Source organism: Vombatus ursinus, unplaced genomic scaffold (genome assembly GCF_900497805.2).
Source record: "Vombatus ursinus unplaced genomic scaffold, bare-nosed wombat genome assembly UNPS02014821.1, whole genome shotgun sequence".
Taxonomy (NCBI): domain Eukaryota; kingdom Metazoa; phylum Chordata; class Mammalia; order Diprotodontia; family Vombatidae; genus Vombatus; species Vombatus ursinus.
Window position 1 is genome coordinate 29766909 of NW_020954599.1, and position 60948 is coordinate 29827856.

Genomic DNA, 60948 nt, shown 5'->3' on the forward strand with positions numbered 1-60948 from the left:
ACACTGAAAAATGAAAGTTGCCTAGTTTGTCTGAAACTAGGGAAGTCATTTAGCAGTCAATAAATAAACATTTATTAAGTGCCTACTATGTGCCAGGCAGTTCCTAAGGGGAAGCAAAAGATAGTTCCTACCCTCAAAGAACTTACAGTCTAATGGGGGAGACAACATGCAAACAAAGAGATGATAAATAGATAGATAGATAGATAGATAGATAGATAGATAGATAGATAGATACACACATATATATATATATATGATAAATAAGAAATAATTAACACAAGAAAGGCACTAAATAAAATCAAGAGGGTTAGAGAAGACTTTCAATAACAGACTTGGGTTTTAGTTAGGACTTAAAGGAAGCTGGAGTGGAGGAGGGGGAGCATTCCAGCTTGGAGGACCGCCAAAGAAAACGCCCAGAGCTGAGAGACAAAGAACAATCAGAAAGCCAGTAGCATAGTCAATAGTCAAAAATCATGAAGTATTTCCTATGTGTCAGGCATTATGTTAAGTGGCGAAGGGTAGACAAGCAGAAGTGTTCCCTGCTCGCCCTCGCCCGCCCCCACAAGCCAGGCCAGCCCACGGACCCAGTGAGTACATATGTAAAGAAGAAACACTTGCTCACTGGGAATCACTTCCTCTTTAAATATTAAGAATATCCGTTCAAGCTGTCAACAAGCTCTTCTGGCATTCAAATCACTATGGGATCCTGGGCTTGCTGGGGATACAAAGAAAGGCAAAAAAAAAAAAAAAAAAAAAACTGTCCCTGCCCTCAAGTAGCTTGCATGCTAAGTGGGAGACAATATGTACATATAAATAGGCAATACGAGACATATGCATAGTAGATGGAAAATCACCTTAGATGGGAAAGTTCTTGAACTGGAGTGGGGCTTGGTGGGCTGAATATCCCAGGAGCAGGCAAGGCAGGGTGGGGTGAAGTAGAAGGAAAAACCATGAAATCTTATCTGTTCTACACTTGTGTCCTGATACAGCTCATTCTCTCACACCTCTTCCGCCTAACCCTGGTCTCTTCTCTGACCAGCTCAGAATTAAACATACTTGGTGGTGATTTTCATCATTACTCCAGTACAGCGATCATGACTGCTAAGAGGCTAGGTCATTTTCCAGGGTGACTAGGGGTCCGACTGGTTGTGTTTCTAAGGTCCCTCCAAACCCTAAATCTATGATTCCATGATCCTTCCAGAACCTTCCCTGGGAGGTTTTGAATCAAAGAAAAGGATCAAGCTGATGAGTTCATCTCTTAATCCCTTGTTTGTCTAGCAGAAATTCTTCATGTATTATCCTGAATAAATTCTACACAATGCTTTCAATTATTTATCCCAGTGTAATCTTTGAAAATGACAGTTTAATCTCATCTGAAAATAATTTCTAAGTGAGTTTAAATTCCTTTCTTGGGAGAAGAATTCACAGTGTAACTTCATCACTGGCAAATCCTTGCCCTACTAGAAAACCATCAGACTCTGGGAAAGCTTCTTTCTTTTCTTTGCCACTGAAGCAGACTTAACTAGCCAGCATTCTCTTCAACCAATTTGCTGCATCATGTGCCAGATGAAATCCCAACCTTGCTGCAAAAACCCATTGCTGATATAGGCCATCTTCTGATGTTGAAATTATGTGGGAAAAACTGAATAAGGGACTTGCTGAAAAAAAAAGTAAAGAAGCCACTAATTGGAGGTGATGGCAGACATTAGGAGATGATCTACTCTTTGAACTTCAAATGGAGAACACATTTATAAGACTAATACCAAGAGATGACACTCAAAAATGGTAAGGTAACAGACCCACAGGACCCAAAGGGCTGGGGGCACCCTTTCTAGTTAAGGAGCTGCAGTTCCGGACCCATGCAGAAGAGGTTCAGTCCTGGGGAAGTCTGACCCCCAAAGAGGAGGTTCAAGCCATTCTCACAGTCTCTGGCTCATTATGTCTCAGTGGAGTTCTGGGGATAATCACATAAATGAAGATTAGGTTTCTTTTTGTTCAGAGTTTCCACAAAAGTATTTAAAAGGATCCCTAACAGAAAGTACATAGCAAATCAAGTACAGGGCAACTATTTACTTCCTCTAGCACATAAGAGAGCAGCTAGTGGATACAGTACCAGCCTGGAGTCAGGAAGACTCATCTTACTGAGTTCAAATCTGGCTTCAGACACTTACTAAGCTGTGTGATCCTTAGCAAGACTGAATTAAGAGAGATACAGTGTTCTAAAGCAGCTAGGTAGTACAGTAGAGTGCAGTCCTGGAGTTAGAAAAACCTGAGTTCAAATCTGGCCTCAGTCACTTACTAGCTGCCTTACCCTGAGCAAGTTACTTAACCTGTTTGCCTCAGTTTCCTCATCTGCAAAATGAGCTGGAGAAGGAAATGACAAACCACTCCAGTGGTCTTTGCCAAGAAAACCCCAAATAGGCTCACAAAGAGTCAGACAGAACTGAGAAATGACTGAACAACAACAGCACATAAAAAATGTTCAAGCACAAAATACTCACAAGTGTTCACTCACAAATACTTAAAACATGAAGCAATAATTCATAACTTTTATTATGTTCTCAAAAGAGGTGGATGCTTAAAACATAAAATGATATACTGCATATGACAAACAGGCATTTCACCACAACTTCAGCTGTGAACTATATAAACAATTCAGTCCAGGTCCCTATGTTGAGTCAAGCTCATTCCTTCTCTTTTCTTCTAAGAAGTACTGTAGTAGTTGTAGGAAGCACCTCCCTCCCACTCTAGTCACCTGGACCTTTCAATGGCTCCAGTTCTCTTGAGGCTACAAGGTAGCCAACAAGATTGGAAATGTCCCATCTCAGAATTGCGTTTTCATCACCTGTGCTTAGGACATGAAACACAAAATAGGCAAAGCAGACAGAGGTTAGAAGTCTAGTCTTGGACTTATCTATGCCAACATGAGGGTGGTGGGGGGTGGGAAGTATCCTCACAATTCTCATGGGAAGTCCAAGAGAGAGTTGTCAGTGCCCTCAAGACACATTTTCTGAAGAAAGGAAAAAAAATAGCTAGAATTGAAGTTATTTTTTCCTTTAACATCTCCTGAGTGGGCAATTTCTTGCTGCTCAGCAGCTCATCTTATTTGATAGGGTTTGGGGAAAAAGGTAGAATGTGGAAACAAATCAAAAACCTCAGACTGAACATACCCTTTTATCTTGGAAGAGAGGAGTGAAGGGTTTAAGAAGACTAGAAAGATGTTGGGGAGGGGGTGTTATGCAAGTTATAAAGAGTTTTTTTAATTTAAAAAAAGTCTTGCTGATATAAAATATTGCTCTTTTTGTATGTAGACATTTCATTTACCCCCCAAAAAAGATCAGAAAAGGACATCTGTGTGAGGAACACAGATAAAAGTCACCAGAGAAGAAATCCAGCCCGTCAAATATAACTGAAGGAGAAGGGACAAAGACCCGAGGATCTGAGTCAAAGCACGATCCTCAAAGGCACAAGTGCCGATTGGAGGTTGATGGCTACATAGCATTATTGTCTATCAGGTCATTTACATTTGACAGTTTTCATAGTTTTGAAGGTTAATAGCCAAGAACTCATCGTTTCTGTTGTTGTTTGTCCTTTGTTCTTGAAGAAGACCATGACATCAAGAAGGTGATGCCATGACTTGCAAGTGAATTGTATTTAAGTGAGGGAGAGCTGTGCAAAGTCACCAGCTCCACTATCTCCTCTGGAGCCATCTGAGTCCAGTGGTGAGATATAGATCAGGGCGACCAGAGATGGCTCTGGATGCAGTAGGAGACCTTGACCTTTTTAAGCTAAGGTCTTTTTTCAGGTCTTAGTTTGACTGAGGCAATGCCCATTCAGTGATTAAGGCTAAGTTAACAATGAGGCAAAGAATGGCCTCTTTTACCTAGTCCAAAAAATTATGATTGTTTTCATAGTTTTGAAGGTTAATAGGTGATGACTCATAAATCAAAGAACAAGGAGGGGAGGGCAACTTGTGTAGTAACTACTTATACTTGATAGAAATGTCTATTCTGGTTTTCTCAATCTAAGTTGAGTCCTAACCTGAAGTATCAGGTGCCAAGATCATAGAGAGAAAAAGAGATCAGAGAAGAGATCAGGGGAATAAGAAGGCACAGCAGCTGTTTAAAGAAAAATATTGATAACAGTTTCAGAAGATAGGGGCTACTGGGAGTTTATTGGAGGAGAGTTTATATCTGATTAGAGGAAACAGAATATTCCTCCTATGGGAATAACTGGCTATGCCTGTCTGTGTTTTTAGTATCATCTATCCAGTGCTTGAGAAATGACTGAAGACAAACTTTCCTCCAAAGCTGATCTGGGAGTTGATTTACTTGGATGAGAACTGTGTCACTGCTGAGAGCTCATTGGAGGAGACATCTGCCAATGCCTCCTCTGAGCTACATTTAGATAATTTATGGAGACTATGTTTAAGTCTGTTCAACGTTTATGACATTGAAAGAAGTATAGGATTATGGATCAACCTTCTCTTTAACTTTTACTGTTTGAGAGGAATGTACAAGACAACAATATGTGGAAGAATTACTTCTCTGTCACTCTGATATAATTTTGCCTAAAAGTTTTGTCAGAATACTAATGATTATTTAGGATTTATCTGAGGCCTCATCCGTACTTGAGCATAATAATAAAACCTAGTTCTTACCTCTATAATTTCTACACTGTGGTACATACATATTTGGTATCAGTTACCTACCATATGAACTCAGAGATGAGATATTTCTCCCATCACAGGTTCTTGATGTTTCTAGAACAAAACATTCTATCCCTTGGGTCCTGGCATTTTCACTGGCCTTCCATCTCTCATAGATGGAATGCATCCTATTTGCATCTCCCTGACTTCCTTCAAGTCCCAGCTAAAATCCCACTTTCTACCACAAACTCTTCCTGATTCCCCCTTAAATATAGTGCCTCTCCCATTGATTATTTCCAGTTTGTCATACATATATGTGTGTGTGTGTGTGTACATATATATATATATATGGTTATACTTAGTTGTTTACATGTGGTGTCTCCCAATAGACTGCCAACTCTTTTGAGAATAGGAACTATCTTTTATTTTTCTTTGTATCCCCAGCACTCAGAACAGTGTCTACCACTGACTGGGTGCTGACTGAATGTTTATTGATTATTAATTAGACTTTTGATTTTTATCATTGTAGGGAGCTCCTGGGGAAGAACTACTCCTATCAATGCAGGTGGTACCTGCTATGCAACCATAGTCTCAAAGAACTGCCTCACGGGCACTGAAGGGCTAACTGATTTGCCCAGGGTCGTATAGCCAGGAGGTGGTAGTAGTGGGCCTTGAAGTCAGATCTTCTGAAGTCAGCTCTTAATCTACTGTGACATCATGCCAATGATGGCATATAGGACTGAAATCCAGTACTGGCATAGATCCAGCTAAACCCAAGCTGATACAAGAAGTGGTTGGCTGCCAAGTAGATTGGAATCTATCCTAAAGTTGCATTGTTTCCTCTTAGGGAATAACACTTGAGTGCTTTACATGTGGTTCAGCGTGGGTGTTTCACTCTTCACTTTAAAGTATATTTCTGAAATAATCATTGTGGCCTTTAAGCAGAGGCTTAAACAGCAACATTCTTAAAGAACTCATTAAATCTCAACATTGGATTGACCTTTAGCAAAGTCCCATTGGTACAATGAAAAGGCTCTAGTTGGCTGTTTATTTGCTAATAATATTAAAAGTAATACTTTCTGTTTCAATAGATGTCCTTTTTCTAGGGACAGATATGCCAAGGCAACATTCTTCTATCAGAGAAAATTATACAGGGTTCTACTTCCTGAAATGAGCATGCCTGAGTTTGGAGGCTACTGTATGGAAAGTAACAAGTAAGAGAAATGGGAGAAAAAGAGTTCATTGAAATATTAGGTTTAACTTAATGCAAACTCCTACATTCCACAATGGAGATGTAGGAAAATGGGCAAGAAAAGACGCTTAGAAGGGGGAGGGTGAGAGGTGATTCCTTTAGAGAAAGGACAAGTCCCTTCCAACTCTCAAAATCTATGATTCATATTAAGCTACTTCTCTCCAAGTAGAAAGAGAGCCTTCCCAAACAAGTTTGTCATTTGAAATCTTGATGTTAATATCATGTTTCTTTGTAAGCCATAGGGAATAACTATTTGAAAGAAGTGAATTATCTCTTAAAATGTACCTCTTGATTGTGGTGAATAGGAGAGGAGAGATCGGATCATCAGGTACATTGCATGCATATGAGCTCATCTGAATACTTCTATCACTCTTCAGGGATAGGGGAATATTGGCCACTCTGGGAGCTATATGGATTCAATGCAATTCAAGAAATATTTAGAGTTCTGCATACAGTATGTTATGCCAGTCACAGCTGTGCTGGGGTGGATGGTAATACAAAGTAGAGATGAAGGTGGTTTATCTTTTGTTGCAGGGTTTATGAAGACCAGAAGGAAACTGACCACCATGAAGACTACTACAGCTTAGGCACCATTGCAGAAGATGAAGATGTAGATAAGTATCACAAAGAATTTGACATGATCCTTCAAATGAAGTTAATGTTTACTTTGATAACCAGTGACTGCAGTGCAGTACAGGTGAAGATTCTATCAGAAAATAAGATTCAGGATCAAGAAATGAAACAGAGGAGGAGTCCACGGCTACTCAGAAGCCTCATGCCTGTGTTATATTGGTAGATGTGGGTGTTGCTGTGGTGTGTTGTGGGTGGCACCTTACTTTTGCCTCTTGCACATTTGCCTCTAGAAATTTAATTAGTACAATCTGTTACAACAATTAGCTTTTTTTTTTAGCCCAGGGGCAACAAAATGACCCCTCAGGTCTAAATCCTCATGTCTCCTGCTCTACTGTTTTATGAAATTTATATTACATGAAAATTTGAGTACAATCCTAATTGCTCAGAGTCTTTAGCTAGGAAAATTCCCAACATTTAGGCAGAAATTTGTCACTGGCGTTAATTTAAATTTATCTCTACCTATCCCTGGTCTCTTTATAATTAAGGCAAAATTCAGGTTACCAGAAACATTTGGGTAAAGAAGCAGTCAGAGTGTGTTATCGTATCTGTTAATAACAGTAACAGGAGGGGAAGGTGGGAAAAGTGAAGACATTTTCTTGACATTTTCTCAGTCCGTGGGTACAGCCAGTGGCTTCAATCTGAATTTATTGTTCTGAGACACCAGTACAGCTGATACTCCTTTTCAATCTCCCCCTGCTCTGCTACAACTCAATCTTACATTTTTCCCGCTCTTTTGGCCTGTTGTTCCTACGCCATTGATTCTGGCTCAGCTGCTGGGCTCCTCAATTCTCCCTTTCCATCTATCTCTTTCTCTCCAACTCTCTTCTCCACAGAAAGATTTTTAAACTCTTGCTGTGGTGGAGGAAAAAACAAAACTTCTACCCTCCAGTTCCAATTTGTGATAGCTTCGTCTTTTCCATTTTTTTTGGGAAATAAGGAAGAAATCTGGTGAAAAAAATGTCACACCCAGGATTTTTAACCACTTAGATCCCCCTTATCATATATCCAGTTCACATCTTGCTGTGCAAGACTATCACACCTGTAAATAATAAGTATTTTCTTTAAGAATTCAGCTAGAAGCCACCTCTTTGGCAGAAACTGATCAATACCTCTCTCTCTCTCTCTCTCTCTCTCTCTCTCTCTCTCTCCCTCTCCCTCTCTCTCTCTCCCCCCCCCCCCCCCCCCCCCCCCCCCTCCCCCCCCCCCCCCCCCCCCCCCCCCCACCCCATCTTCCTCTCCTCTTCTCCCTGACTCATCATTTGGGAATTGTTAGCATGGAGTATGTTCAATTTAATTCCAACGTATTTATTTAAACCTTTATTTGCTTATTTATTTGTTTCTGGGTGCAGGTACTGGAGTAGATACAACGTATAAGTGAGACCAGTTGTCTTGTGCTCAATATGACTGTACAAGCAAACAGACTGCCATGAAAATAGCTGTAACAGGCACCAATGTCTGTTTCAGAGGCTGAAAATTAGAGGAACCTTATAAGGAACTTCACAACATCTTAAGTCTAGGTTTATCCTGGCATTCACTACCTCTAATTCAGCACAGGTGAGAACTGTGTTAGAAAAATAAGGTCTTGGATCAAGGAATGAAAGAGTTTTAAGTTTTTAGTCTATTCAGAGGCCTCATTCCAGTGTGTCAGGAATATTTTCTTCAAGAATATAGTTGGAAAACATTTTGGTAGCAAGCTTTGAGTGTCCCATACACTCATACATACACACACATACACAAATAAAATTGACTACAAATTAACAGACAGGAACAAATTGGTTTCAGATGTTAGCAGTCATTTCAGAATTAGCTGTCTGTGGGAAGTGAGACCATCTGTTAGCTAGAGCAAAGGTTAAAGTAAACAGGAATTTATAAGGACAAAAATGTGAGAAAGACTCTGTGTGTCACGGCAGCTCCAAAATGGCCTGTGTAAATGAGCTGGTGACTCCAAAAAATGTGAGATGAACAAAAGCAAGGGCACGGCCTCTATTCCAATTTCCAGATAAACTTAATTGTTATAGAACAGCCTTTGAAGTGAAGGGGGCAAAAGATCTGGGCAAACAATTCACATCCTTGCCAAGTAGAGAGACGTGGAAGCTAAGGACATTGGCAGTGTAGAATACAAGCTTGTTTCCAAAACACAGTGGAGAAAGATGACAGAAGATTATGAACAGTAATGTCTCACCAACCAGTAAGAAGCAGTCGTGTAGAAAACAAGCCTGCAAAGAGAGCTTTTATCCAGGAGCATTTGGAGATGAAACTGGAAAGAGGAAAATCAACAAACGAGAATGGAATCCACCTGCTACTGTTTTTATGGCGACATTCTCAGCATCCACAAGAATGGAACCACCACATATGGATTCTATACATCCATATGTTTGCTGTGATTTGGGAGAAAATGGCACTTAAGGAAATGGAGTCAAGAAAAAGGGCTGGACCTAACCAACTAAGGACACGTAGAAGAAATCCATGCTAGTAGTGGCACAGTTTTAAAGGTATTGAAGAATCAGTCATAAAAATAGGGTGGAGTCTAAGCCTCCCTGGAAGCTATCCAAAGTTCAAGGTCCATTTGAGGTTATTTTCTATTAAAACAATTATGACTTAAAAGCTTCCATCAACATACTTACCAAAGCATGTTAGACCATGGCAAAAGATTTTTAATTAAACAACAATGCAGAATGAATTTTAGGTAAATCCCTTCCCCACTACTCCCACACCCCCCACACCCACACTCTCCTCCCCCATATACATATATGTATATGTATATGTATATATGTGTGTGTGTGTGTGTGTGTGTGTGTAGATATATACATACATATATATATATATATACACATACACACGGATACACTCTGCCATAGATCACCACATTGCCATTGGGAAAAGCAATACATGTGGAAAAGTCACATATATGCTTAGTAATATTGGCCCGGGGAAGCTTTACTAGAACAATCCAAGTTCCTACTGCAGTAACTCCACTGAACCACCTCTTTGCATATGATGCTACTATCTCCTCCCCTATGCCCTACCTGCACACATACCTGCTGTCACTATTTGCTTTGGCAATGACCTCAAACTGCGGTCAGCTGTATTGTATCTATGTGTTGTCCTCCGTGGCACTGTGTCCAGTGAATTGCTCTTTGCTGGCATCTGCTAATCTTCTACTGAGTTGCGAACTATGATCCAGTCTCTTTCCTGCAGGAAAGAGCCTTAGATCTCCACCCCCCTCTCTCTAGCCTCTGGCTGTGAGGTTAGCTGTATTGCATCCAGTCATCCCCAGGAGACTTTGAGTTAATATTGTCATGTTTTTTACTCCTTTGCTTCTGCTTCACCTGACGCTTCCTTATCCCGAGCTATTATTTGACAAAGGAGGAGAAAATTCCATTCAACTCCTATAGCCCCTGTCACAGGACTCACGGTTCACCCAAGTCACCTGAGAAGCTTAATTTAAAGAGACAGGAAGGGGTTGGGTGCTGTAGTGATAATTGGAATTTGTGTCAAGGTCATCACCGTGAACCCTCATTTTAGCGAGGAAAGAAAAAGTGCAAATAACTATGTATTGGCAAAATATATACTGGGTAAATGGGAGGCAATCTCAGAGGGAAGGCACAAGCCTTCCCTGAAAAAGGCCTCCTGAAGAAGGTGGAATTTAAGGTAATTCTTGAAGGAAATCTGGGGATGCAGGAGGTTGAGGTGAGGAAGGAGGCCGATTATGTTACAAAATGGATTTACCACAATTCAGGAAGCAAACTTCTGGCTTAGGGAACATTGAAAGCCAGCTTCCTTGCCTGTTATTGGAATTGTTGTCAGTCCTGAAGACTCTTTCACTGAATTAATAGTACACATCCCCATTTCCTACAATGAAAGTCATTCTGAAACTTTCAATCCGGTGAATTCCCCATGTCCCAGGCCAGTAAGACTTTTATTGATCCAGTGGCCTGCTGGTTCATCCTCTACTGCACAGAAATTAGATTCCAAATGGAGCATATGGAAAGGTTCCTTTAAAATCCCAAAGTGAAGTGTTTTGGGTTGGGTTTTTTTTTTTTTTTGGCAATCCATATTTTTTCTAATTATATGTAAAAACAATTTTTAATTTCTGTTTTTTAAAATTGTTAGGTCTAAATTCTCTCCCTCCCTCCCTTACCCTCTCACTGAGAAGGCAAGTAATTTGATACAGATTATACATATGCAGTCATGTAAAACATTTCCATATTAGGCATGTTGCAAAAGAAAAAAACAGACCAACAAAAGAAAAAGAAAGAAATTTTTAAAAAGTATGCTTCAATCTGCATTCAGACTCCATCAGTTTTTTCTCCGGGAAAGTTGATGGCATTTTTCATCTTAAGTTGTTTGGAATTATCTAGGATCACATGATGACCCAATCATAAATCATATGTATTGCTGAGAATAACTAAATAATTCATAGTTGATCAATGTACGATACTACTGTTACTGTGTACAGTGTTTTGGTTCAGCTGACTTTACTTTGCATCAATTCATGTAAGTCTTTCCAGGTTTTTCTGAGAGCATCCTCCTCATCATTTCTTATAGCACAATAGTATTACGTCAGAATCATATACCACAACTTGCTCAGCCCTTCCTCAATTGATGGGCAGCTCCTCAATTTCCAATTTCTTGCCATCACAAAGAGTGCTATAAAAATTTTTTGTACAAACTGGTCCTTTTCCCTTTTCTTTTATCTCATTGGGATACAGACCTAGTAGTGGCATTGTAAGGTCCAACGTTATGCAGTTTTAATTGCTCTCCAAAATGATTGGATCTGTTCACAACTCCACCAAAGTTCATTAATATCCCAGTTTTCCCATACCTTCTTCAATATTTGTCATTTTCATTTTCTATTGGCCAATCTGATAGATGTGAGGCTCATACATTAGAGTTGTTTTAATTTCCATTTCTCTAGTCAACAGGGGTAGGGAGGGAAGGGAAGAAAGGAGAAAAATTTTGGAACTCAAAATCTTATAAAAGTGAATGTTGAAAACTATCTTTACTTGTAATTGGAAAAAAATAAAAATAGTATTAAAGGGAAAAAATAGTATTTGTTCAGTCATTTCTGACTCTTTGTGGCCCCATTTGGGGTTTGCTTGACAAAGACACTGGAGTGGTTTGCCATTTCCTTCTCTAACTCATTTTACAGATGAGGAACTGTGACAAACAGGGTTAAGTGACTTGTTTCAGGTCACAATACCAATAAGTATCTGACCTCAGATGAGGTCAGATTTGAACTCAGAAGATGAGTCTTCCTGACTCCAGGCCCAGCACTCTCTCTGCTACACCACCTGAAAAAAAGAAGCTAAATAGTTTAGTGGATGGAATGCCTGGAATCCAGAAGACCTGAGTTAATTTAACCTCTGTTTGCCCCTGAAGGAAATGGCAAATTACTCCAGTATCCTTGTCAAAAAAACACCTGGGTCAGTATTGGTGTGTTATGGTCCAAGGGGTCACAAAGAGTTGAGCACAATTGAAAAAAAGGTATATTTCTTTCTATTCCCATTCAATTTTCTTCAGAGGTATATCATATCTAACTTTTCTAAAATTCTATTCATTTCTTTAACTTCTTCCTTATTTATTTTTGGTTAGATTTATCTAGTTCTGAGAGGGGAAAGTTGAGGTCCCCCAAATAGTATAGTTTTACTAAGTATTTCCTCTTATAACTCATTAAACTTTTCCTTTAAGAATTTGGATGTTATACCATTTGGTGCATATATGTTTAGTATAGGTGTTACTTCATTGTATATGGTACCTTTGAGCAAAATGCAATTTCCCACTTATCTCTTTTAATTAGGCCTATTTTTGCTTTGGCTTTTTCTGAGATCAGGATTGGCAGCCCTGTTTTGTTTTTTGTTTTGTTTTGTTTTGTTTTGTTTTGTTTTGTTTTTTACTTTGGCTGAAGCATAACAGATTCTTCTCCAGTCCCTTATCTTTACTCTGTTTATCTCTCTCTCTCTGCTTCAAGTGTGCTTCTTGTAAACAACATATTGTAAAATTCTGTTTTGTAATCCACTCTGTTATCTGCTTCTGTTTTATGGGTAAGCTCATCCCACTTACATTTATGATTAATAACTGTGTATTTCCTTCTATGCTATTTTTCCTGTTTATCTTTTTCTTTCTCTACTTTCACCCTGTCCCTCCTCAAAAGAATTTTGCTTCTGTCCATTGCCTCCTTCAATCTACCTTTCCTTCTATCGGCACCCCCTTTCTTAACCCACACTCTTTCTACTTCCCTGTAGGGCAAGACAGATTTCCATACCCAACTTAAAAGGAGTGTATATTATTCTGTCTTTGAGCCAATTCTGATGAGAATAAGGACCAAGCATTGCTCCACATCTTTCTTCCTCTCCACTGTATAAGCTCTTCCTTTCACACCTCTTTTATGTAAGATAATTTACCCTATTCTACCTCTCCTTTCCCTCTTCTCCCAATACATCTTTCTTTTCACCTCTTAATTTTATTTTTGTGAAACTTCTCATCAAAGTCAACTTATATCTGTGTCCTCTATGTTTATTCCTTCTAATCATCCTAATAATGATAAAGTTCTTTGGAGTTACAATTACCATTTTCCCATGTAGAAATGTTAGCAATCTAACCTTTTTGAATCTCTTATGATGACTCTTTCATGTTTACCTTTTTATGCTTCTCTTGAGTCTTACAGTTGAAAATCAAATTTTCTATTCAGCTCTGGTCTTTTCATCAGGAATATTTAAAAGTCCTCTATTTCATTAAATATTCATTTTCCTCCCAAGGATTATATTGTTTTGCTGGGTAGGTGATTCTTGGTTGTAATCCTAGCTCCTTTGCCCTCTGGAATATCACATTTCAAGCCCTCTGATTTAATGTAGAAGCTGATAAATCTTGTGTTATTCTGACTATGGCTCCACAATATTTGAATTCTTTCTGCTTACAATATTTTCTCCTTGACCTAGGAGCTCTGGAATTTGACCATAAGATTTCTGGGAGTTTTCGTTTTGGGATCTCTTTCAGGAAGTTATCGGTGGATTCTTTCTATTTCTATTTTACCCTATGTTTCTAGGATATCAGGAAAATTTTCCTTGATAATTTCTTGAAATATTATTTCTAGGCTCTTTTTTTTTGATGATGGCTTTCAGATAGTCTAGTAATCCTTAAATTCTCTCTGCTCAATTTATTGTCTAGGTCAGTTGTTTTTCCAATGTAATAGTTCACCTTTTCTCCTATTCTTTCATTTTTTAAATTTTGTTTTATTTTTTCTTGATAATTATGGAGTCATTTGCTTCCACTTGCCCACTCATAATTTCTAAGGGATTATTTTCTTCAGTGAACTTTTGTATCTCCTTTTCCATTTGGCCAATTCTACTTTTTAAGAAGTTTCAGTGAATTTTTGAGCCTCTTTTTTCACTTGGCCAATTCTGCTCTTTAAAAAGTTCTCTTACACAGATTTGTGTGCCTCTTTTATCATTTGGCCTATTCTGTTTTTAAAGGTTTTATTTTCTTCAGTATTTTTTGTGCCTCCTTAACCAAGCTATTGACTCTTTCCCACTTAATTCCTCTTCCTCTCTTATTTGGTTTTTAAAATCCTACTTGAGCTTTTCCAGGACCTCAGACCAATTAACATTTTTTTCTTTAAGGCTTTGTAATATAACTGCTTTAATTTAGCTGTTTTCTTCTGAGTTTGTGTTTTGATCTTCCCTGTCACCATAGCAACTTTCTATGGTCATGTTCTTTCATGGTTGTTTGCTCATTTTCCCAGCCTGTTTCTTGACTTAACTTTATGTTAAAGTTGGGCTCTGCTTCTGGGGTGGAAGGGTCACTCTCCCAAGCTTCAGGTTTTTTTATGTGGCTCTTTTCAGAGCTAGCTCTGGGGGTCTTGATGGTCTCAGCTCTTCCAAGGTGATCTAAGGAGAGGTGTGGTGGCTGCCCTCCTGGCCTGAGCTCTGGTCTGTGAGAGACTACAAGTATTCTTTTCCACCCTGGAGCTAGGCTAGTGTTCCTCCTTGGCCTGGGCAAAATTGCATATGGGTAATGCAATAGAAATCTGCTCCCAGTCCCAGCAAAGAGTCACCTGTAACCTCCTTCTGACCAGTTCTATAACCCCCTTACCACCTGTGGGCTGAGATCTCCAGAAGCTACCACAGCTGCCTATTCAGTTGCCATAAGTCCTGCTCTGAACTGCATTCCTCTCTTACTCTAGTGAGACAAACCTTTCCTGCCTACCTTCCAAGTTGTCTTGGGCTGGAAATTGGGTCACCCAGTTCTTTTGTTGGTTCTACAATTCCAGAATTCATTTTGAGGCATTATTTTAATATTGTTTAGATGTGAATTTGGGAGTGCTCAGAAAATCCCTGCCTTTATTTTGCCATCTTGGCTCTGCCTCCCCAGAATGAGTTTTGACACCCTTCTCAGATCCCAAATTGACAACCAACAGATATGTTGACACCATTAAAGGCAAAGGATTGGTGTAGATACATATGTCATTTTCTCTAAACCCTGAGTCATTTGGCTTAAGATACTCCTGTTTTTGTAAATCAGTATCTTGTAGTGAGTTAACATGCCCATTTTTGATGAATTAGCCAGGAAGGACATAGCTATCAATCTGTGGTACTCATCTAGTAATATATGTATGTACGTGAAGTCCTACCTTAAGCAATGATTCAAGTTATGAAAGATCTCTGAGTAGTATCCTGACTGACTTACCTCCTAGGACTCTGTTCGATGAAGAGAAAAGGATGAGGCGATTTGAAAAGGAATGTTTTGAGAAGGGAGGGGAGAATTATGAGTAGATAACAGAAGTAAGCAGAGCCAACAAAACAATATATAGTACACAATAACTACAACAATTTAAAAGGAAAGAGCAACTACACAAAAGTGAATGTTACAAAATTATAAAAAGAGATACATGGCTCAATAGGAAAGATATGAGAAGATACTCCTTTCCCACCTCTTCTTGGAGGTGGAAGGTCCACAGTTGTTGCACATTTCACAAGTTTTCAGACTTCTTCAATGTGTTGATAGGTTGTGTTAATTTTTTCCTCTTCTTTTTTCTTTTTTCTTTTGTCTTTAAATAATATTGTTACATAGGATAGCTCTCTGGGAGGGGAGAAAGGATACTGGGGAAGACTATGATGATCTAAAAAACAAGACATCAATAAAAACTTATTTTAAAAAGTAGATGACATATCCAAACAAGAGATAGAGAGGATCATAGGAGTTAAAATGGATGATTCTGATTACATGAAATTTAAAATGGTTTGTACAGACAAAACCATTGGAGCCAAAATTAGAAGGAAAACAAGAAACTAGGGAAAAACATTTAAAATGAGTTCCTCTGATAAGGCCTTATTTCTCACATTTGTAGGGAACTGAGCCAGACTTCTAAAAGTAAGAGCCATTCTCCAATTGATAAATGGTCAAAGGACATGAACACTCAGTTTTCAGAAGAAGAAATCAAAGCTATCAATAGTTATATAAAATGCTCTAAGTCGCTATTGATTAGAGAAATACAAATTAAAACAACTCTGAGGTAGCACCTCATACTTAACATATTAGTTAACATGACAGAAAAGGAAAATGATAAATGGGATGTAGAAAAATAGGTACACTAATGAATGGTTGGTGGAGTTCTGAACTAGTCTAGCCTTTCTGGAGAACAATTGGGAACTATGCCCAGAGGACTATAAAACAGGGTATACCATCTTTGATGCAGCAATAGCGTCACTAGGTCTGTATCCCAAAGAGATATCTTTGTGGTGGATTTAAATACGGACTTATTACAAATATTCAAATTTAATTAATGAGATAGAACTTCGGGGTAAGGGGCAACTAAACAATCCATACAATATTAAAACGGAGTCTTAGGTGGCTTGGCTATTTCCTGCCTGATAACAGGTTAGCACAGGTTTGATAGCTACACTTGCCAACTTTCAAGGAGACTTCACTTATCCTTAACATGTACGAATAGTTCAGCAGTCACCCTTTTCATGAATTTCTGATTTAAAAATAAAAAATATCACCTCCTGTTATGACTTCTGATAAAAAAGGAAAATGTAATCATCTCTTACATTTTTAAAATTATATTTGAATTGCCCCTTCCCTAAGACAACATCTTTTCAATATATCCCTTTTATTCAGTAATGAGCCTAGAAATCACATTTCAATTCATTCTGACAAGCACATATTGTTCACTTGCTATGTTCCAGTCACTGTGATAGACCCTGTGAATACAAAGTCTAAAATTAAGTGGCCTCCTGCCTTCAACAGGTTTATACTACAGATCCAAAATCTTCTTTGGTCTCTTTCACTCTTCAATCCATACTGCCATGAAACTATGCTGAACTAATGTGAAGAGGGAGAGAATACTAATTTAGAGAAATATCAAGGTTTCTTCTGGCCAAAATACACAACCAAGGTGATGTTGACAGATATGTATAAGCAAGTGATGCATAGCAATGATGGCTAAGTGAGTGGGAAATAATGAATGTTCTGGCATCCGTAGCTTACTTTGAGATCTGGCTCAAATTTGTTTTCACGCTAAGTCCCAAGGGTTTTACTTATCCTTAATGTGTATGAATAATTCAGCAGTCACCTTTTTCACATATTTCTGAACCTAAGTAAGATAGCTCTCTGGAACAAAGGCCTGTGCTCTCTGCTCAGATATAGGGGTCAAAAGAAAAGACCAGATCTTATCCAGGGGCTACTTAGTTTAGCTTTTCAGTAAGGAGGGTATCTAGTATCTATGACTAAAAGGCTATTAACCTGGTTTTATTAGGGAGGCATTCCAACCACTGTTTCCTAACAGAATAGTAAATGGCCCAAAAGACATTTCATCCCAAAACTGTGGGGAAAGGCTCGGTAAATTATGATCCCAGGAGATAGTAGGAGACCATCTGAGCCCAGTGGAGCAGTGTCTACCTGAGATGAAGTCACCTTCAGACTAGCAGGCACCAACAGCAACACACCCAGTGGAGACACTGCATCCAACAGGAAGAACACCGAGCAACAAAAGTCCAGTGATATTATGAAGAAACATAGTTGGTCCTGTATCCCCTAACTATACGTGTTCCCTGTGTATATGACCTTCAGGCACAATCCATTTACTAAGGAACATTTGCCCCCAGTTTATGGGGGAAATGATCAACATTTCATTAAATGCCTTTGCTTCTAACAAACTCTGTTCTCTGATGAGAGAAAAAAAAGTAAACACATCATGGGGACTCACAAGCTATTGTTTTGAATGTATGTGAACCCACAGAATAACTTCAACCTGATGGAGATAGTCTAGAGGCCCATATGTGAGAGAGTAGTGTCTCAGTTGCTATACTAACTGAGGAGAACCAGGAAAGTCCTTCCATAGGAAATGGTACCTCTCACTTAAATCTAAAAGAAGTTAAGAATTCTAAGAGGTAAAGGTGAGGAAGAAGTACATTCTAAGTATGATGACCGACCCGTACAAAGTCAAGAAAGTGGGAGATAGAATGTTGAATTTTGAGAAAAATAAGTAGTCCAGTTTGGCCAGAAAATAATGGACATGAAAGGGAGTAAATATGATTGGGGGAAAAAGGCTCAGGGCGGACTGGGAAGGGCTTTGAATGCCAAGCAGATTCATTTGTAATTATGATGCTAATTCTTGGATGAGTGATTTGACAAGCTTCTCAATGTCTGAGTATACCTTTGGTATTTTCTCTGGTAATCATTATGATTCAGCCTGATTTCCAAAATGACTTGTAAAAGTGAAATTGATCCCTAAGTTCTAGTCTGATGGTAAAGAATCTGTTGAGTCATGAATTCCACAAATGCTTGTACTTGCTCTCATAGCTGCCTGTTTCTTCTTGGGTAAATAAATAGTGTAGGAATTGATGTGTTAACAATTGTAGTGACCAATGTGATAGCAAAAGGATATGGTCATGTAGTGAGGCTCATAAATAAATATCTGCCCCTTTGAATGGGGGCCCTTTGAAGCCAGGAAGGACCTGAGTACATGGTTAGAAACACCCTGAACCTCAGTCTTACCGACAATTATATAGAACATATCAAGTTCATTCTCTTAAGTCTGAGGCACTTATAGGTTTGTCAGGAGTCCCTGATCCCTAGATTTTCATCAGAGTCACAAATAGTGATGGTGTAGAGGAAAGATGTCAAACATGGGACCCACAAACCTTCCAGAATGCCTCCTGAATCAAGATTAAAATGTAATTGGGAAATGTTTAATGAAATAAATAACAATATAGATAATGTTAATTTGTGGGTTTCTAAGTCATTATTCAATGTGGAGACGGGAATCTGTTTCTATTTGAGTCCGGCACTACTAATACGGAGAATAAATGACCTTTAGACCGGAGAGGGCCTTAAAGACCAAACCTTAGTTTTACAGAGGAAGAAGTTGAGGCCTTGAGTTAAATTTGAGTTCAGTTGAATAATATGCCTACTTTTAAGGTGATAGATTTAGAGCTGGAAGATATCATAAAGGTCTTGTAAGTCCAATACCTCTATATTATATATGAGGTCCTAAAGCACAGAGACATTAAGTGACTTGCCCAAAGTCACACAGGTGGTAAATCAGAGAGCCAGAGTGAAACCTGTATCTACTAATAACAAAATGACCCCTCTTTCCACTGTGTCACTCTGCCATCAAAAGTCACATTAAGTATCTCTACCACTGTCCAGGAGTTTGGAGTACCCCAGCTAAACAGAATTAGGTAAGTCCCTTTCTTTCCCATTAACTAGCAGCCAATTAATTAACAGTAGGGCTGGGACAGAAGCTAACTGGTTCCGTGTATAATTGGGATCTACAACTAAGAAAGTCTAGGTAAAGCACACAGGACCCTACTATATTTGCAGCTACTATTATTGAAAAGTCAAATCTATTTGCGCTAAGGTGTCTCCTCTCAATTGATGTTGTCAGATAATACACACACACACACACACAATATTTGGTTTAGGAGGTTACAAATAAAATCATTTCATAGAGGCAGTTAGTAAATGCAACATATATTGGTTTAAGAGTGCCACCTAGTGAGTAAAGAAAGAACAGAGTCAAAAACATTTGAAATGTTTAATCTACAGGGGAGGAAAAAGAATCTGTCAACAAGCATTTATTAAACACTCACTGTATTTCAGGCACTGTGGATACCAAGGCAAAACACTGTCCTTGCTTTCAAGGAGTTATAGTCTAATGTAGGAAATAACATGTAGACAACTTTGTACAAACAAGATATATACTGGATAAATCAGAAATCATCTCAGAAGGAAGGTCCCAGAATTAAGGGAAAGCAGGAAAGGCCTTGAAGAAAGCCAGAAGACCAAGATGTAGAGGGAGAGAGTTACATGTTTGGGAGATAGTTAACAAAAATGCTTATAGTCCAAAGAAAGAGTGTCGTTTGCAAGCAACAAAGAGACCAGTGCCATTGGATTGCAGAATACATGGAGGGGATGAGGGGCAAGAAGACCAAAGAGGTAAAAAGTAGCAGGTTTTTTAATAGCTTTAAAAGCCAATAATTGATCCAGGTGGTGATAGAGAACTACATGAGCTTATTGAATAGGTGAGTAGCATGGCCAGACCTATGCTTTAGGAAGATTACTTTGACAACTAAGTAGAGAATAGACTAGAGTGAACAGAGATGTGAGGCAGGGAGACCAACCAATAGGCTAATGTTTTCAGGTGTGAGGTGGGGTGAGGGTCTAGGTCAGAGGTTCCCAAAATTATTTGGCCTACCACCCCCTTTCAAAAACAAATTACTCAGCACCCCCCTGGAAATCTACTTTCTTTAACCCTTTATCAATTTTTTTGACATTTGTAACATTTCAAAAATGTATAAAATAGTTTTTTTCAAATGACACATCTTAAATTTCATAATTTATTGTAAATTTATGGATCTTTTCCTGCATTGTAATTTGGATGACGCAATATTGCTTCATGTGACTGTGTAGTATCATATTGTAAACAAGTCATTACACGCACATATTCCTGCTGATGCATGCTGGACTTCCCAATAACGCGTGACACGCTCACCTCCCAACATTTGCTTGTTAAGACCTGTCCACAGACTTGATCACTGATCAATTATAACTTACATTTTGTGGGTTTTATTTGGAAAATAATGTAATCACCATGACTTTAATTCTATTACACAACAGATGAAACATGTACACACAGTTTTTCAAAATTTTCTTATCTGCTCTTCTTTCCTTATGCTTCCACTGCCCCCTTATTTTTATTCAGTGCCCCCCAATTGTACCCGAGGCTATTATCACCCCTCTGGATCATTCCAGTGCTCACTTTGGGAACCTATGTGATGGCATCGTCAGAGGAGAGATGAGGCATAAACAATGGATGTCATAAGGATGAAATGATAGAACTTAGCAACTGATTATATATGGGAAGGGGGGAGGTGAGAGAGAATGAAAAGCTGAAGATAAAACCTAGGTTGTGATCCTGGGTGAGCAGGAGGATGACAGTATCCTCTACATTGATAGGGAAGTAAGGAAGATTTACTTCTAGTCAAATATATTTATTAAGCATCCAGTGTATATTAAGCATGCTACTCTGAGTGTTTAGAGAGAAAGGAGCAGGTATTCTCCATTACATTTGAGTACGTGTTAAAAAGAATGCTCTAAACTCAGAAGAATTGCATTTGGATGCCAGCTGTCATACTAACTAGCTGTGTCGCCTTAGGGAAGTCCCTATTTCTTTGGGTCTCTCTTTCCTCATCTATAAAATAGCGGAGAGAGTTATCAGGCTTGATTATCCCTCAAGCCCATTCTAGCTTTGACATTTCATGATCTGCTTTTATAGATGCAATTTCCTTATGAGGGAATTTTATACACTATTGAAATCATAGATATGGAACAAAAAAAAAAGTATTCAAGAACCAATTGTCATTTTTTGTCACCTGCTTCATTATCAATCCATCAATCAACAAGTCAATAGTTTTTTTTTGTTTTGTTTTATTTTTTTTTTTGGCTAGGCAATGGGGTTAAGCGACTTGCCTAGGGTCACACAGCTACTAAGTGTTATGTGTCTGAGGCCAGATGTGAACTCAGGTCCTCCTGACTCCAGGGCCGGTGCTCTATCCACTGCCCCAAGTCAACAGTTCTTCAATAAGCATTTATTGTGTAATATGTATCAGGCACTGTGCTAGAGACTGGGGTTATAAATATAAGCAAAAACAGAGACAAGCATTTATTAAGCAGCTACTATTTGCTCATTTCTCGTGGAACAACAGTTCTAAATCAGGGTGGGAAGTTACGGAAAGGTGCCATTAAATCCGGAGAATAGACTCAATCAGTATAAGTCATTAGAACTGCTTTGAACTTCACTGAATGAGCTTACTAGCTATTCTCACTTTCCTTGAGCTTTTGACATGCTCTGGGACCTGAGAAGCATAAGGCTTAGAGCCACATATAATATCAATTTCCAACAACTCCCCATAATCCTTGAAAATGGAAAGCAAAGAAGGAATCCATATCTTTAATTTAGCCAAATCAAATGTTCTGAGTCCAAGCACAGTCACGTATCTTCTACTAAACCCATTCCTGTGACTGATGAAATATTTAAGGCTATCAGATAACAGTCTAGTCATTTCACACTAAATCACAAATGGATCTGAAAAAATATATATTTTCAAAACCGTTCAGTGTGAAAACTGTGTCGTTCAATTTCCATCATTTTGCAACCCTCTGAAATAAAGTTTGATTCCAGATAATCATTCTTTGAGCATCTTCAGTTTATCCTCCCTCAATGTTTATATGTGCAATACAAAAATATTGAAAGGCACATCTAGTGGGAAAGACAATGTTCCCTAACCCCAGCTCCATGACATTCTGGACCTCCAGGACAGTCCTGACTGAAACTCCTCAGACTTTGGTTCCTATGTTACCATATCCCTGGGTTCAGGGTGACTATTCCACAAAGGGGAACAGGAAAAAAAAAGGAATATGGAGGCTTCCACCAGAGTCTATGAGTACATCATGAAGGAAGAGTGACAAGCAGGGCACCAAGAATATGATCAGGGCACAGCAAAGTATAGACAAGAACTGCAGGGATACACAAGATGAAAGAATGGGAGGGGTTACTAATAGGTAGCAGTTTTTGAATTGTCTGCATTGATGGCCTAAACCCTTCCTCACACCAGTGTATGAGTAATGAAGAATGAATTCAAAGGTACAAGCATAAAGTCAAGAAGGCTAAAGATAAGAATGAGCTGTGCCTAGTGTGCAAAGTTAAAGACAATAAAAGGATTTTCTTTCTTTTCCTTTTTTTTTTTCCTAAGCTACATTGGCTGATGATAACAGATGACAAAGTGAAGGCTTGGAGACACTCAAATCACTTAACTTCTCGTTTCTTTGCTGAGGAGAAGAATCTTTGAACAGGAAAGGGCAGAACAAAAATGGCTGATAAGAAGTTGCTCCCAAAATTAAGGCAATTTTGTAAGCACAATGAATAGAGTGCTTGACTGTAAGTCAGAATAACTTGAATTCAAATCCTTCCTCAGATACTTATTCTGTGAGCCCTGGACAAGTCACTTAATCTCACTCAGCTTCAGTTCCCTCTACAGTCAAATGGGGATAATAATAATACTTAGCTCATAAGGTTGTTGTGAGGACCATAGGGCTACCGTAGGTATAGCACTTTACAAACCTTAAAATGTTATACAAATTGTGGTAATTAACTTAAGCATGGAGAAAGGAGAGCACCTAGCTACCATCAATAGCAGGCAACAAATATTTATTAAGCATTTATATTGCTCCAGGAAATGTGCCAAGCACTGCAAATACAAATAAGAGCAAAAACATAGTTCCTGCCTTCTAGGAGCTTACATCTAATGGGGGAAGAGAATCTGTTAAAAGGAGCTGAAAAGTGGGAGCAGAAGAGGAGGAGGATGCATGGGAGTATCATGGTGAAGTATGGAGTCATTCACCAGCAGAGCCAGGAGGAAAATGAAGGATGACTACATTGGACCCTCAACAAACGAAATCGAGGTATCCAGAGAGACTGACTCAACAATGGAATAAAGGGGTTGCAAGGCGGGGGAACAGTCCAAGGTGAGAAGGCACCAAAGGCTTGGAGGCGAAATATTGGAGTTAGTCACAAGCAGAGCCATCAATGAATTCAAAGCAGCAGGTCCAGATGAATTACATCCTAATATAACTGAAAGAACTGACAGATGTCACTACTGAACTATTGTGAGTGGTCTTTGAAAGATCATGAAATAAAAAAAAAAGTTTTCCTCGGGATTGGAGAAATGCGAATTTTGTCTCAGTTTCAAAGGAAAGTAAATGGAATTTGCAAATAATAAGCAAATGAGCTTGACTTCAATTCTTGGTATAATTTTAGAAATTACTATTAAAGGGATGATTACTGAGCAACAAGAAAAGGAAATAGTCATTTATCAAGAACAGGTCATGCCAGGCAAACCTTATGTTCCCTTTCACAGAATTATTAGAATGATAGCTCAACAGAGCAACATAATAATAATCAAAAATTGTAAATGCCCACGTTTGCATAGCACATTACATACTTCTGATTATGTACGCTATGTACTTCAACTTCCTGTTTGTATTGAAAATTATGTTCCATCCAATCCATTTAGGTAAAATCAATAAACAGCCTATCTCCCACCTGTAGAACACAATAAATAAAAGTATGCATTTCAGCATACATTATCATCTTTGATCTTTACGTGACCCTTTAAAGTAGGCAGGGCAGGGCAAGTATTAATATATCTTTATTATATATTATTATTTATATTATGTTTTATTTATAACTTTATAAATATTATAATATATTATTATTATTATTATACAGGGCAGTGTGACCAGGCAAAGCCAGGGCTAGAATGCAGGTCCTCAGGCTCCTAATCCATTATTCTTCTCAAAATTCTTCAATGCCTTTAAAGAGTTAATGAGATGCAGAAGTAGAAGGGACCTTCCTCAGAGGTCATCTAGCTCAACCTCTACATTTTACAGATATGAAAACTGATTACCAGATGGATTGAGCAACTTGTCCGATGTCATCAGGTGAGTTTCAGAGCCAAGATTTGAACTCAGTTCCTGTGACTCCTAGTCCAGTACTCCTTGAACTATTTCTACAGTCATTTTACCCTGAAGGATAGGGAAGGCAGGAAGATCAGCCAAGCAGTGGAGGTAATTTCTACTTTATATAATTACTCCTTGGTGTTAGGGAAATAGGTCATAAGATTAGAGGAACATTACAGAAAAACTAGGAGAGACCTGAGGTGTCTAGTCTCACTACCCTTATTTTATAGATGAGTTCACTGGGGCTTAGGAAGATTGGGTAGCTTCCTATGATCACAAGATTAATAGGCATCAAAAACTGAATTCGAACCCAGTTCTTCTTGACCTCTGAGGCAGCTGGCAGTCAAGTGGACAGAGCACTGGGCCTGGCATCAGGAAGATCTGAGTTCAAATCCAGCCTCACATCCTAGCTGCATGACTCTGGGCAAGTCACTTAACCTCTGATTGCCTGACAAAATGTATCTACTGGAGAAGGAAATGGCAGCCCACTCTAGTATCTTTGCCAAGACAACCCCAAGTGGGGTCACAGATGGCGGGAAGTGACTGAAACAACCAAACAACAACAACATCTTGACTTCAGAGCCTGGTAACACACTGCTTAATTAAAGGATTCATTCAACAATTTTCTTGATAGTTTAAGAGCAAAATCAGCCAACATAACATATCTCTTAGGATTGCAGAGAACTAGCCATTAAGAATTGCATATCAAAAAATTATCAGAAGCAATTTGTTTTTCTAATACTTAACCACTGTCCATTTTGAACAATAGAAGCTTAGAGGTTAAAAAAAAGAAGCAGCTCTATTTAAATCAATAATTATTTATTGAGTAGTTACAATTGACTTTGCTAAAGAAAACACAGTGAAAGAAATCTTGTCAGATTTAGGAGTCAGAAGATAATCCAACTGTGGACATGTGGTAGTTTTAAAATAAATTGATTTTTTTAAAGGTTCTCTTGTTGATTTAATGCTCATTAAAATGCACAGAATGATTTATACCTCAAAGAATCCTGAAAGAAAACATGAGAATGGGAAGGGCAGACTTTTGCAGATTATTTTTTTTTTACAAAAGACAACATTTTTACTAACATACAACTATATTAGAGGAGAGGAGGAGAGAATATATGATCCTACTGTGTCTATTGTTTATTGATTTTTAAAAATTTGTTTTTTATCAAAATAAAATATAGCTTTAGAGACTCCTCTCAGACAAGATTTCTCCTATGTGTGCAATATAATCATATCAGACTTTAGGATAGATGAAAATGGAAAAGTCAATCAATTGTTCTGACTTCACATGACAACTCTGTGTCTTCCCAGTTTCAAATATCCATGCCTAGTCACTGCTCCCGTGTATATGTTATCTTCTATCAAAATGTAGGCTTCGGGAGGGCAGGGACTTTCTTGCTTTTTGCATTTGTAGCCCCAGTGCATAACACGTATAGGTAATAAGTGCTTTATAAATGCTTTTGAATTCATTGCTTTATTGATTCATATTTTTTCAAGTTTAGTATTGTCATCAATGAAGGTATAAACAGCTGAGGTATTCATCAATGTTATGAAAGCGATCTTTGTGCAAAGTCCAACAAGAGATAGATTTCCTATTGATGCTAAGCTCTTCCAAATGCTTCTATGTATGACATTGAACGAATAACATTCTACACCCTACCCTACCCCAACACTACAAAGCTTTCTAAGTGAAAGTCATAGAAATAGGAAAGAGATCCACAATGGAAAAAAAAACACACCAAGGCTATGACATACCATTGGGTAGGTAGCCTTTGAGTGAATTTACCACCATGATCATCTCACCCAGGTAATTCAGATGGGCCCAGAAATGAGTACTAGGAAGAGATCAGGCTGCATGGGCATTTGAGAAACTGCATAATGCTTTCAATAAACTCAGGCTACTCCCTGCTGCAAAACCTTTTACACTGGTTTCTCCCTCTCTGTGACTGTAAGAAAGTAAATCACTATGCTTCCTACCTTTAAAAAATGCACAAAACGGAACATGCAATCTGAGAGGGAGAGGTCTTCCTGAAAGGGAGAAAGTCAGGCTTTACCTAAATTATAGTGAGGGTCTTATGAGTTTATTGTACGTATATGCGTCTCAGGTTCTTTTCATAGCTTTAACTGGTACAGTCACCTCCTCCCTTGCTAGCTGCCTTCCTGAGTCACTGTCTAATAGCAAAAGCATGGGGATTTCTATAACAAATATTGGAGCCACCATTTTGACTCACTTTACCCTAAGGACATCTCTGCCCAAGAGTTGGCAAACACAGAATACAAATAGCTTTATACCTGGAAAAGACCTTAGTTATCATCTAATCCATCCCCACCTCCATTTTATAGATGAGGAAACAGAGACCTAAAGAGGTTATGTGTTTCATCCAATGTGAAAGAACTGAGACTTGGACCCAGACCATTTGACTCCTGAGAAGAACTCTTTCCATTACACCATATTCTTAGGATTGTTTCTGCTTGGTAAGATGAAATCCCACTATGTGTGAGACTCATTTGAGTTGTTAAATATCTCCGGTAATAGTTAGGATGGTGAGCTCTCCATCGCTGAAGGTTTTCTCACTAAGGCTTGGTGATCACAGAGAAGGGACATAGTAGAGGAGAGTCATTCATTGGGTACATGACTTTTAAATAGCTTATATTCTAAAAGACGAGTGGTGGCCAGCAAGGAAGGGTTTGGGTCTGGGAAGTCAAAGAACAGTGAAGTGAAGTAATAGGGCATGGACATAACCCTTTCCAGGAATGTTTACTGTTGATTTGTATACTCTTCTGAAAACAACATGTGAAGCATTTCAGGGAAGGAAGGAGACAGACACAACTGCATGATAGGCGGATGGCTACAATGCAACATGCTGACTCTGGGGCTAGCTAGATATGGAGATGTCTCACAAATAGAGGCTATTGCAATAAACCAGCCACGAGGTGATGAGATCCTGAACTCAAATGGTTATGGTATAAGTAGAAAGGAGGGGCATATATGAGATATTGTCGAAGTAGAATCAGTAGGCCATTGAGGAGGGGGGAGAAGGGAGAATGAAGAGTTGAGGAAAATTCCAAGGTTGAGAACCTCAGTGATTAGAAGAAAGGTGGCATCCATGATGGAAAAAGAGAAGTCAGAAAGAGGGGTAGGTTTCAAGGCAAAGATAATTAGTTTCATTTTGAACATGTCCAGTTTCACTCTCTCCTTCTGCATCTAAGACATTGTCTATTAAAATTATCTTCCAAATAGGAAGCAGCCATGGTATAGTGAAGAGATAGCTAGTCTTGAAGCCAGGAAGAGCTGGGTTAAAGTTATGATTTGACACATGCCAGTTTTGTGACCCTGAGAAAATCAATTCACCTCTCAGTGCTGTAGACCCAAAGTGTCGAATGCACAGCTGTCTGACTCATTTGGGAAACACTTCCCAGTGTAGCCTCAGTCAGATTAAAATGGAACTGGGAAATATTCAACAAAATGTAGTAAAATGTATGAAAAATGTATAAAAACACACCAAAATAGAGAACATCACATTTTAAAACTGGATTAGTGGCACCATTTCTATTTGGTTTGACACTGCTACGCTAGGCAACCCTTGAAGCAGAGGGTATTACAGAAAAGGGACCACCCTGCCTTGGTAGAGGGTGTTTCTCTATCTAGGAATTCCCTATATCAGTGAAATCACATCATCCCTATCCCAATTTAAAACAAAAGCCACATAGTATGTCTTTAATTTAATTTAATAAATATGTATAGCAATAGGATGAGTCAGACCCATCACCACTAGTATTCTCATTTTTAAAATCACAAAACAAAGGAGCTGAAAGTTTGCTTTCTCTCTTTGTCATGTTTTATTTGCGGGCAAGCAGAAGTAATCCTGGGGGATAAGAATAGGAGCTAGACCTGTGGTTTCGTTTTTGTAGGTAATTCTCAGATGAGGAAACTCCTTCCAGTGCAGGTGGGCACCCTGTCTGCAATGCTTAGAGAGTTGCTGAGGACAGTGTAAGGTTAAATGACTCCTCCAAAGTCATACAGCCAATACATATCAAAGGCAGGCCTTGAACTCAGATTCTCCAGGCCTCAAAGTTAGCTTGCCACTGCCCCATGACTGACTCTCAAAATAAAATCAAAGGAAAATTAATGACTTTCTGGTCTTCATTGGGACCAAAGGAAATAATGTACTGTAAAACTGTCTTGCAATGAAAAACTTATTTCTCATTTCCTAGAGGCAAAAGATATTGAGGGTCCTCCTCACGTGGAAGTAGTTTTTAGAATCCAGTCCACATACTCATCCACTTTGGTATAAACACCGGGAAATCCTGGGCGAGCACAGCCTTCCCCCCAACTGGTTATTCCCACCAAATGCCAGATGCCATTGTGTTGACAGGATAGGGGGCCTCCGGAATCTCCCTGTGCGAGATGGGAAGAGGGAAAAGGTTTTAAAGATAGACGTCCTGACCAATCAAAGAACTGATCAGAGATTTCTGACATTGTGCCTCAGCCTCAATGCTTCAGAATTTCATGTGATTGCTTTTGCCTCGGTTTGCATACTTTAGATGTGGGCATAAACCCATATGCATGAAATGGTCCAGATTTGTCATGTATCTATGTGTGTATACCACGTTTCCAACTTGGAGTTTTTCTCAACTCTTCATTCTCCCTTCTCCCCCTCATCAATGGCTTACTGATTCTACCTCCGCAATATCTCATGCATGTCCATTCTTTCTAATCGTACTATAAGCCTACACACATGAAATGGTCAAGGTTTGTCATCTGTCTACCTATATGTATATGTGTACATAAACACATGCATATCTGGCCTAGAGCACTGTACATACGTACATATATATAATGTGCATATACACACACACATATACATGTAAACATTTTGTTGTTATTGTTGTTCAGTCATTTCAGTTTTGTCTGACCCCATTTAGGTTTTTCTTGGCAAAGTTACTGGAGTGATTTGCATTTCCTTCTGCAGCCCAGTTTATAGATGAGGAAACTGAGGCAAACAGGGTTAAGTGACTTGCCCAAGGTCACACAGCGAGTGAGTGTCTGAGACTGGATTTGAACTCAGGTCTTCCTGACTCCAGACTCAGCACTCTATCAACTACCCTTCCTAACTGCCCTTGCTATACATACACATACGCACGTGACACATATATGTATACGTCTAAATGCATATGTACATATATGACCCTCAGAGAGTTGTTGTGAGGATCAAAAGAGAATATCTATAAAAAGTTTAGCACCGTTCCTGTTCCTGACTCACAGTGGGGTACTTAATAAATGCTTATCTTACCCCTCACCCCCACCCAATTTCCAATTAATTCATGAAAGCTTTCTCATATTTATACACACAATTGCACCAGGCTTACCGTGCAAGTGTCTTTCCCCCCTTCTTCATAACCAGCGCAGATCATCCGATTGCTTATTTTGTGCTCTCTGTATCTCATTTGGCAATCTTCATTTGTTATCAAAGGAACGGAAGTCTTCTGGAGAGTATCCTGTACTTTTCCTACAATAGAGAGTACACAGACCTTGGATTTTAAGTGCTATAAAGGACATATTCATAAGGATTAAGTTATGCGTGTATGTACGTATGGAGGTGAGAAGAAGCGTTACAGTGATTCTCTCAAGGTCTCTCTGAAGAGCTCTGGAACTGATTGTGAGATGTGGGAGACACTGGTACAGGATCATCCAACATGGCGCACCCCCATCAAAGAAGGCGCTGTGTTTGATGAGCAAAGCAGAATTGTAGTAGCTCAAAAGAAATGTGATATACTCAAATTTAGAGACATCTCCCTTCCTTGAACTATTTAAGGAAGGAAAGAACACATTCGGTTGTGGAGATCAGGTCAGGCTTCATATGGCGCCTAAGCTGGGCCGTGAAAGAAGAGAAGAATTCATAAAGGCAGAATTACAAAAAGAAGGAATGTATCCTAGGCATAGGGGAGACAACCTGTGTGAATGAACTGGAGCAGAAGACCCCAGGTCAGATTCAAGGAACAAGGGGTAGGCCAGTTTGTCTAGAAAAGAGATTTGCCTGAAGGAGATGTCTGCAATGAAGGTGAAAAGGTAGGTTGCTGATAACAACTAGATGGGGCAGTAGAGAGAAGGCTGAGCTCTGGCACTCAGGATGACCTCATCCTGCCTCAGATGTTTATGAGCTGTGTGACCCTGGATGAGTTACTTAACCTCTCTTAGTGTGTTTTCTGAGCTGCAAAATGAAGGCTTAGGCTTGATGGTCTTTTAAATTCCTTCCAACCTTAAATCTGACAGGGCACACACACTACCATTCAGATACCTCCTAAAAAACAGAGCATATTTTAAAATTTATTTTATTTTTAATTTATGAATAAAACAAGCATTTCATAATGTAGTGTAATAAAAAAGATGATTGCACATGAAACTGCAAATCTGCTATGTATAACTTCCTATTCCTTTTAAATATACAATAAAACTATCATATAAATTTCTTTTTTTTCCTTTTTTTCTTTTATTCTTCCCTCCCCACCCCCATATTTTAACACACATTCATTACCTCTTTCTTTCGTGTATCCCCAGCCAGTTACCCAGCAATCGGTATATATCATTTTTCCATCTCCTTTGGAAGGAAGGCATATTGGTTGCTGGAGAGCTAAAATTTAATTTTAAAGTTTAGTTATTTAGGGAAAAAATATTTCCCCACCAGAGATCCCCACTGAGCTCCCACCTAATTAGAGTTTTCTAAGCCTCTACTTTCACCACTTTGTCCTACGTGTCTTTACTGCATAGAGTGCTGCAAATAAGTCATGGATGATCAAAGCGTTTCAATTTGGAAAGGACCTTTGAATGGTATCAGCCAATCCCACCCTGTCCTTTATAAATGGACATACCAAGGCCCATGGAGGTTAACTGACTTGTCCAAGGTAAAAGCAGAGTCTAAGAAGTAGAGTCAAGATTTGAAATGAGGCTTTCTAATATCAAATTCAGCATTCTTTCTACTATGCTACATTATGGCTCAGTGGATAGAGTGCTGGGCATGGTGTTGGGAAAACTTGAGTTCAAATCCAGTCTCAGATACTTACTAGCTGTGTGACCCTGGGCAAGTCACTTAACCTCTGTTTGTCTTTAGTTTCCTCAACTGTAAAATGAGAGAATAATAGTACCTACCTTCCAGGTTTGTTGTGAAGTTCAAATGAAATAGCACTATGTGCTAGTGTCTTTCACATAGTAGGTACTTAATAAATTCTTCTTCTCTTCACCCCCCCCACCAAAAGCCCTGAGCTAGGAGGCAAGAGACCTAAAAATAAGAACAGTTCCCATTTCTGTTACTCATTATACATCATAGGGTTAAAGTGCAAGAGACTTTAAGGACTGTCTAGTCCAACCTTCTTAATTTACAGATGAAGAAACTGCAGACCAGAGTGAGTATGTGAGTTCTCTGATGTCTCACAAATAGTGAGTGACGGCAGGATTTGAATTCAGGTCTCTGTCTTCAAGTCCAGTACTCTTTTCAACTCAACCATGTTCCCTCCACAAAGTAATTTCTTTACAACTATCCTATAAAGTAGGTAGTACTCAGACTATTATCGCCATCATACAGATGAGAAAACTGAAACTCAGAGAACTTCTCTGAGTTCTAACTTCCTCATGGCCTTAATTTGCTGACCTTAAGTCTGACACTCTTCCCATGGCACCATGCTGTCTCAACCACTGATTCACTGTGTGACCTTTAAACAGATAATCAACCTCTCTCTGTCTCAATTTTTTTTCTTCTGCAAAAGGAAAGGACTAGAGAAAATAATAAATAAAGTTTCTGCCCAGGTAGGTAATTCCATGATTCTACATTATTCTGTATAGATAAAACTTTCCCCTGTCTTCAATGTTCAATAATCAGGCAGAAGTTTTGCCTTTGAGACACTAAGTTAGTTGCCCTTTACCTGGGAGACATGGGCGTGATCTCCCTGGCTCCCTGGGCTCTGTGCTTTCCCTGATAACAAAACAATTGGCTAGATCACCAAGTGGAGACCTCGTGGTTGATGCCAAATAATATTACATCTAATAACTAATGCAATATTTCATCCAGATAACGAATACAGCTAATGTTTCTAAATAAATATTTACTTACTGGTATAATTAACAGGAACCTCAACTTTCAACAAGGCAATGTCATACCCATGTTTTGCCATTTCATATTTTTCATGGATAATTATCTCTTGAACTCTGAAGAATGGGGTATTTCCATGTATCTCAGACTGGTTTACGATGCCAGCATAGACACGTAAAACTGCAGCAGCCTCTAGTCTAAATAACAAAAGCAGAGAATTGAGCTTTTTTCCCTCACAAAATGTTGCAAATATTTATTGCTTTTAAGTAGTTTGGAAAACCTGAGCTCTCTAACTTGACTCTCCTGCATATATTATATTGGAGGCTTCTGGTGGACTTAGGACAAAGAAAACAATGACATAATGCTGCTAAGTTTTACGAGTCACATAATGTTAGAAACCAACCTCCTCCTCATATGGAGAAGGGAATCACTAGCATAAATTTTACACAAAGGAGAAAAATTACTACTCAGTCCAATCACCAACCTCTACACACACATACATACAGAGAGAGAGAGAGAGAGAGAGAGAGAGAGAGAGAGAAAGAGAGAGAGAGAGAGAGAGAGGTGTATTCATAGACAGGTACAAGAAACCTGGGCATCTAGGTGGTGCAGTAGACAGAATGACAGGAAGTCAGGAAGACTTCAGTTCAAATCTGGCCTCAAACACTTACTAGTTGTGTGACCCTGGGCAAGTCACTTAACCCTGTCTGCCTCAGTTCCTCATCTATAAAATTATCGAAGAAGAAAATGGCAAGCCACTCCAATATCTCTGCCAAGAAAACCCCAAATGGGGTTGTTGCAGCCTGAAAGGTTGAGACCCCTCAAAGACTGGAGTACAGGACGGGGTCGTCTGGAATGAATTCACAGATTCAAGCCTTCTTTGAGTCAAGTTGGTGAAGATTTATTGTTATGCTTTTCAGTAAGCAAGGATTCTTAAGGAATCTGCAAGAGACTGAGGATGGAGCTGGGGTTTATATGGAAAAGGGCATGGAAAAGGAATGCCAGGGATACTAATTAGGTAATTTAAAGGTCCAGGTGTCTTTGGGAGCTATGGATAGGAAAGTGTAGGGAATATACCAGATAGGGAAGGAGTTGTTAGAGGCATGGATCTTGGGAATCTGGCGGCAGAAAGAGCCCTTGGGCCAGCCAGTAACAAAAATTTTTGGGCCAGCCACCCCTTTCTCTATCCTGATTACAGAATGCTCTGAAACAAAGGAAAGTTTTCTTACAAGACAGGAGCTTACCAACGGGAGGCTTCCAGAGGCATGATCTTAGGGCTGGGAGCAGCCCATAACTCTCTCACCCAGCTTTGTGTAACTGCACCAGGGAGAGATAAGTGTCTTGCTGGGGCCCACTCATGAGTAATAGCTAGGCACAGTGTGCTTGGGCTGGAGGGGAACTGCCGGGGATAGTATTTCTGAGGCGAGGGAGAAACATGGTCTTGGAATTGGGGTCCCAGTACAAGCACCCGAGCACCCCATCAGAGTCATGAAGAGTTGGACACGATTGAACAAGAGGCCTGAATGCTACTCAAAAGCGGGGCTTAGTTCAAGCTTTATCCCCAACTATCGGTATAGCTTTGGGCAAGTTTCCGAGTCCCCTTGCTCCTCAGTTTCTCTCTTTGTAAATTGAAAAGCTGACCTAGGCGATAGCTAAGCTTTCTTCTAGATCTATGGTTCTATGAGACTGTTTTTGTTACATCTGGCTACGCCTCCTTTGCCGATCCCTAGGGGTGTAGTCTAAATGGAGCCAGAGTCTAGGGAATATTCCTAGGTAGGAGAGACAACTTGTGACTCCTTCAAATTCCCTGGGACATTAATGCTCCAGTTTGGGTTTCTCCATTTTGCTTCACCTTTGCAAAAACTCCTTTGGGCAATGATTCTCTCCCCTTAGGCCGTGGATAAGGCTCGTCAAAGAGGAGAATCTCAAGGATGGGTGTAGAGGGAAATGGCTTGGTACAATGGAAAGAGCAATGCCTCTGACTTCAAAGGGGATGGGTTAAAGCCCTGCATCTGGTTACCTGTGTTATCTGTTACCTGGTGCTACCTGTGTGATCTCCCTGGGCTTCAATTTCCTTATCTATAAAACGGAGGGGGTGGGGTGGGGAGAATTGAGCTAGCTGACCTCTGAGGCCCCTTCTAACTTTGGATCTATGGTCCTGTGACTTTCTCCCCTCTGTGGTCTACAGCCGGGCTTCTTAAACTTTTTCCACTCACAACTCTGGTCAAGAGGGCAGAGCGGCTAATAGAAGGCAAGGCTAGAACAGAAATGAATATTATTCTATGACTATATTGGGCAAAGGGTGGGCTCTCATAAAACCAACCTGGCAAACAAGCAAAAATCCTCAAAAGATCTAAGGATGCATCAGGAATATGAAGGGGGTCTTGGGCAAGGATATTATAAAACTGAATAAATATATTTCTCCAAAGGAGATAAAGGTTAAATTACTGGTGCTGGCAGACTCTGGATTAGTATTTTCTCTTTGCTCTTATTTAACCATAAGACAGCATTGCTGTAGTGGGAGGGACTGAGGTATATTAGAAGACATAGTCAGAAGACCCAGATTGAAGGCCCAGCTCTAACATGTGCTAGCTGGGTGACTTTGGGCAAACCGTTTCTCCTTTAAGAGTTACGGTTTCCTTACATGTGAAATGCAGGGGCTCTATTAGATGATGTCTGCTGGGAGGTATGATCTAATGGAAAAAGGCATCAGAATTGATGTATGAGGATCTGGGTGCAAATATAGCTCCAACACTTAATAGCTTTGTGACCCTAGATAAACTGCTTAACCTCTCTGATCCTCAGTTTCCTCATCTGTAGGGTGACCTCCAAGGTCACCTCCAGCTCTCAACCTACCAGTCCATGGTCCCTTCCAGCTCAACCATTTTATAACATAGTTTGAAAGAAAGTTTTATTAGCTAGTAATAGATCTCAAAGGAGGGTACGAGTATTGACTTAAAAACAAAACAAAACAAAACAAGAAAAAGACTAACCCTTCAAGGCAATGGGCAGCTGTTAATATCCACTGGTTCCCAATGATGGATCCTCCACACAGATGTTTCTGGATGGGTGATGTGACGTGCAAGCTTACCTGCCATGGCCATTCAGCAAGAACTGAGTTAGTTCCTCCAACAATTTTTGCTTTTATTTTGTTTGTACATGCTGGAAAAACACACACACACAAACAGATCAGTAGACAGCTGGATAAATGATAGATGATTGATAGATGACAGATTGATAAATGACAGATAGATGATTGATAGACGATAGATGATTGATAAATAGATGGTAGATAAATGATAGATACAGACTAGATATCTTATTTTTCTGTCTATATCCTCTCATTGTATACCTCCCAGCCAATAATAAATTAATTAATTGATAAAAAAGCATTTATTAGGAACTTGCTGTGTGGCAAACTCTGTGCTAACCTTGAAACATGCAAACACAAAGGAAAAAGCTACCTAAGGTGCTTACATTCTAATCAGGGGAGACCACATATGGGGAGGGTACCTGGGGAGAGGAGTGTGGGTTTGCAAATTAACAGGGGTTGTAAAGGAGTAATAAGGCAGACTCCCACTCCCCAGTGCAATGGTAGAAATGATTTGCTCACTGTTCCCTGATCAAAAGGTGGAAAATATACCAGTAGGAAGGTAGGCAAGCTTTTGCAAGCGGGATAGTTGATAAGAAGATGGCTGGGGCAAATCATGGTTCACTCTAAGGCCAGCTCAGATTAGTGAGCTTTCATTAATCAAGACCTAATGACCCAGGGTGGAAATTCAAAGAAAAAAATATTTTTTTCTCAAATTAACAATTCAGAAAGCATTTATTGAATACCTACTAACTGTTCATGTCTACTTATGCATATATGAATTAAGCAATCATGGATGGGCATTTCTTAAGTACTCACCATATGACAAGCACTATTCTAGGCACTGGATAGACAAAGAAAAAGCCTAAACAGTCCCACTTCTCAAAGAGCTTGCAATCTAATGGGGGAGACAACAGATATATAGATTGATGCATACAAGAGAAATAAAGAGAAAGTGGCAGGTAGCCTAGGAGGGGAAGACCTACTCTGTGCTTACAAGGAAGTATCATTCTAATTAGCAGGATAAGACCTATATGAGAAAGTAAATAATAATGTCAAACTTTGTGATTAAGGCCTAGCTAATGATTTTTTTTAATAATTATTTTAGTTGGCAAATAGACCTTTGGTTATGTCATTGTAGGACATTTCATTTTTGTTTTATTTTTTTAATTTCGCAAGTCAGGTTGCTCAAGTGACATGTCACTTACCATTTTCCATTTTACATAGCCTTAATGTATAGCCAGAGATGCCTCCTCTTCCATGAAGTATTTTAGTTGGGGATCCATTCAAAGACATTTTTAAATAACATTTACCTCTGAGTGAAGGAAATAAAGCATTGTAAACAAGAATGCCACTGGAGGAGTAGAGCATCTATGCATTTCTAAGCAGTTGCATGATTTCTCTATGTAATACTTAAAAATCCACCTTACTTCCCTTTGTTGTATGTTTCTTTGGTTGGTGAAAAGGTAAAAAATTGGCAGCGTATGGTGTCCGTGCACCTTTCTTGACAGGCTTTATGACCTTTGACTTCAAAAATATCTAGTTCCTCTCCCAAGAAATCAGTGTTGGTATAAATGGAGCCATGACAAAGCACTGGACAGCAAACACACATAAGCAGATGTGAGATAAAGTGCATGTATTGACCATATTTTGTGATAATTGTTCTCTAGGTCAAACCCGAGCATTACCAAACTGGTTATATTGTTTACCTGGGACACTGTGCCTGCAACTCAATAGGCTAAAACCTGAAAAGGCATTCTCTCTGGTGATACGTGTACTTGGAATTCCACTTTGGGATGTTTTAAGGAGGCAAAGATTTCTAAAAGAAAGATTTGAGAGTGTTATTAAACCACATAATACAATGAAATTCTTGCAGCTCCAAAATATTTGCTATGGTACAAGTTATGATTGTATAGTCTCAATTTTCCTACCATATTTGTGGACTGGGAAGACGTAGGAAAAGGGGAGATGAAGGGGAAGAGGAAGGCAATAAACATTTATTAAGTACTCACAATGTGCTATGCACTCTAATTTGATCCTCACCACTCTGGAAAATAAATGTTATCTTTATGCCCATTTTACAGTTGAGAAAAATGAGACAAACAAAGGTTAGTAAGTGACTTACCCAGGTACATACAGCTAGTAAAAGGTCTGAGGTTGGATTTGAACTCAGGTTTTGTTGGCTCCAGGTTCAACTCTCTATCCATTGGGCAAAATTTTGATAGGAGGTAAAACTAATCCTCACCTATCTATCTTCTTTCTCCATAATTAGTATCACTTCTTTCTCCTCAGGAATTCTGATGCTGCCTAGGCCTCTCATGTCACAAGAAGGAAAGCAACCTATAATTCTGGACTTAAGACTTCAACTTGGAATAAATTTTAGATATCATCTCATGCAGCTTCTTTATTTTACGGGGCCCAGAGAAAGGGAATTGACTTATTCAAGGTCATGCATGTAGCAAAGAACAGAGCCAGGATTTAAGTCTAGGTCTTTAGATTCTGAACCCTGTGTTCTTTCCACTATACTAAACTTCATTCACTTTAGTGTGTTACCCCTCCAAATTTATAGTTGTAAGAGAACATAGGAAGAGAGGACAATGATTTATATAGAGGAATGGATCACTAATGGTGGAATTTCAGGCACTAAAATGGGTTGGTGGTCTATGGGTGAGGGTGGAGGAGGTTATTTTCTTTCTACTCCTAAAATCACACTCTTCCTACATATAAACCCATCCTTGTACATGGACTAGGATTGTGTTGGATGCTAAGAAAGGAATGTAACCAAACATTTTCTGAGATTTCCTTAAAGAGAGAGGAGGAAGGAGGGGAGGCATGGTACTTTTGATCACTGATGGGCCCTGCTCTTACCAGGGAGTGATCAAACCTGAGAATAGCTGAATTTTCAGCATCCTGCGATGGGTACCATAAAAATGCAATCCTTGTGGTCACTTTTAAACTCGGAATCATTTGTTTTGATTCTTCTCTTATAAATATTTTAAAGTGAGATTTTAAAAAGTGTTTAGAAGTTTAGAGCAATAGACTTCGGTTAGCTTCATTTTAAAGGAAACACATGCTACTGGCTTTGCTCCCTCACCGTTGGGATTCTGTTGGCCATTCTTTGGAAAGGAATGTAAAAAACAGGCAGTTGGGATGATGAGTGCAAATACTTTGGCACACCCAAGGATCAGGAGTGAAAAGCCTGTCTTCATTGATGTCAGCAAAAACGGTATTGGGGAAGATATCCCGGATGCAAGCTACAAAAGAGAAGACAGTTGATGCTGAAATTATTTTGATGACAGTGAAATTCATCCATTCAGCATTTATTAACTACACACTATGTCCTAGGCGTTTGGAATTCAAAGATAAAATGAAAGACATTGTTTTCAACAAGCTTGCATTCTAGTAGGAAAATTTATATTCAAAAAGATATGTACAAGGAATGAGTTCAGAGGAAATGGAAGACTTGTATAAACTGATGCAGAGATAAGTAAGTGAACCAGAACAATATGTATATATCTATGTCTATATAATAACAACAACAGAGTAAAGACAATTTCGAAAGATCTAAGAACTGTGACCCAAGCAATGACCAACCATGATTTCAGAGGACTGAGGATGAACTAAGTTACACAATTCCTGACAGAGAGATGATAGAGTCAAGAAACAGAATGAGAAATGTATTTTTGGACTTGGACAATGTGGGAATTTGTTTTGCTTGACTATACATATTTGTGAAAAGGGTTTTTTTTTTCTTTAAAATTAGAGGTGGGATGGGAGGGAGAGAAAGCAGATGCTTACTGATGGACAAATTTTTTTCTTAAAAAAAGAATTAAGAGGTATAGTAGAGATCTGATCTCGGGGTTAGGAAAACAGAGCCAAAGGCCCACCTCTGACACATACTGGCTGAACAATCTTGGGCACAGCACTTAACCTATCTGGGACCCTAGACACTTCTCCAAGACTATACATTTCAGAGAATATACAGATCTGTATGAATAGAGATGTCCTCACTGAGAGTTCCCCACACCCACAATGAAATTACAGATCCAGACATGCATAAGTAAATGAATGCAGTATAATTTGAGAAGGCAGTATAATTTGCTAGTGAGGGCACTAACAATAGAGAGGTCCCTCAAGGGCTCCTTAACGCGTGTTAAGAAACTTCCTCAACACACTGTCAATATTGCATAATATACTCTAAAAACACAGGATTTGGTTCAGCACACTAAGATGGTGGATAAGATGGTAAATCTTTTTAACTGTCAAAAGTAAAACTTCTTTGATGAGAAGTTTCCCATATATTCAACTTTTTGCTACAGAATTTTAAAGTTTTTGCCAAGAGATATCTCAAATGAAAAGCTCAGGCTAAAACCTAATTGTAAAACATCATTATGTAATACCACTTCCCTTGCTACATCTGTCTACAGTATTTATCCTATTTTACTGTGTATCATAATTATCTGTGTCCATGATTTATCCTTCCACTGGATTGGAAGCTCCATGAGGGCAGGAACATTGTCTTATCTAAGCTTTATAACTGTTCTAGTACAGCACTTTGCACAAAGCAGGTATGAATAATAGTTTGTTGAACTATATTGAATTGCCCTAAGTTAGACCATCAATACTTTATATTTAAAAGGTAAAGCAGAACTAATATGGTAAAATATATATATATATATAATATACATATGTATATATTTACCCATCTTGGAAATTGCACAAAATTTCAGTGAGAATCCAGATATCACATTCTCAAGCAACTCTATTTTTGTTGGGAATCCTGTTGTAGTATATTTCAATAAGCACACATTGCTAAATAAAAAAAGAAAAGAAAAGAAATTATGGTTTACTTAGGAACGCATCAGTCCATGGCTATATGCCATTTTTTTTTCAAAATGTAGTTATGATCCATGATGGTTAATATGTTCTGATAACCCCATCATCCAACTTCTTCAGCATAGTTTAAAATCTTAGAATTTCAATGTTAGAGGTCATGTAACCCCATCCCGGGGGGGAAACCCTTTTATACTTTTCTGGAAATGTGGTCATCTGACTTCTGTTCAAACATGTGGACAGAGACAGAGAAAGCATCTTAACCACACCATACTGACCATCAGATCATACTGTAGGATCATAGCATCATAGAGTTAAAAGACCTTAGAGGTCCTCTAGTTCAGATCCCTTATCTTACAAATGAGGAAACTAAGGCTCATAAAGGCTAAGAGACTTGGCTAGGGGAACACAACTCATGTCAGAGGAAGGACTTGAATTTATTGCCTCCAGATCCAGCACTCTATCCACTATACCACATTGCTCTTCTGTGGGTATCATTGCATAGTCCTATAGGAGATTAACAGTCTCAAAAGCCTTGGTCTGATCTACAAATGTTGTGTACAGACCTCTGTTCTGCTCTTGGCATTTCTCCTGGAGTTGTTTGGTGGCAAACACCATATTCTTTCTGAAGTCACACTGGCTCTTGGGTAGATGACCATATTCCAGGTGAAGGATCAGCCTATTAATGAGGACTCTGGTAGGAATCTTGACAGCAATGACTAAGAGAGAGAACTTCTTGTGATTGTCACAGGGCAATGTATGTCCTTTTCCTTTAGAGAGCTAGACAATGAATTCCCTTGAACTCCTGAGGGATAACCTCCTCTTGCCATATAACCTAGAAGATTTCAGTCAGCTTTTGTATGAGCAGTGGACCTCCTGCCTGAAATAAAATCAGCACCAGGCACTTCATCACATCACAATGGCATTCAAAACCTCTTCAGTTGGAAATCCAGCTAGAGCAGGATTGACTTCAACCTGAGGTATATGGTCAATGGCTTCAGCATTGGTTGATGATGGTTTGTTGAGAATGCTATGGAGGTGTTCATTCCATTTCTCTAGAATAGTGTACTAATCACCGATCAGTGTGGCTCCACGAGCACTAAGTATCTGAGATGTACCAGAGATTCTCCACCAGCCAGCACTGTACCATCCACATGTGGAATCATTGGTTATAGCAAATGGAGAAATTTTGAATGCTGTGGAAAAGTTCACTTGCCTTGGCAGTACATTTTCCAGGGATTTCCACTGAGATGATAACGTTGATTCACACATTGGTAGAGCCAGCTCAGTGTTTGGAAGTCTCCAAAAGAAAGTGTGAGAGAGAAGATGTATCAGGTTGCCCACTAAACTGAGGGTCTACAGAGCCTTTGTGTTGATTTCATTGTTGTATGCCTGTGAAACCTGGACAATCTACCAGTTCTATACCAGAAAATTGAATTGCTTCCATTGAATTGTCTTAGATGGATTTCCTGGATACTGAAGTCTTCTCTCATAATGAACTGCCAAGTACTCAAACTCTACTGCAGAGATGCATCTCTGATGGGCTGACCACATAGCCCAAATGCCACATGTGTAAAAGACTATTTTACAGAGGACTTGCAGAAGGCAAGTACTTACATGGAGGTCAGAAGAAGCAGTAAAAAGATACTCTTGAGATCTCTCTGAAGAACTTGGGTATCAATTGTAAGACGTAGTAGACACTGGCACAGAATTGTCCAGCATGGCATGCCCGCATCAGAGAAGGCGTTCTTCATGAGCAAAACAGAATCGCAGAAGCACAAAGGAAATGCAAAATGCACAAATCCAGATTTATCTTCCTCCCAAACGTTCATACTGACTATTTGTGTCTGACCTGTGATAGAGTCCTCCAAGCTTATAATGGACTAATCATTCATAGTCAAACATACCGCTCCCCTGACCCAGCATTGTGATGTCATTGGTCTTGTTCAAGTATGGAGGAAAAACAACAAGAAGTAGGAGATTGAGGTGAATTTTGGTCCTAGGAATTTATTTTGTCTCTCATGTTTTTATCATGTGTTATACCTTTAGTAGAGTGTAAGCTCCTTGAAAAAAAAAAGAGACCATGTCTTACATAGCTTTGGATCTCCAGTGCCTTACACGTAATAAGCATTTAATGTTTACTGGATTTTTTAAAGATAATTTCTCCTCTCTGGGCCTCAGTTTCCTTATCTGCAAAATGAGGAAGTTGGACTGGATGATCTTCTGTATCTCTTCAAGAAATGTATGATCCAAGGGGCAGCTAGGTGGCACAGTGGATAGAGCACCGGCCCTGAAGTCAGGAGGACCTGGGTTCAAATCCGGCCTCAGATGAAACACTTGACATTTACTAGATGTGTGACCCTGGGCAAGTCACTTAACCCCAATTGTCTAAAAAAAATAAAAAATAAAATAAATTTAAAAAAAAGAAATGTATGATGTAAAGAAGGTGCTGGTCCCATAACTTACAAGAGTTGGGGATAACAGGCAGGCAATCTAAATGCTGTACAGGCCCCCACAAAAACAACAACAACAACAAAACCTAGAAGAAGGCTTCCGGCCCACTAGGTAGACTATCGATTGAGGATTTACAGGAGTCCATGGACATGATTAGGATGAGAAGATTTGGATGAATTGGGCTTTGCAACTGTGAGAAGGAGAGGGGAGAGAGGAATATACCCCAATCACAGATCCCTTGGGAAGGGAAGAGGAACAAATATGGATTAAGCACCTACTATGTGCCAGGCATTGTGCTAAGTGCTTTACAAATATTATTTCATTCGATCCTCATAACAACCCTGTGAGGGAGGTGCTATGGCTATCTCCATTTTACCAGAATTTAAGTTTACACACAAGTTAAGTGGCTTGCCCAGGGTCACACAGCTAGTATGTATTTGAGGTCACATTTGACCTCAGGTCTTCCTGACTCCAGGCCTAGCACTTTATCTATACTATACTACCTAACTGTTTCTGAATATAAGACTATTGGGTTAAAATAATTACAGAACCATAAAATAGAAAACACAATTTTGTCACTAGACAATGAGAGGAAATCACATCTTATTTTGATATTTAACCCAAAGAATATTTCAATATACAACATACTATTATAATGCTAAGAAGCCACAAGTTAACACAACTTTATAAAGAATGTGTGATTTTAACAAAGAATTGGGGAGAGAAAATAGATGGAGGGTTTTCTTTCTTCTGTATTTTCAATTCAGTTCAAGAAGCAGTTTCTAGATTTATAGAGCGGAGATGGAAAAGACTCTAATGGTCTTCTGGTCCCATGTCTTCACTTTCCAGATGAGGAAAGTGAGTCCCAGTAAGATTAAGTGATTTGTCTAAGGTCACACATGCAGTAAGTGACATAACCAGCCCCTGAACCCAGGTCTTCTGACTCCAAACTAAGTTTCGTTTTTACTGCACTGTACTGTAAAAGCCTGAAGAGGAGAAGCAAGCTCAATGGGGTCTGGTTTCATAAAGGCAACCATAGACATATAAGCATACACACACAAACAAAAGATATTTGTTCAATCATGTTCTGACTCTGTATCAAAGAAATCATAAGACAGGTAGTAGCATACCCTAAGACCATTAAAATCCAGATTTAGATAAAGGATTCATTCATAAATTGTTAGTGTTAGAAGGGACCTTAGAGATCCAATGGGGTCATGTTACAGAGAGGGAAACTGAGGCTCAAAGAGGAAAAATGTCACATAGTGATAGATGTGGGACTCAGATCTAGTTCTGCTGACTCATAGTACCATGTTCTCTCCTTAGCAGTATACTGTTCCTTTGCATGTTTTCTCATTCCCATCCTCTATATGTTTTACTTATTTCCCCCATTGGATTGTTATTGTTTGTCCTTTGTTCTTAAAGAGGACCATGACCTCAGGGAGATGATGCCATGACTTGAAAGTCGATTGGATTTAAGTGAGGGAGGGCTGTGTAAAGTCACCAGCTTCACTTTCTCCTCTGGAGCCACGTGGGTCCAGTGCCAAGATACAGATCGGGACAACCGGAGATGGCCCTACCCCACCGCCTCCACTGGATTATATGACCTTTGAAGACATGGATTTCTTTTCTGTGTCTCTTCATGGAGCCTAATACAGTATTTTGCACTAAATAGGACCTTGGTCCATGTTTCCTCTGATATTTTCAAAACCAAATAATAATAACTGGAGCCAGGCAACCTCTCCATCCACTCGCATAGTAGATAGAGCACTCGCATGCTGACCTGGGTTGAGTCTTGCCATACTCGGTGTGACCCTGGGCAAATCACTTAACCTCTCTGTCCTCCCTAGAAACTCTCTAAGACTCCAACTTGCAGAATAATTACTTATCTCCATTGGGGGAGTTTCCTGACCGCGTAGCTCCTTGCCCAAATGGAATCACGAGTCCAGGATGAGAAAGATCAAATAACAATAATGAGAATAATAAATAAATAAATAATGAATTATATGTTATGTTGTGATATATTAATGATATGTTATATGATACAATATGACATGGCATAGTATGATAAGATAGAGTATAATATAATTAAATATGCGGTATTTGAGTGATATAATATATATGCTACCATTTAATATAATGTGTAATATAATTGTGACATTAATATAGTACTTTAAAGTTAGCCCAGTATTTCATGCACATTTTCTCATCAGAACCTCACCGTAACCCTTTAAGGTAGGTATTATAGGTATTGTCATTTCTATTTTACAGAAGAGGAATCTAAGACTCCGAGAGATGAGGTGACGGCCAGGAATACCCACCTAGTAAGTGTCAGAGGTATGATTTTAATCTATTTCTCTCTTGACTCCAAGTATCTTTCCACGATATCATGTTGACTGCACCTTGTATCACACTGAGTCAACAGATATTTCTTTTTTCTACTCACACATTGGGGGAACCCCTAGACACCGCCTAGACCCCTCTCACCGATAGGCATCACTGTGAAAGGTCTGTGTGGCATATGTAAAGAAGTGACAATGGGCATCGTTGGTGCATCTGTCTTCACATTCTTCAACACTCATGGTAACAAAGGAATTGTAGTTCATTCCCTTCATACTGAGTCCTACGTAGATATCTGTGTGGCAAGCTGGATGAGCAAAAAAAGTTGAAATATTGTTATCTTAAGTCAGTTCTAATAACCACCAAGAAATATGGGACCATATTGGTGCCATACGGGACCAAATATGACCACCATAATTCTATTTCAGTAACTTCTCTCTCAGCTTACCATCCAGCTCCCCTTCCTACCTTCCCTTGTTTCTTTGGGCATCTACACAATTTTTATCCCAATGCAAAAACAGTATCTATAGCTTATGTTTATATAATAATTTAGTGTTAGGAAGTACTTTATACACTGGACATGATACTGCACGCCTGTAATCCCAGCTACTGGGGAGGCTTAGGCTGGTGAATCTTCTGAGCTACAGAGGACGATGCCAATCAGATGAGTCCCCAGAATTAGGAGTCCACCAGGTTGCCTAAGGAAGGGTCATGAATTAGGCCCGTGTCAAAAACTGAGCAGATCAAAACATCTGGGCATTTTACCACTGGGACCAGGCCCCTGAGTAGGTCCTGCCCTTTCAGTCTTTCTAAGATGGAGAAAAATAGTTTTACGAATATATATTAAAGAAAGGACTTTATACACATGACATCATTTGATCCCCATAATCCTGTGACTTTGGTGAAATTATTATAATACCCATTTTAGGAAACTGGGTCTCAAGGTGTTACTCAGAGTTACTTAGTTAAGACTTGAATCAATCCCCCAATTCAAAATCCAACTTTTTTTTCAAGACACTGCACTGCCTCTCCAGTAAATAAAATATCATCAATATCCTTTCAATTTTCCAACTTCCTAGAATATTTCATTCACTTGCTTCCTATTCCCTTTCTAGTAGGAGTGAGTCCAGCACTACCTTATGGAACTGAGTATCTGCTCTGGCTCTGAGGAAGATGACACAGATATTTTGACCTTGGAGGAAATACATAGCTGTCACATCTCTGATATTACTTTGCACATTCAGTATTTTTTTTTAGAAGGCATCCTGTTAATTCCTTTTAAGGAAGACCCTAGACATCTAATCTTTGTCTAGGATGGGACTACAATTTGAGCTAGATAGTACAAGGAAAGCCTGATTCCAATCTCTTTGGGCCCAGACTCTCTCAGGACTAAACCTGATCCATTATGAGTCAAGAAGCCATTGTAAGTGTGGGCACTGCCAAGCCCCAGCCCCAGGCACATTAGTAACACTACCTTAAGTTTATTTGTTCTTTTTCTCTTGTTTTCCCATTCATTCATTCATTCATTCATTCATTGAACAAATGTTTATTGAATATTTACAATAAGGACAGACTGTTTACCTTTGATGTATGTGAAATGTATGTCTAAGATGGTTATTAGTAAATGGATAGTCTACAAGAAAGATTGGGATAGACCTGAGTATGATATGATTTTTAAAAGTAAAACTGTTTAGGAACAACTAAAAAGGGTAATTACCTTATACAAATGAGGTGTGAGAGGAAGATCAGACATAGAGGAATTAGATGGGAGAGGAGGGCTGGTAATTCTGGAACCCTACTTTCATCACAAATGGGTTCAAGAGGGAACAATACATATACATCTAGAAGAGTCTAAAAGTCTTCTAAATTCAGGAAGAAACGAAACCTAAGGGGATAGGAAGAGAGGAGAGGATAAGGGACAGGTTTCTAAAGGGGTTTCTAGAGGTTCTCAGGGGTTTCTAGAAAGGATATTGATGAGGGAATAGGTTAAAGGGGGGTATAGAAGGGTCTTTAAATAAATGGGAATGGCAGGATAAGGGAGGGATCCTAGGTTAAGTAATGGGAGGGCAAGGTAGTGGGTAGAAGGGATAGGAAATAAGAGATACAACATAAAAACAAAGATCAGGAGTAGAATGTGCTAGGGAAAGTATATGTCTATATATGTATGTATGTGTATATATGTATATGTGTATGTATATATCTATATATAAATATAGCCACGCTTAATTGTAGCCTTCTTGATGGGGGGGGAAGAAGGTAGAAAAAAGAACAAAATAAAAAGTGCACAGCAGAGAGCAAAAGAAAACTTACAAGGAAGCAAAGGAAAGATAGACAGCTCTCAACACAACATGTAGTATTTATTATATAGACTTTACTGAAATGGAAATCTATTGCTATGTATTTTGAATCCTCTCTTACGTTCTGCTGTACATGACATGCTTTTTTTTTTGTTTTCTTATTTTGTACTTAAGTTTATAATATGTTTCTTTTTCTTTTCTTATTGTGAATTTAAGTTTTAGTATTTAAGTCTAAAATTTCCAGCCCTGAAGAAGCTGTAGGTGGTAGAATGGAAAAGTATGTTGGACTTGGAGTCAAGAAAATCTGAATTCAAATCATACCTCAGACACTTACTACCTTTGTGACTCTCAGCAAGTCCACGCTCAACCTCAATTTATTCATCTGCAAAATGGGGATAATAATAGCACCTACTTCACAGAGTTATTATGTGGATCAAATGAGACAATATATATTTAAAACGTGCTTTGTAAACCTTAAAGTATTATTATTATTATTATTTATTATTATATTCAGGTCTCTAATCTATCTCATCCCCACCACCACATTTTATCACACAGTTATTTATTTTCTCCACTATTATCAGCACCTTCTTGTTACTTAAGGTTACACCACAGAACTGATTAGTGTAACCAAAATTTGGAAATTCTTTTTATTATTCCCTTGCATTTGTATTTATGCTGCTTCCACCGCTAGATTATATGCTCCATGAGGACAAAGACTTTGTCTCTTGCTCATCAGAACTTAGTGCCATGTTTTGTAGTAGATAGGAGATTAATATGTGCTGCATCTTTGTATCACTCATGGTAACCGTCCTTGTGTCCATACTCTTTCCCTGTGTTTTCTTACTGTTAATGCACTTATCTTTTTTCAGAGGTCACTGACAAAAATCTGAGTCTTCAGGGGTATATGAAACATAGTAGAGACAGAGAAAGATAGAGAGAACAGGGAGGGGAAAAGAAAACAGTGATAACTGGGAGTAAAAGTATGTGCCTTTGTGGGAGGAATGATGGTTTCCTGAACATTGGAGGTGTAATTGATCCCCATGTCCACATTTAACTTGTTCCTTTGGATCAATTTAGTCACTGTAGAATTTCAATAAAATATCTACACTATGTTTCACAAGAAAATAAGGACTCAGTGAGGACTGTCTTCATTGAGCCACCATAGTATCTTACCACTTAATTGGTGTTGACATTGTTTAAAGGAATGCCCAGAGACTGCTCCTGTCATGTTCACTGTCGGCAATGTTTCTGTGATACTGTCTTTCAGGAGGCAAGCAAACCTATGTTTAGAAAGTAGCATAAGCCAGTGAAAGTGGATAAAAATAAAACCTGGACGCTGGAAATCAGAACACAGAAAACCAAGAAAAACAAAATAAGGAATCTGTTCTTATGTCTCACACTTAATGAAAAATATTTTCTTAGCAGATTGAGATGATCTTTAAAGAGACCTCCATCTCTATAGATCTATAAATGTATGATTCTATTCTTATGCATTATCACGTGTACTCCGTATGTACTGAACCATATTGTTACCGTATTGTTGCTAACTATATGAGATCTTCTTAAAAAGGAAATGCAAATGAAGAGTTGCATTTTTTTTTTAAATAGGAGGTTATGATCTTTGGGAACAAACAATAAAAAATTGTAACCTCCATATAGACTAACGGAAAACAACATGGAACCTTATCTCCATTTATGAGATGTTGACATTTTTCTAAGTGGAGCCTGGGATATGAAAGCATAAAATTTAGAATTGAAAGTCACCTTAGAGGTCATTGAATGTGAGCCACTAATTTTATATACTATAGAAATAGGCATAATTTGAGAGTCAAGGCTGAGTAAGATGACAATGATTTAGGACATTTGGTATTCATGGCTGAGTGACTGTAGTTGCCACAGCACTTGTCAAAATGGTCATACTAGTTTGTGTGCAGACCAAGCCTCAAAACACTCTATGGGTCTCCCAAGTGGCCAACCTACCAGGGTCAAAGATCAGGATTTCTTGAGATTTCTGCAGTATGGCTTAACATTATGACTTAAAGAATTTTCCACAGTCGCACCCATATTTTGAGCACATAGAATCAAGTGAGATTAGGATAACTATGGCACCTTAAATGTAGCCTCATATGGAGGAAACTTGGAATGGCACATAGTAGGAACACTGTGGAATTTGTGGGGGCTTAATCAGGCATACAGTTATTTTGAAAAATGACCAAAATAAAGGGAAAGGCCTATGCCTACATAAAATGCTAAAAATTACCTCTAAAACTTCTCACCCCTCCAAAACAAACAAACAAACAAAAAACTTTCAACAACTCCACAGTGCCCGGAATTCCTACATTAGCCAAACATTTAGAATAAGAGATTGAGGGTCACTATTAACTGCTAACTTATTTTCTACAAAAACTAATAAATTAATTGATTGGGTTCTTAGTCCAAGGCTTACCGCTAACTAGCTGTGAGAACTTGGACATGTCATTTAACTATTTTGAGCCAATCAATCAATAAACATTAATTAAGGGGCTACTACATTTTAAAGCACTGGGCTAAGAAGTGGGATTTTGTTTTCTTATTTTTGAATTAAAGGAATTGTACTAGATAATTTTCTAAGTCGCTCCCAAGTATATGATTGTGGTCTATGACTTTATGTGGTTGACTTTTCCAGTGGGGAGGAGTTTGTGGGTAGATGCCAACAGCAATAATTAGCTCATACCTCTCCCTGTAGCTTTCAGAAAGGTTGTCTAAGGTCCCTTTCAATTTTATGTCATCTTCACTAATCCATTAACAGTCACTGACTCCATAAGTGAATAAAATTTATGAAATTGTCTAGTTACCACACTGTAGTAAAGTAATGTAGCAAGAACTTGTGGGATGGGGTCAACTCACCTTATAAGTCCATGGCACCATCCCAACCCAATGGGGAATATATGAGCATATTGTTTCTATTATAGAAATGTATGTTCATGTATATGTGCATGCATATATATTATGTGTGTACATATATAACCACATAGAATAAAAAATCTTTACCATTTATTGGTATCTTTGGTTGATCTTGCAGGCAGAAAGCTGAACAGTAAACACCTTGGGTGATAGGTACACACTATTTGGCAGTACTTGGCAGTAGGTGTAAAAATGGTAGCCACATCTCCTCCCTGAAAGTATTTATCTTTATACAGCTCAGGCATACATTCTGTGGTGGAATAAATAAAACATCTAATCAGAGAGTTTTCTTCCAGAGGAGATGCTAGATAGTTCCCTTTGATGGACAGAATCAGTAGGTTAATAAACCGAAATTTATTAAGAGCCTGCTGTATGTTAGGCACTGTTTTAGTACGTGGCACATAGTAAATACTTTATTAAGTATTACTAAGTAATGCCTGCTGATTGATTGATGAAATTGACCCAAAGTGGTTAAGGGACTTAACCTAGGTCACATAGCTAACTAATGGATCTCAGACCAGAAGTCCAGTCACCATTAATACATCAATTCCCATTCTCAAGGAGCTTAGATTCTATCAGAAGACACAATATTTATAGATGTTAATTATGTATAGAATAAATATATTCAGAATTGATGCAAATTAAATACAAGGTTATTAAACACAAGCCAGTTAGAGAAGAAAGGGGTACTAGTAGTGGGGGGATAATAATAATGAAAGGACATGCTTGAAGGCAGCGGAGGAAGAACTAACAGCTAGGTAAAGTCAAAAATTAGAGAGGGAGGAGATGCTTGAGGAACATGTACGATGTGACATGTACAATAGAACATATATAATCATAGATTAGGTTTATGCATGGGGGGAGGTCTGCAGGGCTCATCTGTGTGCTTTCTTTGTTCTCTCTTGGTTCCTTCTGAGCATTGATACTCAGTTCCTACATCATTGATGTATACAGTTGTACTCTGAAGTCATCCTGTCTTCAACAGGTATTCATTCTTGCTATAACTAAAAAGTCCAATAATGACTATAGAAAACCACCTTATTGGTGTTGAGTCAGTATAACAAAGACATGTGGTTTAATCTGTGTGAGATATTTCTCTACTAGATTCCTGTCGTTAGCTTAATTGGGAGAGAGCTGCCTGTGGCTCTGAGAAGTCGCACTGTTAACCCAGAGCTAGTCACGCTGCTAGTAAGCATCAGAGACGTATCAGAGTTCTCATCTTTATGACTCTGAGTCTAGCACTCTATCCGTGGCTCTCTTTTTCTCTGCTGATGTTGAAAATACATTAAGTAATATCATTAATTAGCCCATTTAAATGATAAAACCATCCCAAAATATCATTAGAAAATGAAGGATAAAGAAAGCTTTTACAGAATCATGTCTATTGCTCTTTTTTTGTAATTTTTACTTCAGCTGAAGCATAATAGATTCTGCTCCAGTCCCTTACCTTGACTCTGTGTGTGTCTATCTGTTTCAGGTGTGTTGCTTCTAAGCAACATATTGTAGGCTTCTGGTATTTGATCCACTCTATTATCCACTTCCATTTTATGGAAGAGCTCATCCCATTCACAGTTACGTGAATCACAGTTATGATTACTACCTGTGTATTTTCCTCCGTCCTATTCTTCCTCCTATTTGTCCTCTCCTTTCACCCTTTCCCATATCACCAGCGTTTTGCTTCTAACACTTCCCCTGATATGCCCTACCTTCTGTCAGTCCCCCACCCCCTTTACTTAATCTCCTCCCCTCCTACTTTCCTGTTGGGTAAGATAGATTTCTATATTTAACTGATTGTGTATATTATTCCCTTTGAGCCAATACTGATGAGAGTAAGGTTCAAGATATGCCCATTGGCCCCCTTCCTAACTCCCCCTCCATTATAATAGGTCTTTCTCACCTCTTTGTGTAAGATAACTTCTGCATTCTACCTCTCCTTTGCTTCTACACCCATTGTACGCCTCTTTTTTATCCCTTAATTTTTTTTATGTCATTCTCTCAAATTCACCTTATACCCATACCCTCTGTCTATGTACATTCCTTCTATCTGGACTGTTAGTGATACAATTTTTAATAGTTACAAGTATCATCTTCCCATCTAGGGATGTAAACAGTTTAGCTCTATTTAATCCCTTATGGGTTTTTTTCCCCATTTTACCTGTTTATGCCACTCTTGGGTCTTGATATGGGAGGTCAAATTTTTCCTTTAGTTCTGGTCTCTTTATGAAGGCTTGAAATCCTTCTACATCCTTGAATGACCATTTTTTTCCTTGATGTATTATGCTTAGTTTTGCCAGGTAGGTGATTCTTGGTTGTAGTCCTAGCTCCTCTGCCCTCTAGAACATCATGTTCCATGACCTCTGATCCTTTAATGCTGCAGTTGCCAAGTCCTGTGTGATCCTGATTGTGACTCCCTGATATTTAAATTGTTTCTTTCTGGCTACTTTTTTTATTTTTAGGCAATCGGGGTTAAGTGACTTGCCCAGGGTCACACAGCTAGTAAATGTCAAGTATTTGGTCTGAGGCCGGATTTGAACTCAGGTCTTCCTGACTTTAGGGCCAGTGCTCTATCCATTGCGCCACCTAGCTGCCCCCCCGCCACTTTTTTCCCCCTTGACCTCATATTTCAGAAATTTGGCTATAATGTATTCCCTGGGCTTTTTATTTGAGGATCTCTTTCCTGAGGTTATCAGTGGATTCTTTCAATGCCTATTTTGCCCTCTTGTTCCAAGACATCAGGGCAGTTTTCCTTGATAATTTCTTGAAAGATGCTGTCCAGGTCCTCCTTTTCATTATGGATTTCAGGTAGTCCAATGATTCTGATATTGTCTCTCCTGGATCTATTTTCCAGGTCAGTTGTTTTTCCTATGAGATATTTTATATGTTCTTCCATTTTTTCATTCTTTTGAATTAGTTTGATTGGTTCATGATGTCTCATAGTGTCATTAGCTTCCACTTGCCCAATATGAACTTTCAAGGTGTTTTCCTCAGTTAGCTTTTGTACTTTCTTTTCCATTTGGCCAATTGTACTCTTTAAGGAGTTGTTTTCTTCAGTGGATCTTTGTATCTCCCTTTCTATTTGTCCAGTCCTATTTTTTAAGAAGTTTCCCAAGCTGTTGAGTCTTTTTTCATAATTCTTTTGCATCACTTTCATTTCTTTTCCCAATTTTTCTTCTACCTCTCTTATATGATTTTTAAGCTCCTTTTTTGAGCTCTTCCGTGAGTTCTTTCTGGGCTTGAGACTATTTCCCATTTTTCTTTGGGATTTTGCCCATGGTGTTTTGACATTGTTGTCCTCTTCAGAGTTTGTGTCTTGGTCTTCCCTGTCACCATAATAATTCTCTATGTCAGATTCTTTTTTGTTGAGTTTTGCTTGTCTTTTTTTTGGGGGGGGGGGGCGCTTTTTCCTTTCTTTTAAATTTGATCTCTGCTCCCGGAGTGGAAGGGGCTCTGTCTCAGTCTTCTTGTGCCAATGATTGCAGGCCCTGGCTATTTATCTAGTGCTGTGATGATGTTGCCCTGAGGTCCATGGGGGACCCTCATATCTGATATTGTGCTGATGTTGCCCTGAGGCCCATGAGGGACCCTCATATCTGGTGCTGTGTTGAGGGGTGGGGTCGGAGTGGCTGGAACTGCTAGAGACTGTAGGGGTCTAGCAGCTTATCTGGTGCTGAGCTGGGGTCCTGGTGGTGGTGTTTGGTATGTGCTGAAGCCAGGTGGAGTGTTTCTGTGTTTCCCTTGGAGCATGTGGAGGTCTGGCTCCTGGAGGATGCCTGTTTGCCTTGGGTCGTACTGAAGTATGCGCAGGTCCAGCCACAGCAGGACTCCTCCTTACTTGGAGCTAAAGTGAAGCACATGGTGGTTCTTGGAGCTGGATTCTGCTGGTTCACCTGGCTATGCTAAGGCACATGGTGGGTCCTGATATTGGCGTTTACCTGCTCCACCACATTGGGGCTCAGTATCTGGGGCTGGTTTGATGAGGTGGGGCTTGCTGATGGGTTGCTTGTATGCTTCCTGTCCTCTTTTACCAGAATGAGATGGATCTTTATTGCCAGTCCTCCCAGTCTTCCAAGCTAAAAGCCCAATCTACCACATTTTTCTTCTGGCTCTGCTGTTCTAGGATTTGTTATGGGGCACTATTTTATGGTTGTTTGGAGGTGAATATGGGATAGCTACAATGATTTACTACTCACTCTTTCATCTTGGCTCCCAGTGAGAAATCTTGAAGCAATTTCTTAGTGACCTGGTTTTATAGCCAAAAATCTCAATTACTTGTACTTTCTTATTTCTTTTCCCATAAAATAACAATTTATCTAGGCCTTGGGGCAGTGAAAAATCCTGAAATGCCTTCCTAATCTGAAAGAAAGATAGATGTGTCTGTCACATTTTTTACTGCCAAGTGAATTTTCTTGAACCTTAATTCTATGAACATATGCATGTGATTCCTATAACCAGGGTCTCTAATTCACCCAAAATGTCCAGTTGTTTATGCAGAACTAATCAAGGTTGGCAAACTCTATTATGGAAAATTGCCAAAAATATGCCACAATGGTGGCATGATTAAGTAAGATGTAATACACCTCCATTTTTTTTCAAAATGCAAGTTATATCCCTTCATTTTTCTTTAATACATAGATTTAAAATAATACAATATTATGTATAAATATAACATTTATCCGACTTAACTTTTTGGGCCATATATAAGTATTAAGTAGTTTACTAAACATAAGAAGTGAATGAAATCTATTAATCAATTAATAAGCTCTGTTGATGGATTCTTTTGGGCCCACTTAAGGAGAGTGAAAGATTTTTAAACTTTGGTGCATAGGATAGTAAAAACACCAAGCAGGTTCTTGTGGATATCAGACCTAATTTGAAAAAAAGGCGAGAGGAGAAAGTCTCCAATCCCCATCTCAGACAAATAGCAATAATAATAACTTGCATCTGGTAGTGCTTTGAAGTTCGCAAAGTACCCTCCTCATTCTCTCTCTATGTATCTCCATCTATGTCTCTTTGTCTCTGTCTGTCTTTCTCAGTATGCAGATAAAGAAACTAAAGCTCAGAAAAGATAAATAACTTACCAAGGCCAAGGTCAAGCAACTAGGGCCTGGGTGTGAGGCTAAATCTCCTCTGATCCCAGGACCAGTGCCTTTGCCACTACAATATCTGGCCTCAGAGGATCTCCAGTGGTGTTGCTCCCTCAGTCTCAAGGGAAAGTGTTGACTATGTGATATCCAGACTGAGATACTGACAAGCAGAAAGCAGTGGGACCAGGATGATTCTATTCTTACTAAGAGGAGAGGAGATGGGCCTCCGACACCGGACTAAGCTAGAATGAGAAAGCAGCAGGTGCCATCTTCTAGGAACTCGGGAAAACCATAGGCTGAGAAACATAGTGGACAGGTAACAAAAATTATGACATCCTCAACAGGAAGCATGTATAGTAAGAACCCAACCAATGTGAGTAATTTTACTAATTGGTTACTTTCCAGAGCTTTGATATGAATCTCTTGTTTTCTTTGATTAACATCAAACCTGCTCATTCTTTAGCCTTGTGAGCCTGCGTGCCTATAAGTGGAGTCGATAATTACACACCAGAGGGGCAGGAAACATCGTGTTAAATGAACCAAAAATAATAGAAGTCCCCTAAACAGTGCCCCCAGTTCTTTCAGGTCAGGGGCAGTCTCTGATTCATGTTTATAATTCCAATAAATTATGTTTTATCTCATAACATGAGCAACCCAATGCCTGCCACCACCCCTGAAATGGACCTGCTATTCTGGGTAAAACAACAGACCTTTTGGAGGTGTCTTCCACCTACAACTATTCCAGGAAAATAGAAATTTCTCCTATTCTTTTAAATCCGTAGAAGACTTTCCTCTACAAATTTGTATGGGTTTCTAATCTATGGATTAGAGAATCAGGCAACTTCTGGTCTATACTGTTCATATTTTAAAATAAAATCATACTTACCACCCGAAAGCAAAGCAAATAAGACAGTGAAATGAATCATTTGATAAAGACAAATCATTCTGAAAAGAGAAACATGTAGCATTATTGGGGAGAATAAAGTTATTAACATTTTTTAAGGCAATTGGGGTTAAGTGACTTGCCCAGGGTCACACTGCTAGTAAGTGTCAAGTGTTTGGTCTGAGGCTGGATTTGAACTCAGGTCCTCCTGACTTCAGGGCTGGTGCTCTATCCACTGTGCCATCTAGCTGCCCCAAGTTATTAACTTTTGACAAACTTATCACTATGCTGATCAATAGTTGCAGAAACTACAGCGAAAGAATTGCAGTTTTTGAGCGGGATTCTTCCTAGTTGCACAAGCAATTACCTGGTGTAGTTTGTGTGCTTAACTCTTTCAGAATTTCCAAGAATCATGGAACAGGGAGGAACCGAAAGAAGTCACTTGATCCTCTACCTTGCTGAACATAAATGGCTATCAACATTGTTATCCAAACCTATGGCACCTCATGTCAAATCAGTACCTTTCTTCCTTCTTTCCTTCCTTTCTTCCTTTTTTCTTCCTTCCTTTCTTCCCTCCCTTTCTCCCTTCTTCTTTACTTTTTTCCTTCTTACCATCCTTCTTTCCTTCCTTCCCTTCTTTCTTTCCTTCCTTCTTTCCCTCCTTTCTTCTTTCCTTTGTTTTCTCCTTCCTTCTCATTCCTTCTCTCCCTCCTCTCTGATCCCTTTTTCATCTCTGAGATGTCCTTATGCAATTCACCAATGAACTCTTCACTCTTCCTGTGCTACAGTAGAGGACTATTCCCTAAGAAATGCCACACATTTTTTTTTTAATTTTGTAGTAACAGTAGTCCTTGAAGGCCCCAGAGGATAGATGTAGAGGTAGCCTCAAACTCAGAAAGATGGTGTCAAATACACTGTCTGTTGGCCAGCAACACTCCTAAGTGTGGCCTGAATCAGATTAAAATGTAATTGAGAAATATTTAACAACAACAACAAACATAATAGAGCATAGACAATGTTAGTAAGTTAACATGCAGCCTTAGGGATATGATTTAGTGACCCCCATTATTGTTTACATCACTGGTCCATATTCCCCTGGAGATACAACCTTAACTACTCATTGCCCAAGGCAACCCTCAAAGTCAATAGCTGTAAAGCAGGTGCCCATTTGCATTGGCAGAAAAAAATTCTTCACCAATCCAAATTAAATTTTGGGCCTAGTCCAAAGAAAAACTAGTTGTGCTTAAACTACTAAATTGTAACTGTGCAAAACCATACTTCAATGTCCTGGATGAGTTAAGGAACTTTCTCTAAGCATTGAAATCAGCTCTTCTGTGAGAAGGTGACCAGAGGCAAAGAAGAGAATTCCTTAAATCAGGAGCTCTTATGAGATTAAAAATTGAAAAATGCCTCCCCTTCATTCTAGTTATTAGTCATAAATGATGCTAACACTTCCAATTGGCTTAACCAGTGCAGCAACCCATCTTAAAACTTGGCTTCTTTGAGATTAGCTTTTTTCGTAAGGTATACTATGTTCCTCAGACCAAAATGAAATCTCCATCTAGATGAATACCAGGTCAGTTAATGGTTGGTAAATAAATTAATTAAGAAAGTTAATGATATGGCTAACTATAATTCATTCTAAGATTTTTTAATTGTTCTAAAAGAAAAATAAAATATTTTTTTAAAAAAATCTGTACCTGAAAGCACAGCTGTGTTCCTATTGTGCTTTGAAGTTTCCTTTCCACCAAAAAAGCACACAAAAACCTCTTCCCAGCATGCTCAATGGTCTCCTGCAGACAAAGTTCACTTGATTTAAATATTTGCTTTCCGGAGTCACCTGTGCTTTGTAAACAGTCTATGTTTCTGTTGTTTGTGCCTACCCTCAGCTCTGTGAACGTTATTCCCAACCTCAGCCTCCAAAATGTTTAAAAAGAGAAATAGACTCCAAAATGCTCCAAAACAGAAACGGGCTGGCTCTATGACTATATATGGGGGTTAAACTGTTTGGACTCAAGCAATAGACTAGACTGGACACTTTCCGGAGAGATCTCGGGAAAGCTGAGAGGCACACATATACATATCAGGAATGTACCTTAATACGGTGGTCTGTTTTGTGTATGAGCACACCACTTAGGGTACTTCTGTGGCCACTCTCAGGCGACCTCATGCATTTCTGATAATATTTGATAGCATTGAGCAGAGATTCCAGGAAGGATTTATCATAGCTTTCAGAGAAAATTCACAGTTCTCCAAAATGTCTGGGAAAAATCAAACAAAACAAAACACAAGCAGGACCCTAAACTCCAATTTAAGGCATATCTAGAAGGCAGCAGATAAACTCTTTTTTTTTCAAGACTGTGGAAACTATAAAACTGTAATTTTATCCTGGCCCAAGACCTTAGTGGAAGGGAGTGTGTGTGTGTGTGGGGGTGTGTGTGTGTGTGTGTGTGTGTGTGTGTGTGTGTGTGTGTGTGTGGCTGTGTGTGAATGGGGGGGGTGCCAGAGGAAGTGTTATTCTTTGTTCAAGGATCATTTGTTTATGGGAAAGCTATCTACAAAGCCATGAAACTTTGGCAAACTTCAGAGAACACAATGGAAGAAGCAGAAAGACCCCCAGCAACTATTTTTAGACCAATCCCTTCATTTTCGCAGTGAAGAAACTGAGGATATAAAAAAAATCCCCAAAATGATGGCAGTGGATCAGATTCCTAAGGAAGAAGGTGAACTGAAAGGAGATTAGGAGGAAAGGTAACATCTGCTGAGACAAGAACAACCAACAGAAAGTAAGGAAAGACACATTGCAGGAGTAACTCCTTCAAAGTTTCAAATAATTATAGAGCAAGAAGAAACCTAAAGAAACCTAACTAAGGGGGCCACCCCGAACTCTTATAGGTGAGCATCTCAGCTGCTCAACACACTTGGTTATCAGCACTGCCATATGGGGGGCACAGGGGCATGAAAATGTGGTTGAAGAGTATTTTTAAAAGCAATGAGCAGTCACCTTTTTTTTTGGTCAGTCAGTCATGAATAAGCATATATGCCAGGCACTGTGCTAAGTGCTGGGGATACAAAGAAAGGTCAAAAACTGCCCCTACACTCAAGGAGCTCACAGTCCAAAGGGAGAGACAATATGCAAACCTTCATGTTGTACATGGAGATATACCCAGGATATATTGGAAGGCAATGGCATTAAAGCAAATTGGGAAAGGCTTCTTGTTGATGGTTGAATTTCCCCTAAGGAAAAGAAGTTGAGGATTAGGGTTTGGAAAAAGCTTTTGCATACAGTGTGCTTAAATTTCTTGGGATATTAGTGTGGAAGCCAATGATCCAGATACTTTCATTTGATCTGTTGCTATTGTCTATAGACATCTTGGCATGAAGGTTACCCATTTAAGAAGCTCAGTGTTCTATCTTTTTTTTTTTTTTTTGCAAAAAGAGGACATTTAATCTATTTCAATTTCACAAAAGGGATATGCATTGCCTTTATGTGAAATCTCAAGGTAGGATGGCAAGACTCTTTGTGCAGAAAGATTTTAAAGGAAACTGATATGTGGGATTAGATAAAATCATTATGTTCCTGGACTACTTAGAGAGTCTATTTACACATCTACACTCAAACAATGGTGAAAAGGATGTAACTTTAACTCCCCTACCACTGCTTAAAAGAAGAGCTTTAAGGAGGAGACGTTTAGAATGGTGGGGAGCCTGCCACCTCAAAACTACATGTGGCCCCCTACGTCTTCAAGTGCAACCCTTTGACTGAATCCAAACTTCACAGAACAAATTTAGATTCAGTCAAAGGGCCGCACTTGAGGATGTAGAGGGCTACATGTGGCCTCCAGGTCTCAGGTTCCCCACCCCCTAAGTCTAACTTAGATTTTCTATAGGAAACTTTAACTCAAAAGTTCCTCCATTCTGGTAAAACTCCATCATGACATTCAGTCTATATTGGCTTCTAGAAAACTGTGTCTGACACTTAAGTATAGCCCTGACAAAGGAATTTGTGCTTATCATTTGGGAGCTAGCATGATATCCATTAATCAGTTAATCAATAAGCATTTATTAAGCACTTACCATGTGCCTTCTATTGTACTAAGCACTGCGGATACAAAAGAAAAGCAAAAACATGGTCCCTGCCCTCAAGGAGCTCATAGTTCAGTGGGAGATCATATGCAAAAAACCAGATAGATAGTAGATATGTACTCTCCAAGGGAAGGTACTAGCAATTGAGGGGAATGGGAAAGGCATCTTGCAGAAGGCAGGATTTAAACTGAGTCTTTTTTTTTTTTTTTTGGTGAGGCAATTGGGGTTAAGTGACTTGCTCAGGGTCACACAGCTAGTAAGTTAGTAATTATCAAGTGTCTGAGGCTGCA

The 60948-nt window shown here is 39.0% G+C and overlaps 1 protein-coding gene across 5 annotated transcripts; it reads right to left on the reverse strand.

Annotated features, from left to right (window-relative positions):
• Positions 1 to 15428: 15428 nt before the first annotated feature.
• LOC114024511 (coagulation factor XI-like) lies at positions 15429 to 58313 on the reverse strand. 5 transcript variants are annotated; one of them, XM_027837538.1, is made up of 16 exons: positions 58273 to 58313; positions 56576 to 56634; positions 50693 to 50855; positions 48836 to 48942; positions 45510 to 45669; positions 40438 to 40547; positions 38830 to 38989; positions 37445 to 37554; positions 37166 to 37328; positions 36944 to 37050; positions 35638 to 35806; positions 32666 to 32841; positions 31097 to 31192; positions 29931 to 30070; positions 28838 to 28959; positions 15429 to 15651 (listed from the first exon to the last, which is right to left on the reverse strand). In XM_027837538.1, exons 2-16 carry the CDS (start codon positions 56631 to 56633, stop codon positions 15642 to 15644), a joined length of 1851 nt encoding a protein of 616 aa, XP_027693339.1. In that variant the 5' UTR covers position 56634; positions 58273 to 58313; the 3' UTR covers positions 15429 to 15641. The 5 variants fall into 5 exon arrangements, with proteins under 5 accessions (XP_027693339.1, XP_027693338.1, XP_027693340.1 ...); XM_027837537.1 differs by lacking the exon at positions 15429 to 15651 and having other exon boundaries at positions 28283 to 28959; XM_027837539.1 differs by lacking the exons at positions 15429 to 15651; positions 56576 to 56634 and having other exon boundaries at positions 28283 to 28959; positions 58273 to 58309.
• Positions 58314 to 60948: the final 2635 nt, after the last annotated feature.

What these genes read in the sequence shown, in the direction of transcription:
- LOC114024511 (XM_027837537.1), bottom strand. Translation starts at nt 56,633, where the DNA reads ATGATTTGTCTTTATCAAATGATTCATTTCACTGTCTTATTTGCTTTG. An exon ending in TGGCCAACAGAATCCCAACG is followed by an intron (nt 37,555 to 38,829) that starts GTGAGGGAGCAA and finishes TCTTTCTTTTAG; the next exon opens with AAATCTTTGCCTCCTTAAAA. An exon ending in GCTATGTAAAATGGAAAATG is followed by an intron (nt 35,807 to 36,943) that starts GTAAGTGACATG and finishes GTGTTTTTCCAG; the next exon opens with CATGTACAAACAAAATAAAA.